A 72,089-nucleotide genomic window follows, 5' to 3' on the forward strand; every position below is an offset into this window, starting at 1 on the left:
AGGACAGTGATCCCTTTGTCCTCTGTATGATGGGGTTAGGACAATTCTGAGAGAAAGAATACCATGGGAACAGGTATTGCTTTACAGAGGGAAATAACCTCATTTATTTTTTAACTACTTGGGTGGAGTTGATCACATAGTGTAATCTGAAACAAATGCCAAAACATCATTAAGACTTTTCAGATACTCAAGGTGTCTACTATGTTTAAGTTTTTTAAATTAATTTTTTAAATATATTTTATTGATTATGCCGTTACAGTTGTCATATTCCCCCCTTCATTCCCCTCCACCCGGTACACCCCCCGTACCATTCCCCCCTTTAGTTTATGTCCATGTGTCACGAGTTCTTTAGATTCTGTTTCCCATACTATTCTCCCCTTCCCTCCTGTTTATTTTCTACCTACTGTCTATGCTACTTATTCTCTGTACCTTCTCACCCCTTCTCCTCCTCCTGCTCCCCTGTTGCTAACCCTCCATGTGATCTTCATCTCTATGGTTCCACTCCTGATCTAGCTGTCCTCTAGGTTTGCTTTTATTTTAGGTGTGGTTGTTAATAACTGTGAGTTTGCTGTCTTTTCACGGTTCGTATTTTTTATCTTCTTTTTCTTAGGTAAGTCCCTTTAACATTTCATATAATAAGGGCTTGGTGATGATGAACTCCTTGAATTTGACCTTATCTGAGAAGCACTTTATCTGCCCTTCCATTCTAAATGAAAGCTTTGCTGGATAAAGCAATCTTGGCTGTAGGTCTTTGAATTTCATGACTTGGAATATTTCTTTCCAGCCCCTTCTTGCCTGTAAGGTCTCTTGAGAAATCAGCTGACAGTCTGATCGGAACTCCTTTGTAGATGACTGTCCCCTTATCTCTTGCTGCTTCTAGAGATAGAAGGTAAAGATAAAGACAAGATAAAATGTCCCCTTCATTTTAATCTTGGGTTGTGTAATTATGATATGCCTTGGTGTGTTCCTTCTTGGGTCCAACTTCTTTGGGACTCTCTGAGCTTCCTGGATTTTCTGGAAGTCTATTTCCTTTGCCAGACTGAGGAAGTTCTCCTTTATTATTTGTTCAGATAAGTTTTCCACTCGTGGCTGTTTCTTTTCCCCTTCTGGTACCCCTATAATTTGGATGTTAGAATGTTTAAAAATGTCCTGGAGGTTCCTAAGCCTCTCCTCATTTTTTTGAATTCTTGTTTCTTCCTTCTTTTCTGTTTGGTCATTTTTATCTTTCTTTTGGTCCACTCCATTGATTTGAGTCCCAGTTTCCTTTCATCACTATTGGTTTCCTATGCATTTCCCTTCATTTCAATTAGTTTAGCCTTCATTTGTTCCTCTAATTTGTGACTAAAATCAACCAGTTCTGTGAGCATCCTGATCACCAGTATTTTGAACTGTTCTTCTGATAGGCTGGCTATCTCTCAGTCGCTTAAAAGTATTGGCTCTGGGGCTTTGAGTTGTTCTTCTGTTTGAGGCATAATATTTTGGTCTGTTTGCACCAGTTCTGCGTGAGGGGTGGAGCCTTAGGTGTTCACCAGGGCGGGGCAACCCAGTTGCTGGGTTGTGATGCTGTGTGTGGGGGCGGGGTCAGAGTGGGGCAATGTTGTTTGTTCCACTCTCTCTCAGATTTCTATCCCCTCTGCCACTTCCCACAAGCAAATTGGGCCCTCTGGTGCTGGTTCCCAGGTGTGTGGGCTTTTGCACCCTCCAGGAGCCTGTGGGTCTCTCCAACGAACTCTGTGTGAGCCTGGGAGCTTCTCTCCGCACCTCAACCCCAAGAGTTTTTCCAATTGGTGCTTTTAGACTTTAATTCCTATCACTGGGGCCATAGTCTGCGTGGTCTGTCTTACTGCTTGTTCCTTCACCTGGTTCATCTGCTCACGCCTGTGTGACTGCGGTCAGCCAGCCGCCCTTCACCCTCATTGGGTCCGCCCGTTGACACCCCACACCTGGGATCTACTAATGGTTGCCTGAGCACCTGGGTTGGTCTGGTCCTGCGCTTTTTCCTTCATGACCTCGCTCCACCAGCCTCTGACTCCACCCCTCTTACTGGTCTGGTTGAATGGTTTGTTGTCGTTGGACTTTGCTACATTTCAATTTTCCATGTTTTGGTTGCGTTTTTGTTACTAAAACTTTGTTGTCTTTAAACTTGGTTGTGTTTTGAGGAGACACAGTGTTTCCACCTATGCCTCCATCTTGGCCGTAAGTCTCTACGTTTAAGTTTTAGTAGCAGTCCTGAGAAGGCAGAGAGAACTAGCTAGCTTCTTCCATTCAGAGTTTCTTCTCCCCCAGATGAAAAATGCAAACCCTTCATCGAACCAACAGATGATTACAATATAGGTTTACAGATGCACAGACACAATTTAAGCTATTCAGCCACTTTTATAGTCATAATCTCAAAGAATATCAAATTATTTTATGTTATAAATGTGAAATTTTTACACTTAGTAGTCTTTACATTGTTTTCTTCCCTCCATGTGATGTGGAAGTGTAACACTTCTAGCTCAGAACATCGTAAACACCTAATGTAACAGAGAATGACACAGGACATCTCTCTTTCCTATGATACTTCATGTGGATGCTCAAAGTTAAGTCTGAATCTATCTTCTATCACTCTCCCCAAATGCCAAAAACAGTCAATATTGTTTTTAAAAGAGTGTATTCAGTTGCGACTTAGATCAACGTATCATTTTGTACGTGATTATTTAAATATACTGCTGACTTGATGTTTTTTTCCATATGCTAGAGTCCCTTAAAAAATAATTTGTTTTACTAAATTTCCTCCCATGCTTAACTTCTCATATTCAATCTAGGACTTCCTGTTTGTTTTCAGTATTTTTAAAAGGGAAAGGAAAAATGTCCTGGCAGATATTTTTTTTTCTTGGAGTAGTTTGGTTGAAGCTGTTATGTGAAAGGAATGCTAGATTAATGATAACTGAAGCAAATAGCATTCTTTCTTGTCTCTGAACAGCAAAATGACATATGATATTGTGTGGTGTTATGCATACTCATCAAATCCCAGTAGAACTTCAAAGACTTGAAATCAGAATGTATTGCTTTTTTGACTGCATGGATGTCATTTTAAGTATTCAAACTTGATAATCTACCAAGAAACACCATTTTAAAGCTTTCTTTCATCCTCATGGGTAAAAAATCTAAAATACAGCAAATAAAAAAAAGCCTTTTGGAGGCTTGAATAACTCAAATTGTACTGTAATTTTATATATTACTTGTATATTATATTGTGATATAAATTATATACATATATAATTTTGCATATTCAGCCCCAGTCCCAAATATCAAGGCCATTGATTATCTAATGTTTAAATATTATATAGCCATTTAGAATAAGTCAAGTTAGTTTTCCTCTTGTTCAATGAATGTGTCCACTTGGTGGTAGCTACTGGAGCACTGAGTCTAGAAATGTTAGGGCATGTCTGAGCTCCAAAGGAAATGGTTTCAAACACCAGCTAACTTTGACACTCTGTCTGTTAAAATTAGGTTCTGATTTTGTTTGTTTTGTTTGCATCCAGCCTTAGCCCTTGGGGTGGTGAATTTATGAGTAAAATTGGTTAACTATCGTGCCTAGTCGATTGATCAGATGTTGCTCTAAAAGATTCTTTGTAACTGTGATTAACTTTTACACTCAGTAGACTTTGCATGTTCTCCACAATGTGGCCCTCAGCTGAGGGCCTTGAGAGAAAAGACTGAAATTTCTGAAAAATGAAGTAATTCTGCCTCAACATTGAAACATAAAACCCTGCTTGTTTCCGACATGCTGGCCTTCTGTGTACATAGATTTTACACCAAAGATTACAAAATCAACTCATATATGAATTTCTAGTCTGTCAGACCACCCTACAAATTTAAAAGCTGTCGACACCCACAGTCACCTGAGCCAGTTCCTTAAAAATCTCTCTTTCTCTCTATCTATCACCTATCATCTAAGTATCTAGTACTTAATGTAATTTATACATTTAAATATATACTTATTTTTCTTTTAATACATAACATAACACTAGTAAATATGTAATATGTAACATACATTATATATATAACATACATTATATATATTAAGATCTCCCATGGTTATGGTTGTGTTTCTCTGGAGACTCTGAATAGAATGATACTCTCCCGTGAGATACCGTAATATCTGCTGATCCTCAACCCTTCAGTGATGTTTTTACTGAATTAAAATCTCTTTTCTTAAAACTACATTAGACTTATTTTCATCTGTTTGCCACCTACTTCTTGATGTTTAGCTTCTCATGATCCAGTCTTCATCTTCTTCTCTGGCATTGCTAACTCACACATTGTTCTCTAAATAAATCAGGTAATTTTATTCATTCTGTCAATCAGGAATTGATTGCTATTTATGGGATACTATTTACTCGGCAGTTTGCCCCCAGGGTTGTAAGGCAAATCAAAAACAATCTGATTCCTAAAGAGCTTTAAGACTATTAAGAATATTTTATTTCTGAAAGTGTTATACTAGATAGCCAGAAAACCCATTACAGAATAACTAAAATGGAAAATGGTATATAATACACAATTTTTTAAAACATAGTTGAGCTAAGAATATAGTCAGGAAAATCTCCAAGGCCTTAAAGAGTGAGAAAAACTAAAAATTACCCTTAGTACATGCTAAGGTTTTGCCTGCCCTGGGGACTCTTGCCAATCACTGTAACTAAGGGACTTGGGAATCAGGGTTCCACGTGGTGGAGAAAAGCCTGAGGCAGTTTGAAGGAAGTAGTTGTAATTGAGACCTTCACAGGAATCCAGGATATGTGAGCAGTGACATGTGCAGTGAAGAACTGATCTTAAAAAAAATCTCATTAGGGCTGGGAGGTGAAAGGGGGCCTTTCTTTCTTGGCTTTCTGGGTGCTAAGGAAAAAAAAGTATTTGCTAGTCACTGGTAAACATTTTTATTATGGTTTTGGTTCTCAGTGGTACTGGAATCCATGAAACAAGATAATAACTTAACACAGTTGTTTCTTTTGCAAATGTTCCAGGACACCTAATGGAAACAAATGAAAAACCTCGCTGGAGGAATGGAAACTAGAGCTCACTGTGTCTGCAAGATAAAAGCCTGAAGAACATACAGTCTCAGCATGTACACGACACTAACCAGAGTAAGCAAGAGCTTGAAGCAGAGTGTTTCATGCCAAGACTATGTGAAAACATGTGTCCTGCATTAAAACTAAATATAAAATGGAAATTAGGTTTTTGAATAAAAATATCAAGTAGCCAGATGTAAAAACAACTTTAAAATTTTTTAAATGACAGAAAAAGAGCATTTATTAAATTCAAATTGTAATGAACACTTTAAACAGAAAAATAGACATAGTAAAAGATAGAATGAGTGAATGTGAATTTAGACATGAAAATTACTTAAATGAAAACACTGAAAAAAAGGTAAAAAGAAAGGGTTAAGAAATATTTGGAAAACAATAAAACGATGCCCTATGTGCAGTGGGAGGTGCATACTGAGGGAATGTAAATACATAAGAGAGAAGCAGTCTTAATAAATAATAGCTCAAATTTTTATATATACCCTCAGATTTAAAATCTTACAAAATTACCAGGCATGTTGTAGGATAACAACAAAAGAAATACAGAACTTATAAAATAGAAAAAAATATTGCCCTGGCTGGTGTAGTTCAGTGGATTGAGTGCCAGCCTGTGAACCAAAGGATCGTGGTCCGACATGGCTCAATTCCCCGTCAGGGCACATGCCTGGGTTGCAGGCCAGTTCCCAGCAGGGGATGCATGAGAGGCAACCATACATTGATATTTTTCTCCCTCTCTCCTTCCCTTCCCCTCTAAAATAAATAAATAAGATATTTTTTAAAAAAGAAAAAATATTGCCTACAAAGAAACAATTGACATTTTCATAATACCAACAAAAGGAGGCATAGAAATAATACATTCAAAGAGTTTAAAACTAAATTCCATTTGCAGTCAAGGCAAAATAATTATACCTATAGGCAAGTACAAATTTATAAAATCAATTTGGAAAGTTATTTGGTAATAGCCAATAAAGCCACACAAAGCAAATTCTATGACACAGCAATTCTACTCCTGAATATATATATTCAAAAGAAAATGTTTGTGTATGTAGTCCCAAAATTATATGTTAAATAATGTTCACAGCAGCTTTGGATTATTGCCAGCATTTAATTGTAAACTGTCTCAAAATTGACAAATTATTGAATGATAGTGTGTTCTATCATTTTGTAAAGGGAAATAACTTTTTCTATAATCCACACCAAGAATTCATCCCAACTAGATTAACATTTTGAAGAAGTCAGACACACAGTACAGAGTATGTGGATTTGAAAGCATGCAATATTACTATTTCAGGGGAAGGGAAGTTGTTACTCAAAGTGGAGAGGACACAAAACTCTGAGGGGGTGGCAGTATTCAATTTATTGACCTGGTGGTGATTATATAATGCATAGTGTGAGAAGAATCATTGATTTTTCTCATGTAGGGTCTGTGCACATTTCTATAAAACATAATTAACATAAAATGTTTTCCTATAAAAATGGAGACAAGATATAAAAAAGCATTTCAACAACAAAAACATTGACAAGATGCTCAGCCTCTCTAGAAAGAAGACAAATGTTTTATTCAAGGCCAAATGTTATATTTCATTGAAGATTAATGGAAGACAAAAAAGGGGCTGGGGAGAAAAATATTTTGTTTGGAGAAGCAGGAGGCAGAGAGTGCTGAAAATTTATTATTTCAACAAATGGTTACTAAGCACTGAGGCAACATATCCTCCTCCATGAGCAGATGAGGCAACTGTAGCTGCTCTAAGACCAGTCAGTCAGTCCAAGCTCTTTGTACCCATCAGTCACTTGAGATGATCTGATGAGACCATATGCTGTCTACATACTTCATGTTAGATATGCATGTTAGCTCACTCTCCACACAGAACTCTATGTAGGCAAATACTACAATTATTTCATAGATGGGGATGCTGAAAGTTAAAAGGTTACAGCTGTTTCCCAAATAAATAACTAGTTATGAAGTAGCAAAGACTGAGTTTGAAACTAAATCATAGTGATTGATTTATTCGCCTTGCACATTATAAATTATTGAATGTTTCTCCTGTGTCCCCTACACATTAAATGTTCTTCATACCAATATATTTTATTTTTCTATTCACACTTTCTTCTATAAATCTATATGAAATAAAGCTATATATATATATATATATATATATATATATATATGTATAAAAATGAACAAGAGGGTGATAAATAGATTATTTTGAAAAATTATTTCCCTTAGCTACAGGGGGCTATGATTAGGGATGAACGTATAAAATGTTTCAATGATCCTTTATACTGTGCTGTTTCTTAAGGTGCATAACAAAAAACCATCATGCATCTTTGTTAAATGTGCATATATAAAATAATAAATAATCCATATAAAATAAAATTAATTCAACTGATATGTAAAATGCAGACTTGGCTTCAGTGACATAGACGTGGAGTATGAAGAAAATGTGATATGTAGCATTACCTAGCAATATGCGTGTTTGAGAAAAGGGCAGATGCTATGCTTTATATTAGAACAGTGGTCCTTAAACATCAGTGGGCATCAGAGTAACCTGAAGGGCATCAGAATAACCTGAAGGGCTTGCTAATCTACAGCATGGGGGGCCCCATCCTGTACTCTTGGACTCATTTATTCTAGAATAGGGCATAAAATTTTATATGTCTAACAAGTTTACAGATACTGCTGATGCTCCTGGCCCAGAGGTCACAAGGCCATATCTTTGTAGAGTAATGAAAAGATTTAAAGATTCTTTTTACATAATGCACAGCCTTTCTCTTTATCTAGAAAAGCCATATATTTCTTTCCATTATCCACCCACCAAGTAATGTCTATGCAGATCAAAAGAACCTTCTGGAGAATCTGGTCAAGAAGAACCTTCCGATCTTATTTATGTGCCTTCTATCCTCCCCTTAAACACTTCCTGTCCTGTTGAAAAACCTGTCTTCCCTTTTCTTTGATAATATAATGCTGTCTTAATTTATTTTTTGTCAGATCCTTTAAATTTCTTTTGGCACTGCAGTCCCATGAATCCTTGCTTCTTTCTTAGAATCTCTGTTTTTAGAGCACAAAAGCTTTTAGGGCCTCTCATCCATTCCCATGAAGGCATTTAATTTTATATACAAATGAATTAAAAAACTGAATCGCTGTCCCTACCTTCTCACCTGAGCTTTAGACTAGTGAATGGACTGCTTTCCAAGGATCAGTGTTTATATAGTCACAAGTTCTTTAACTTCATCATGTTCCAAATGGATTTCCCATCTCCAGCTACACTCCCGCCTGCCCCTACATACCCTGCCACATAAGGCACTAGCCATCAGTTCATGCTCTCAGGCCTAACATGTCCCCTCTTTGTAAATGTCATCACGAATATTCATGCCTGGAACCTGAGAATCATCTATGAATTTTACTTTTCCTCACTTTATGGCCGATGTAGTTCATTTTGATTAATTTACTATTTAAAGAGAACTTAATTCCCACCTTTTTCTTCATTCTCACTGGCAGTTACCTAGTCTCTACTCCATCATCTCTTGCAGAGAAACTCCTAAATGTCCTCCTGTCTGGTTTTCCTTTAATCCATTCTTAATAATGCAGGTAGCCAGACATTTATTAAACCTGGTCATAGCTATTGTGTATCACCTGCTAAAATCCTGCTTTACAAGTGATGGAAAAGTACTTGATCTAGATTTGAAAAGATATTCTATTTTTCCAAGGTTATCAGACAAAGTCCCTCTGGAGGACCAGGCGTTTCAGAGCAACCTGGTATCCAGAGATCACACCTAATTTAGACTCACTCACTGCCTATTACTCCTTTGCTTCCCGATATTTCATTCCTGTAGGAAATGCCAGACGGAATATGCTTACTCCCAGGTCCTGGGGTTTTAATCTTGTCAATTGTACTGAGGCATCTCATGTTCACTTCCCAATTACCGAAGGAGGGATACCAGAAACCTTTCCTAATGCAGCCATCTTAATATGGTTCCTTCTATCACTCTGTCCTGCAGGATCTAGTTATTTATCTTTATTGAATTCATCATGCTATTTAAGTTTTATTCTCAAATTTAAACAAAAGGTCAAATAATATAAACTGTTTATGTATAGAAATGGAAATATTTAATTAATATCTGCCTTCACTTTTAGATTGTAAATTTCTAGAAACAATGAATTTTCTTTTTATTTCTTTTCTTTTTTCTTTTTTTTTTCAGTTATCAAAATCACAGAAATGGTGAACAAGAAATGCACATCAAAGTGTAAAACTAAAGATACAACAAGATTTTAAAATAAAACAGAGAGAAAGAAAGAAATGTTTCCTACAAAAGAATAACAAACTGAGGCCTGAGGTATCAATGACAAGTATAGAAGATGATGAAACAAGATATACAAAATCCTAAAGTAAAGGACTCTCATTCAATTTAATATATTGAATAGTATATATATATATATATTTATATATATATATAGTATATATATAGTATATATAGTATACTATATATACTATATATATATATATAGTATAGTATATATATATATATATATTCTTAGCTAAAATACCACTCACCAAAGAGAGTATAATATGGACATTTTTTAGTCAAACAAAAAAATTACTCCCCTTAAAGACAGCTCTAAAAGTGTATTCAGGGAGAAGGAAAAAATCACAGTAACAGGGTTAAGGACACCTGACAGAACTCTAATTGTTTTAAATGGTAACTTTGTAGTAATAATAAACAAGACCAATGGTGTAATAGTACAGGAATGATTTTTAAATTGTGGAATTGTTATTTTACTGAATAATACACAGAATTTGGCATCCAAAAGTTCTGATGCATTTGGTTGTGGAGGAAGGAAATCAAGCTACGGTATCACTCTAGACATTTTTATCTTTAATATGAATAAGATAAGCATGATGTTAATAGAAATCAATCTTATAACAAGTACAGGGATGACAATGTGATAAGGAATTCCTAAAGGTAAAAAATACAACAAAAAAAATCTAATGGTAAGCAAGGAGCATGGGGCATGGGAGGGCACGTAGGAGAAATACCAGAGATTAAAACCTAAAGTGAGGATGAAATAAATCCAGCTATGTTCACCAGCATGCCCCTAATCAAATGTCTTCAACAGAGACAAAAGCAGAAGGGTAAGTTGAGAAATGTACATAATGGGGTTTTATATCATTTATTTTAGTTAAATATCTCGCAGGCCAAATATCAGCATATATATTTGGAAGTGTATCATACCTCTCTCTTTTCCTCTCAAGCGCGCGCGCGCGCGTGCACACACACACACACACACACACACACACACACAGGACAATATATCTTCTTTTTGGTACCATAGCACATTCGAGGAAATCGATTACATCCTAAGCCAAAAAAGCAACTTACATCACATTTTAAAGAGCTGGTAGCATACACACCATATTTAATGAGCATAATTCTGGTAAATAAAATAAGTAGGAAGCAAATAAAAGAAGCCTATATGTTTTAAATTAAAATAAAATAAATAAAAATAAAAATAAATAAAAAATAAATTAATTAAAATGCACATCTAAAAATTTATGGCTAAAGTCAAAACTGAAATAAAACTATACTTTAAATTGAAAGATAAAAATACTGCCCACAAAAATATATGTTATGCAGATTTAGAATATTTACATGTCCTTATATACCCTTCATTAAAAAGGAAGAATGGTTAAAAATTAATAAACTAGTATCCAGCTTAAAATGTTCTCAGAATTACATAAGAAGAGATAACACATATAATACAGAAGGAAGGAAATAGGAGAAGCAGATATTATTTAAAATGGTTTATTAAAGAAAATCAACAACACTAAAATTTGTTTTCAAAAGAAAAATACTTTGAGAAACTTTTCATGGAAGTGATTAACTTAAAAATGTAACAGGCTAGATGATAAATCTTAGAAAAAATTTTTAATCTTAAAAATATATCTTAAAAATAAACTGTAATTAAATATGCAATTAAAAATGTCTACCTCTTTTAAAAAAACAAAGATAAAATGCTAATACTGTGAATAGTTTTGTATCCATACATTATTACAATAGGTGAAATGTAACAGCTTTCGGGAAATGTAAATCATCAAAATGTACTCAGGAAAAGTATAATGTTTGTACTGTCCTGTTACTCTGTAGGACATTAAAACTAGTTAAAATCTCAGCATAAGAGAAAAAAAACCCTAGATCCTCTTAAATGCAAAATCTATTGAATTTTCAGAAAGCAAGTAGTTTTAGCCTTACATAAAATTAAGTAAATACTCAAGTATGTTCTGCCTTGCCACCTAAATCAGACTAGGATGTCCATAAATGTAGCTGAAATCACTTAACTGAATATTATCAAACTGAATGATATAGCCATACATATATAATAACACAGTGCATCATGTTCAGTTGGTTTATTTCACATAAGCAAGGTATGTTTAACATTAGAGAATTTGCTCATGAAATGATAGTGGAAGAAAAAAATAAACATTTGAAAAGAGAGCTAAAAGATAAATGTTAAGCCAGGAGCTGTATTTTAAAAATTTACTTTTTAGGATTTACATTCTTTATATAAATTCATAAGTAATCAAAGAGAATAGACAAGTCTCAAGATGCATATAAAGAACTTTTACAAAAAAAAGAAACAGAAATGATCCACAAATACATATAAAGATATCTAAACATTGTACTATTTTGGGAATTTCAAAATAAACTGAATTACCTACACACCACACTGGCGAATAATAAATGTGTGTCTTGAAGGAGAACATCGGTAAGAGAAATACAGAATTCTGTGTATTATCTTGGAAACTTTTCTATAAATCTAAAATTATTACATAATTAAAAATTCCCTTAAAATTAGAATCCAAAAAATGCCTGAGATACAGAGGCATTTAATAAAAGAGAATCTCAGGCACATTAAATTTTCCAAGGGTTTGTTTGAACACACATAGACTCTTAAGAGAGCATCGCCAAACTGAAGATGGTTCGGAGCACTCACCCACAGAGGCAGATTTTTATAGAGACAGAAGCAAAGCAAGGAAATTACTGGATAGGTTAGAAATGACATATTGGCTTCATTCAGAAAAGTCTATTTTGCTGTTTGTGATCAGTTGTTCTTAAGTTTCATTTTCTCAGACTTTAGTGTATTAACTCTTGCCTAGGTGTTGGTTTGCTTATCTAGGCCATTGAAGCATTAGGGCCACCTTGAACTAAGGCCCTCCTTAGATAATCACTTGAATACATGCAATAAACCTTGTTGCATGAAGGAACATGCTAGTGATCACGTGGCAAAACATTCACTAGGACAAGTTCACTTATAGTGTAAATTGCTGAAGTTTATTTATTAAGAAAATCATTTTCATTATCCAATCAAGTTAAACATGTACCTATCTTAATGAGATTCCAATTTCAACATGTGTATATTTTGAAATTGTCAGTATACACACCTATGTGTGTATAGGTATACCTTGAATTTTGTATTTATGCATATATTTGGCTATATAATATGCATGGTATATTATATCTTAAATATGTAAAATATTACAATGTGTTTTCCTTTATTTGACAGTGATGCATTTGACAAGAGTTTAATCTCCAAAACATATGAAGAACGTATATGACTCAACATAAACAGGAAAAACAATTCAATTTAAAAAATGGCCAAGGACCTGAATAGACACTTCTCCAGGGAGGAGATATAGATGGCTCATAGATATATTAAAAAAATGCTCTATATCACTAGCCATAGCATAGATGCAAATTAAAATTACATTGAGATATCAACTCACAGCTTCCAAAATGTCTATCTTTAATTCAGCAACAGATGAAAAGTGCTGGTGAGGACGGTGAGAGAAGATAACCCTAGTGCATTGCTGGTGGGAATGCAGACTGGTGCAGCCACTGTGAAAAACAGTATGGAGTTTCCGTAAAAAATTAAAAATAGAACTGCCTTTTAACCCAGCAATTCTACTTCTGGGTATCTATACTAAGAATCCTGAAACACCAATTAAAAAGAATATATGCACCCCTATGTTCATACAAGCATTATCTACAATAGCCAAGACATGGGAACAGCCTAAGTGCCCATCAGTAGATGATTGGGTATAAAAACTGTGCTACATTTACACAATGGAATACTAGAAGCAGTAGAAAAGAAGGAGTTCTTACCTTCTGTGACAGCATGGGTGGAATTGGAGACTCTTATACTAAGTGAAATAAACCAATCAGTAAAAGGCAAATACAGTATGATCTTACTTGTAAATGAAATCTAGTGAACAAAATAAACTAAAGAATAAAATAGAACCAGAAGCACAGAATCATGGAACAGACTGACAGCTGTAAGAGAGGAGAGTGGGAAGGTGGAGACTAGTTGAGAGAAGGTGCAGGGATTAGTCATAGAACACATAGGCATGACCTACATACATGGACAATGGTGCGGGGATTGGCTGTGGAAGTGGGGCAGGCTGGGTGTGGGGACAAAGGGGAAAACATTGGGGTAACTGTAATGGCATAAATAATAAAAATTTGTTGAATTGATTACAATACATTATAAATATATTTTAAATCTTGTGTTGTTTTTATAAACAGTAGAATCTATTAATACTTTTTGATAGTTACCCTGGCTGGGTTGCTCAGTTAGTTAGAAAGACGTTCTAGTACACCAAGGTTTTAGGTTCAATCCCTGGTCAGTGCACATACAAGAATTAACCAATGAATACATAAATATGTGGAACAACAACACATTGATCTCTCTCTCTGTCTCTCTAAAATTAACCAATACCATTTTTTAAAATAAATGTTTTCAATATATTTCAATGTAATTCAATTACCTGTTGGATTGGCCAAAAAAGTTTGATTTTATCTGTAAAATGGCTCTAGTAGGGCTTAGTTGTCTTTAATCTTCATTTAAAACAATTTTGTTAGATTGTATCGTGATAGTTGTCATAACAATGTGCATTGTTAAAAACATTAAAATAAGTGTAGCCGTTTTAATATTGAAAATGGAAGAAAATACATATTTTTGGCATACTGTGCTTTATTATGTCAAGAAAGGGCAAAATGCAACTGAAATGCAAATAAAAAAGATTTGTGCAATGTATGGAGAAAGTGCTATGACTGACCAAACATGTCAAAAGAGGTTTCATAGTTTTGTGGTAGAGATTTCTCACTGGACAGTGGGCCATAGTCGGGCAGACCAGTGGAGCTGATAGGGATCAACTTGAGACATTAAATGAGAACAATTACCATTCTATCACCCAGGAAATAGATGACAATAGTTAAAATATCCTAATCAATAAAGTTATGGTGAAAATAAAAAATGTGTCTTTTATTCAAACGGACTTTTTGGCCATCCCAATATTACATTGCATTGAAAAATGAACTTGAGGTTCATGTTTCTGTAAGCATAAATACAGGGGTATTTTTTGCTCATGCAAAAAATAAATCAAAGATATAGCCAGTATGAAATGATTATAAAAATATTTTTAAAGACAAAGTTAACAATGCACTATATAAAGCACATCACAAGTTGGTGAGCTTACATTAAAAAATAGAAATAATTATTTCAGAATATTGGTCATCTAGACATAGATGGTTGAGGTATGCTATCTAGAGAGTCACAGAGTTAGGGTTAAAACATTTATCCATTTCCTGAGTGTAAAGCTGTGTGGTGGACATAGAACACCAGTATTTATTCTGATATATATGTCAGAAAATATATGTATGTATTTATAATTGTGTATGATTTTTCCCAATTAAGATGGTCAGATTTAGCAACCATGAGTAACCATTTTAGCACAATATGTCTCACGCAATATATGGGACATGCTTAACTAAAAAGTTTAATTCTTGGTTATCTGAAATTTAAGTTGAAATAAACCTGTATTCACAATAACTATTACGGAAAAATCCACTAACTGCAGTATTCTGATCTTGTATCTGGCAACCTGATAAAGTCTTGCATTGTTTCTGTTCGTTCCTATGTTGACTTGCTTTTTCTCTCATTTGATTTTCTTTTGTTTTCCATGTAGATTTATATCATGAATAATCATTTGTTCTTTTCCAACATTTATGCTTCTTATTTTATTTTTAATGAATTGATTATTTCAACAATTGCAAAATTAATAGTAGTTCTCATTGGGTCATATTGTCTTGTTCTTCACTTGAACAGAATTAGTTAATTAATAGTTCACCAATAGGGTAATGTTTGCTTAATGCATGGTGATTAAACTAATGGAAGCCAGAATTAAATGGTCTGGGTCAAAAGTACAGGGCTCGGATGATTCTGTATTAGAATGATGTGGGTGCTGAAATGGGTAGAGATCCACACAATTCCAACATCCACGGATGATTGAAGCTCTCTCCCTGTCACTTTTGGTCGCTAAGGTCATGGATAGGACTACCCTGTCTTTGTGTGTAATGCATTGTCTTCTTAATATGCAGCTGGCTTTAATTTTCTTTTTTTAGAATTGTATTTGCATTGAAGCTTATAAATGAGATCTATTCAGAGATTCCTTTTCCTTTTCCATTCTTACTTGATTTAGTGTCAGAGTTTGGGGAAAATGTTTTAAAAATTATTTTTATAATTTTCCCAGAAGATACTATATACTCTGCAGTAGTACAAAGTTGGACATTTTCTTTTTTTTAAGTGATGGATGGATGGATGGAAGTTCATGTTAGTGTGTTCACACAGTATTACAGAGCTCTAACCTATGTAATACATTGCTTATTCCTGATTTGAGTTATTTAAAATTGAATAACTTCATGTAAAATAAACATTAACATGTCATACTTCTTTTCTAATTCTGAAGCTCCATGAAAACAAATTTGCAACTACCTGACAGCAAACATATTTGAAGTTAGCTATTACTTCTTAAGTGTTATCCTTTCTCTGTTATGCAAAACCTCAGTGGACCACTAAGCATTTGAGGAGTAAGTTTTTCTGATTATTCTCTCTTACTGAAGTTGAAAGAAAAAGAGGTAGCTTTATGGACTATATTGGGAAGTGAATTTTTAGAAAACAAATCTTTAAAAGATTTTGTTTAAACTGAATGGATTTTTCTTTCTCTTTTCCTTATCTTTTTTTCCCCAAACCCATTCCCCCAAATTCTAAAGACTTCATTTAGAAAGTTGAAATAGAATATCCCTGGGGGAGTAAAAGCCTTTGAAAGCTTCTAAATAAAGAAACAAACCTTTTGGACTGAAAACAAGAGAATGTTTAAATTCTTTCTCTCAGGTACATGACCCCCTGAAAGGTTCACTTTGAAAGAAAAGCAGGATTTGCAAGCTGCAAAAAACAACATTGTGCCCCAAGGGTCAGTAACTTTACTCCATGGATAGAATGTTTCCATTTAATGGGGGCTCATTGGCTAAGAACCTTGTCAACTGATAGTCAGCAGGACAGCTTGGTGTTCAGCTGCAGCTTCTAGGAGGAAAAAAATGCATATGGGATCATGAAATCAGGGTTCACTTAAATGTATTTATTTTTCAATTTGACAAAGAGTCTTCAATTACCACTGTTACAAATATCAAAATAACATTCTCTTGTTTAATTTTAGTTTTTATTAGTAGGTATTTCTTATTTGTATACTTACATTTGACTTTTATTCCCACCTGCATTATGAATTGTTTCCACTATTTAAGCCAGAGTTTTTACTTTGTTTCTTTATTTTGGCTAAAATATTATTTCTTTAAGGATTGCTATAATGTCCCTCATTCCTCTTCTTATGTGTTGCATAAATTTTACATGCTCATTTTTATTACTACTTAGGTACATGTTTGGAAGACTTTGATTGAATAATTAAAATTTCATGCCAAAACTACATATTCTAAACTGTCAATTTTTACTTTCTAGTTTGAATTATGTAAGACAATGACATAGGGCATACTTTTAGCAAGGATCAGTCTGTTTATGATTGGTCTAAAATCATACTTGTTTTAATTAAAACATTTCAGAAGCTGTTAGAGAGTGTTTAAAAAATGTTTCTGAAAGTATATATTATTTCATAGCACTAACATTTATGTTATTTCAGTTTCTGTATCATTCAGGACTCCAGTTACAAAAATAATAAAATAATTTATTGGTCTATTTTATCTCTGAATTCATGGGGAAGAAAACTCACATTCCCCTTGATATTTCTTTTTTTAACTTATTTTTTAATTTAATTCTTATTCAAGTACAGTTTTCTGTTTTATATTCCCAGCCCTGCCCACCCCCCAGTGCTTTCCACCTCCCTCCCATTTTTGCCCCCCACCTTAATTATTGTCCATGTGTCCTTTATACTTGTTCATGTGAGTCCATCCCCTTTTCCCCTATGATTCTCTCCCCTCTCCCCTCTGGACCCTGTCAGCCTGTTCCATATTTGAGTGTCATTGGTCATATTTTGCTTGCTTGTTTGTTTTGTTGTTTAGATTCCTGTTAAAGGTGAGATCATATGGTATTTGTCTTTAACCACCTGGCTTATTTCGCTCAGCATATGCTCTCCAGTTCCATCCACGATGTTGCAAAAAATAGGAGCTCCTCCTTCCTTTCTGCAGCATAGAATTCCATTGTGTAAACGTACCATAGCTTTTTGATCCATTCATTTACTGATGGGCATCTAGGTTGCTTCCAACTCTTGGCTATCGTAAATTGTGCTGCTATGAACATCGGGGTGCATAGGTTCTTTTGGATTGGTGTTTCAGGGTTCTTAGGATATACTCCTAATTGCTGGGTCAAAAGGCAGGTCCAGTTTTAGTTTTCTTAGAAAATTCCATACTGTTTTCCATAGTGGTTATGCCAGTCTGCAATCCCACCAACAGTGAACTAGGGTCACCTTTTCCCCACAGCCTCTCCAGCACTTGTTTGTTTCTTTGTTTATGATGGCCATTCTGACTGGTGTAAAGTGGTATCTCATTGTGGTTTTAATTTGCACCTCTCTGATAGCTAGCGATATCGAGCATCTTTTCATGTGTCTCTGGATCCTTGGAGAAATGTCTGTCCAAGTCCTTTGCCCATTTTTTAATTGGGTTGCTCATCTTCTTTGAGTGGAGTTGAGTGAGTTCTTTGTATATTTTGGAGATTAAACCTTTGTCTGAGGTATCATTGGCAAATATGTTTTCCAAAGCTGTTGCGTGTCTTTTTATCTTGATACTGTTTCCCTTAGCCAAGCAGAAGCTTTTAATTTGATGTTTCTTTTTATACAGATTACCAATAAAATATTCATAAAGATATGTATAAAGAATTATCAAGTCATATAATCAGCATGGATAACCCAGCAATTTTAGCATTTTTAAACCTTAAAAGATTGATACAGCTGGGTGTTTTAGAATGCATTTTCCATTATTTGAATTTTCAGCTTAAGATAATGCCATAACAGTAAGACAGAGTGCTGATTTTCCATCATGATTTATTTCTAAAAATTATATAATTTGATTTAATAGTGTTTGGAATGATTTTTTAAAATGTCAGCTTAAAAAAACTGACAGTTTTGTACAAAAGTGCTCATTTAAAATTAACCTATGGGAATGCAAACTGTACCACCATTGTGGAAAACAGTATGGAATTTCCTCAAAAAACTAAAAATGGAATTTCCTTCTGACCCAGCAATTCCATTGCTGGGATTATACCCTAGGAATCCTGAAACATCAATCCAAAAGAACATACACACCCCAACGTTTATAGCCGCGCTATTTACAATATCTAGCTGCTGAAAACAGTCTAAGTGCACATCAATAAATGAGTGGATTAAAAATATATAGTACGTTTACACAACAGAGTACTACTCAGCAGAAAGGAAGAAGGAGCTTCTACCCTTCACAACAGCGTGGATAAGTACTGGAGAGCATTACGCTAAGTGAAATAAGCCAGTTGGTGAAAGAGAAACACTATATGATTTTACCTGTAAGTGGAACCTAATCAACAAAACAAGCAAGTAAACTATAACCAGACCCATAGAAATAAAGAACAAACTAACAGTGACCAGACAGAATTGGAGAGGGGGATAATGGGGGAAAGAAGGCGAAGGGGCAAGTCAAGGAACAGGTATAAAGGACTCAAAGACAAAGACAACAGGGGGTGGCGGGGAGGTGGAGGACTGAACATGGAAGGTGGGGGTGGGTGGGGCAGGGGAGAGCAATGGGAGAAATGAGGACAACTGTAATTGAACAACAATAAAATAAAATAAATAAAAATCAGTAAAGCTTAATCTAGAAGATGGCAACATTGGAAGAAACAGACCCTTTTTTCTCTGATGGAAACACCAACTTGAAGACAATACATGGACCAATTTCCTCTGTGAGAAATTCAGAAACCAATTAAGAGGCTCTTGCATCCCAGACAAACGTGAAAGAGCAACATCAATTCAGCAGGAAAATTTGTGGCGCTCACTTGCCACAGCCCTTCTACCCAGCACAATGTGGCACAATTAAAAGGAAACTCCCAGGTCCTGGATACTCCCTGAGGAGGGAAATACAGGACAGAAATATATGTCTAATGTTCAGACTTTCAGGAGGATGCCTGGGAAACTGGTTTATCTCTGGCCTGAATCTAAGCACTTTTAGGGAAGAGTGCAAGGTTGGAGTGACTGCAAACAAAGGCAATGCTTAAGGCTAACACGTAGTCACTCACCATAGTCCTGCCCCTCTGCTCAGCATGGAACTGGTGGCAGAGTCTCCAACTTCCAGGTGATCCTTAGGGAGGAAAAGTTGGAGCATATGTCCAAAGTTATAGGTTTTCTAGAGGCTGCACAAGAGGCTGGTTTCTCAGTGTCATAAAACAACGGAGTGACTCAGCACACAAAAAAGCCGGTAGGCCACCAAAACAGAATAAAATTAGGCACCTCATGGTGGCTCTAGAGAGCCTGCAGTACCAACACCACCAATGGAAACAACTGATTATGACCTCCTGGAAAAAATGAACCAAAGAAAAGTTTTAAGAGCTCCCAACTCTGGTCCAGTATCTCTAACTATACAGATTGATGAAGGACTTTCTGTGCCTGAAGGCAGTTTAAAAAGACAAAAGGTGGTACCTATTTTTCCTATGCACACTTACAAACTTACAAACTTACAAAGCACAGGGTCCAATCAAAGAAACAAACTAAATCTTCAAAAACCTACCCCAAAACTTAACCTAAAGGTATATGAATTATCTGACCAAGAGTTCAAAATAGCTATGATAAATATGCTCAGTGAGCAATGGAAAACTATAACTACCAAGATACCAAAATATGAAAAGAACAAAAAAGAAATTTTGTAGCTGAAGAACACAATAACTAAATTTAAAAATTCACTAGAGGGTTTCAAGAGCTGATAGAATCATCAAGTGAAAGAATTAGTAAAATCAAAGACAGATCATTTGAAATTATACAGTCAGAGGAGGAAAAAGAATAAAGAATGCAAGGGAGAGAGAGAAAGAAAAAGAACTGAAAGCTTACTTAAAGAAATAAATGCATGGAAAAGAAAAAAGAAAAAAATATATATATATATAATGGCTGAAATTTTACCAAATCGGGGAAGAAGATGGACATCTAAATTTAAGAAGCAAAACAAGACAACCAAGAGAAACCCAAAGAAATCTATACTGTGACATAATATAATCAAACTGTCCAAAATCAAAGACAAAAAATTTTTGAAGTTTAGCAAGAGAAAAATGACTCGTGGCATAAAGGGAACTTCCAATAGACTATATGGATTTTGCAACAGAAAATGTACAGGCCAGAAATAAGTGAAATGATATATACAATGTGCTGGAAGATAAAACCTGCCAAATAAGATATTATATCCAGAAAAACTGTTCTCTAAAAATGATGAAGAAATGAAGACCTTACCATAAAAACAAAAGCTGAGGTAATCCATCACCAGTAGACCAGCCTTACAAGCAATGTTAAGGCAATTCCCTTAAGGTGAAGCAAAATGATACTAGACAACAATGTGAAAGAACATGAAAGTATAAAATTTGCTGGTAATGGAAATATATGGATAAATACAGAATGCTATAATACTGTAAGTGCAGTGTACTGGTCACTTTTAATTCTGGTAGAGAAGCTAAAAGTCAAAAGTATACAAAATTATAGCTATAAAATGTTAATGGATACAAAATATAAAAAGATATAATATGTGATATTAATAGTATAAAACTGTATGTGTCGGGAAAAGAAGTAAAATAGTACACTGTTGTATTTATTGAAGTTAAATTATTATTAGCTTAACATAGATTGTTTTAATAGAGAGATATTTTATTTAAGCCACATGGTAAACCCCACAGAGAATACCTACAGAAGATACCCACTCCCACAAAAAAAGAGTTTGTATATATATATATATATATATATATATATATATATATGAATGAAAGTAATCAAAGCACATAAATACAAAAATCCAACAAAACACAAAGAATGACAGCAAAAGAAGAAAAGAGATAAATGGGCTAAAAAACAGATACAAAACANACATAGATTAATAGAGAGATATTTTATTTAAGCCACATGGTAAACCCCACAGAGAATACCTACAGAAGATACCCACTCCCACAAAAAAAGAGTTTGTGTATATATATATATACATATATATATATATATATGTATATATATATATGAATGAAAGTAATCAAAGCACATAAATACAAAAATCCAACAAAACACAAAGAATGACAGCAAAAGAAGAAAAGAGATAAATGGGCTAAAAAACAGATACAAAACATTTTTAAATGGTGATAAAAAAGCTCTGTCCTATCAGTAATTGCTTTAGATGCAAATGGATTGAACTTCCTACTCATAAAACATTGATTTACTGTTTGTTTGAGTAAAAAGTAAAAAAGATCCAACTATATATTGTCTACAAAATACTCACTTTAGATTTGAAGACACACATAGGCTGAAAATGAATGGATAGAAAAATATATTTCATACTAATAGTAATGAAAAGAGAGCAGGGACAGCCATACTTAGCTCAGACAAAATAGAGTTTAAGTTAAAAAATGTCAAAAGAAATTGGGAAGAATATATATATATAATATCCTTCCCAATTTCTTTAATATATATATATGGGTCAATATATATATATAATATAATATATATTTCTTTAATATATATATGGGTTAATTATTCAGGAATATATAATTATTCTACATTATATACCAACCTATCAGCAGAGAACCCAAATATATGAACCAAACATTGATAATATTAAAGGGAAAATGTACAATAAATAAATAAACAATAATAGTAGGAGATTTCAACACCTCACTTAAATAATAAATAGAACATTCATGTGGAAGATCACTAAGGAAATAGAGAACTTCTACAACACTATAGAACAGATGTAGAACTATTAGATATAAACAGAAAGTTCCACTTGAAAGCAGCGTAATTCACATTCTTCTCTAGTGCCCCAGGAACACTCTTCAGTATGGATCTCACACGTTACATCACAAAGCACAACTTAACAAATTAAAGAAGATTGAAGTCATACCAAGTCTTTACTACTTGCAGAGGAAACCTGAAAGTTAACCAATATATAGAATGTAAACAACATACTAAAAAAAATCAATGGGTTAAAAAATAAGGCCAAAAAAATTGAAAAGTATCTTGATATATATGAAAACAAAACAGAATGTATCAAACCTTATGGGATACAGAAAAAGCCATTCTAAGGGCAAAGTTCACAGTTACAAATGCCTGCATTAATGAAGGAGAACCTTCACAATCACGATGTAACAAACTAATATTACATCTCAAGCAATTAGAATAATAGCAAACTAAGTCTAAGTGAGCATAAAGAAGTAAATAATGAAGCTTAGGGCAGAAATAAACAAAATAGAGAAGAAAGTAATAGAAAAAACTCAACAAAACTAAGAGATGGGTTTTTGAAAAGATCAATAAAATTGGCATATTTTTAGATAAATTATCAAGGAAAAAGAAGAGAGGCAAATAAACAAAATCAGAAGTGAATGAGTGTACATTACAACTGATGCCACATTAATAAGGTGGATCATAATAGACTGCTATGAACAATTACATGCCAACAAAGTAGATAACCTAGAAAATGGGTAAATCCCTTGAAACATACAATCTAGCAAGACTGAATTAAAAAAGAAAAGAAACCTGAACACATCTAAAATTAGCAAAGAGAATGAATGAATCAGTATTAAAAATCTCCTAACAACAATATCAACGAAAAGACGAGGACCAGGTGGCTTTGCTGGTGAATTTTACCTAATATTTAAAGAAGAATTAAAGCTAATTCTTCTGAAACCTTTCTGGAATTAATAAAGGAATACCAGCATTACTATGATAGTTAATCCAGATAAAGATGCTATAAGAAAAGACAACTTTAAGAAAATATTCTTTGTGAATATAGATTCTGAATATGAATATAGATTCTTTATTAATATAAATATGAATATAGAAATAGCAAGAAAATTTAACAATACATTAAAAGGCTCATACACCACAAACAAATAAGTGAAATTTATCCCTGGAATGCAATAATAGTTCAAAATAGTAAAATTAAGTATGTTAAATACCACATTAATAGAACGAAGGGTAAAAATTCACTTGATCATCTCCATAGATACAGAAAAAGCATTTGGCAAAAATTAACATCATTTTATGATAAAAATGATCAATAAACTAGGAATAGAAGAAGATCACTTCAACATAATAAAGGTCATATATGAAACCCCATGGATAACATCATAATGGTAAGAAGCCACAAGCTTTTTCTTTGAAATTAAAGACAAGACAACAGTGCCTACTGTCACCAACATAGCACTGAAAGTATAAGCTAGAACAATTAGATGAAAGAGAGAGAGAGGAAGGAAGGAAGGAAGGAAGGAAGAAAGGAAAGAAGGAAGGAAGGAAGATAAAAGGCATCCAAATCATAAGGAATAAGTAAAATGATCTCTGTACATAAATCTTACATGGGAAAACCACAAACATACAAAAATCTGTCATAAATAATAGATCAGTTCAGCAAAGTTGGAGGATTCAAGTAGAACATATAAATATCAGTTGTGTTTTTATACACTGAGAATAAACAATACAAAAAGAAAACTATACAAATAATTTTTAAGAATAATAAAAAGTATAAAGTACTTGATAATAAACATAATTAAGGAAGTGAGACTGATACACTGACAAACCACAAAATATTGACGCTTAAATAAATGAACGAAAACACAAATAAGTGGAAAAATATTCAATGTTCACATATTGAAAGATTTAATAGTTATAAAGTCCATACTACCTAACATGATCTACAGATGAAATTGTAATTCCTATGAAAATCCCAATGTCATATTTTTGCAGAAATATATAAAAACAACCTTGAAAGACATATAGAATGGCAAAGGACTCCAAGCAGCCAAAACAACTGTGAGAATGAAAAAACAAATCCGAGGCATACTGTTCTTGACCTCAGAATATACCTCAAAGCTACAGTAACTAAAACAGTATAGAGTGGTCCCAACAACAGACACATAGTCCAATGGAACAGAATAGAGTCCAGAAATAAATTAACATACAATGTCAAATATTTTGGATAAGGATGGCAAGACTATACAATGGGTGAAAGGTAGGTTTTTAAATAAATAATGTTGGGAAGCCTGTCTTTCTCCATAGAATAAAATTGAAAACCGGACCTTTATCTTACAACATACAAAAAAAGCAACTCAAAATGGATTAAACACTTAAATGTAAGTCCTCAAAATAAAACTCCTACAAGAGAATTTAGAGGATAAGCTTTATCACATTAGTCTTGGCAATGATTTCTTGGTTATGACACCCAAACACAGGTGACTAAAAGCAAAAGCAGTACATCAATCTAAAAAGTATCTGTGTCTTAAACAGGCAAAAATAAATCAAAGAGCAACTGTGTTGCAAAGGAAGCCTCAACAGAGAGAAAAGACAGCCTATGGAATAGCAGATGCATATATATAAAAATATATGCAAATGATTTATCTAGTAAGGGATTAATGTATAAGAAACTCCTAAAACTCAATAGAAAATCCAAATAATCTAATTTGAAAATGGGCAAAGGACAGGAATAGACATTTCCTAAAAGAAAGGGAATTTATTGCCTCACAGTTATGGAGCATGAGAGCCCAACATTAAGGTGTTGACAAGGCTTGTGCTTCATCTGATATTCCTGGACAAGGAACCCTTTCTAGCCTCTTCCTACCTTCTGGGTATTTGTCAACAATTTTTGCTATTCTCCACTGGCAATGCAGCCTTCCAGTCACGTGGCCATTTTTTCCCTGGGTGTATTCACATCATCTTCTCTCTGCCTGTCTATCTCTGTGCCCAGAATTCTCCTTCTACAGGACACCAGTCATATGGATTTGAGTCCATACTGGTGACCTTATTTTTCTTTGGGGGGCAATGTTTTGATGTAAATAATGTCCCCATTCTTTATTAACTCGATGATGTTGATAAAGAAGTATCTGGTTCCCTTACCCATCTTTCAGAGACCAAACAATCATTCATCTCTCAATTTCTCACAAGGATCTACATTTTTATCTTTGAATCTATCTTTCTTAAATTATTTATTTATTTATTTTTAGAGAGAGGGGTTGGGAAAGAGAAAGCATGGGAGAGAAACATCAATGTGTGGTTGCCTTTCATGTGTCCCTTACTGGGGAACTGGCCTGCAACCCAGGTATGTGGCCTGACTGGGAATCAAACTGGTGACCCTTTGCTTCACAGGCCCATGCTCAATCCACTGAACTACACAAGCCAGGGCTGAATATAGCTTTGAGAAAGTTATCCCCTAACAGTATTGCTTATGAGCTTAATACATTCAAATCATATTTTAATAATTGTGTTTTTCTTAACACTACCTGCTTCAATGATTATGCCCTAGAGTTATGATTCTGAATTCATTAAACATCCACGTTCAATTATCCATAACATTCTGGTATGCAAATGTCATATCTTCCTCAGCCATCCTCAACATTGAGGTATAGCATATCTTGCACTTTTTCAATGATAATTTTTAAGAAGTTTTTTAGATTTAAAATATGAAGTCGGAGGATAACCTCCACACTGAAAACAATGATGAGAGACTTGTATTGTTTTGCACTTTCATCATAAAGATGGCATTGCCTTTCAGAGTCTTCACTAAAGACTAGATTTTCCTTTAAGAATATCATTTCACAGAATGTTAAACATATAACATAGGCACTTGTTATTTTCAGACATTAACTTTCTCCTATTTATTTGATAGACTCCCTTGTCCACTCTATGATTATAAAGTATAACATACTTTATCAATTTCCTCTTAAGTATTTTAATAACTTTAATAACTACTGAATCCTAAAAACATATATTTTGAAATAATTTCATCCCGGTTGTATGTTTAGCTTTGTTTCAGGTCCCAGCATCTATGGTTTAGAGGCAGAAAGTTTATTAATTAATCTTCCATCTGTTGGGGGATGGGCCACCATTTGGGGACGGGCCACTATGTGTAAAGTAAACAGATCACTTCAAACAGAGGGGACACTCAAAGCAATGTGGTGTGCTTCTTCAGTTAATACCCCATGACCTTTCCGGATGAAAGGGTAATAGTCATCCACCCAGAGAAGAGAGAGAAAAAGTTCTATGTGCTATTTACAGGGTTTAGAGGTCACTTGCTTGGTTCTGCAGAAAACAAAATACAATGGAAACTGCAGAAAACACTAGAGACAGGAATCATGGCGATGTATTTTTCTAAGCTTCTTATTTAGCCCCAGTCTTCATCTTTTAATAAGCCCCTGTGTTTCCCCAAACTAAGGCCACGCTCTGTTTATTGTGTGGCTGGGGCCCCCCTTATAGTCCGCGTCTATCTGTGCCCTCTTTAGAGTGCAAGTAATTGGCCTAAATCAAGAGCCAAATGGCATGTCTAACTCATTCAGCGCTCTGGTGATCATATGACGGAGCTGAGAGAATTTGAGGGAGGTCTCAAAACAACAAAGCAGGATATTATTTTCAGCGAAGTCTTGTGGCTGTGCGTACCTCTGTTGGGAGGACAATTAGAATCTTTGTTTCTCCTATGACCCTAGGAGTCAGTTTGACTGTCTCATTGAAAACTCTCAAAGGGTTTCTCAGAGCCTCTTCCGAGGCATCATAGGCCGTATAGAGACCACTCTGTGTTCAACCCTCCAAAACATACGGTTAGGAAAAATGAGATTTTCTCCGCTACAGTCGTCAAAATTTACTCTCTCTCTCAATGAAGTGTAGCTATGATGGCAAAATCCTGATTTAAAATGCACAAAATAACTAAAATTTAATAGTATATAAATTTTGTTTTAAACATATTCAAAATGAAAAATTTGGAATTGTAAGTTCAAATTCTATGCTCAGGATTATTTCATTCTTTAATACATCATTATACATTTTCTATACTAGTTTACCAGCCCATATTTTGAAAACAAATCAGATTTGTATTTAAGATTTTTAAAGTTATTCAAAACATACTGTTTTTTTCCCACAACTGGTGGAACCTTATTATAAGATATAATAGTAAAATTTTAATGCTACAGTGAGTTATAGAATATAAAAAGGTTGGTTTTAAAAAATAAAATATGTCTAATTTAGGCTATATCTGGTTTAGAGAGAACCTGTGATTATCACCAATACTACAAACTTATAGGTGAATTTTGATAACTTCTTCCAAGGCAGAATTAAGAAGTTTAGAGTCCAATATCTGTGATTCTTAGCTCAGTATTCTTCCCACACTATGTTTGTTTTGGGCTACACAGCATATGGTGCTTTCTCAGTGTAGAAATTCCCATGTTTTCAAAAACTATATGAAGTGGTTATACATTTCTTCCTCCAAGTTAGGCAGTCTATCGCCATATCCTAAAACTATGGAGAAAAACCTACTTTAATTTCCCCCAAACCACGAAGCAGCACAGACAGCAAAAGTGAATGTTTCCTCAGAGCCCTTAGGACATGGCTTACAGAAATAAATGCAAACACTGGAACCTATAGAATAACCTTCTCAGATTCCTTGAATGGTGCTCACAACACCCTGCTCAGGCCCAGTTCACTTTTTATTTGTAAAATGAAGGACAAGACTAAATCTCTCTATACATTTAATGTAGCCACCTGATTAAACACTATGACTTTATTAACATTTTAAAAAATTACCCTTATTTGTGAAAAGTGTGTTGGCGTGTTCCCCAGATAGGTGTGTTGGAGTGTTTCTGGTCTTTCAGCAGCCTGATGGCGCAGTTCTGAACTCTCTGGGCCCCAGGCTCAGACTTTCAACTGGACTGCGTTTTGTGCAACATGCATTCTAAAATTAAAGACAGCATTTCAGAATGGTGCCCTGAGGGTCCATAGACTTGTCAGTGTGAGATTTTAAAGAGATAAAATTTTTTAAAGAGAACTAAAAAAGTCTAATCTCTCAGCTGAGAGATACCAACATCTATCTATTCCACATACCAAGAGTCAGCGAATTGTGGTCTCCAGGACAAGTCTGGTCTGCCCTGTGTTTTTGAAAATAAAACTTTATTGGAACATGATAACACTCAGCTGTTCAACTGCTGCCTATAATTGTTTTTAAGTTACAGAACTCGAATGAAGTGTTTGCAGGGGACGCTGTGCAGCCTGCACAGCTTGATCTGTTTACTATCTGGCCTAGAGAGACTTTACCTAGAGAGACTGCCAGCCCTTACAGTATGCTATAAACATAGGGAAAGAGACCATGCAATTCAGGTTAATACTGGAAAACAATGTGAAAAATTATCTGAGTTAAACATCTGTTGGAAGACCAGAACTCGTATACAAAGGAATTAATAAGAGTAACTTAATTGGAAATGAGTTATAAGGGAATTGTTTTAAAGTTGCACTTACATAGCATGAATATCCCCTTGGAATTAATGCTTTTTAAGATTATTACAATGCATAAAATGTTTTTGTTAAACATATTAGACACTCATATTGTCTATGATTGATAATTTTTAATATGTGTACATAATAATTTTAGGTTTGCAGAATTATGAGGATGACAGTGGAGAGAGTTCCTGCATACCTTCTACCCAGTATCCTCTGTTATTACTATTTTACATTACATGGCATACGTGTCACTTAATAAAACACATTCATAAACCAGTGTTGATATGTAAGTATCATCTAAAGTCCACTTCCAATGTAGTTTTTATTTATTGTCCCTTTTCTGTTGCAGTATCCCACTCAAGCTCATACATTGCATTTAAGAGTCAGACCCCACCTTGTTTGGGGTGGTTCCTTCCTTTAGGTGCAGGCTCCTTTGCCTGTGACTGTCCCACAGGGCTTCTCTGTCTTGATGTCTTTGACAGGTTTGAGGACTACCATCAGCTATGTTGTAGACTGTATCTGTATTGGGAGTTACCTGATGTTGCTCTTATGATTAAACTGGAAATTTTGTTTTGAGAAGGCAGCCCACAGAGGTAAACGTGTCATTCTCATCACATCGTATCAAGGATTTTTACTATCAACGCGACACTGCTATTGGTGTTAATTAACGTCAATCCTCTGCTTAAAATAGTGTTGTCAGAGTCAGGTTTTTCTACTATCAAGTTACTCTTTCCCCTCTTTTCTTACTGAATTCAGTGGTATTCCTCTCCATGGGATATTGGGCTATTCTCTTTCAGTTGTTTATTTATTCAATGAGTATAGACTCATGCACCTTTATTTATAGTTTGGTTTATAATGTGATTCTTTTCATTCACATACTTTCATAGACTTTGTCACACTCTCACCATTTATGCATGTGTTTGTGCATGGGGGGTATTGCGCCCTTTCTAACTTGCTGATATTATAAATGCTGCTGCAGATTCATCTTGCATCTTTCTTTCCTCAGTCTTAGAATTGGGCATTTATCCAATAGAATAATATTAGAAACCATATTTTAAATGTTAAGTGTCCTGCTTACAACTTCGGGGCCTTGCAGCTGACAGAGCATGTTGGTATGTATATACTAATTTGTGTAGACATGTATAGGTTTCTAAGAATTTACATATGTGGTCATCTGTATATTTAGAAAGCTAGACAGGTTTTCATACTTAGGTCTCTAATTCTAATGATCATTTTTGTGTAACCTTTACTTCTTTGTAAATCCCTTGTCCAAAAGTGAGAAAACGGGCCCTATCTGTTTATTTATTTGTTTAGTTCCAATACATGGAAATGTAGCCTTCACGGCCCTGGGAAGCAGCTCTCCCTACTGCAGGGAAAGCCCGTGGCCCTTGGGCTGCATGTGGCCCAAGGTGGCTATGAATGTGACCCAACACAAAATAGTAAATTTACTTAAAGTCTTTTTTGCTCAACGTTTTTCATTAGTGTTTGCTTGTTTCATGTGTGTCCCAAGGCAAGTCTTCTTCTTCCAATGTGGCCCAGAGATGCCGAAATGTTGGACACCCATTGCTAGGGCATAGGGCTTAAGAACCTTTACATTTTTCTCTTGTCTGACAGATTTTAGTGATACCCATGGTTACTTAGAATGATGCCTTATTCCCAAACCTTATCTGGCGAAGCTCTTTTATACCTTTGTGATAGATGTAGATTCTTTTGCCACATTCTGTTCTCTATCCTGGGATTCCCTAACTTCTTAAATAATTTTAATATTATATTGTGTGGGCCAAAATTTTGTTTGTTGTTTTCTGTAAGATGGCTTAAATAGTGCTTAGTTGTCTGTAACATCATTCAAAATAATGTGGTTAGTTTGTAGTATGACAGCTTTCATATCAGTGAGCATTTAAAAAAAACTTATCAAAATTGTTAAATTTTTGTGTAGCCATTTAAATGTTGAAGATAGAAGAAAATATGCAACATTTTTGGCATCTTACGCTTTATTATTCCAAGAAGGTAAAGCACAACTGAAATGCAAAAATGATTTGTGCAGTGTATGGAGAAGGTGCTGTGACTGATTGAATGTGTCAAAGGAAGTTTGCAGGGCTTCACCCTGGAGAATTCTCACTGGATGATGTTCCACGGTCGGATAGACCAGTTCAAGTTGATAGCAATCAAATCAGGACATTAATTGAGAACAATCAGTGTTCTACCACTTGGGAGATAGCTGACATAGTCAAATATCCCAATCAATAAAGTTACTAGTGAACATGAAAAATGTGTCTTTTAATTTACAGAAAAAGCTAAATGGACATTTTGGGCAACCCAATAGATATTAAGGTTAATTCTATGTGCTATAAAGTCCTATGATTTTTAAAAATGCTTATTACTTGTATTCATTACCATGTTTTAATAGAAAATGATTTCACCTTCTGAAAAATTTCCCCTGAGCTTGACCTATTGAAACCTCCCCTTTAACCCCATTAATATATTTTAAAGAATAATGAAATATGATCAAGTAGGTTAATTTTTTTTGTTCCATTTCAAATGTAAGGTATTTCATTAGGAAGCAAAGCTACCATTGTGATAAAATTTCATGCAGAAATGAAGACGAGAAAAGCATGGTCATATTATAATTTGTGCCTTAAAAGCACTTGACAAAGTGTGCAAGCCATTGGTATTGTAGCATTAAGATAGACATACAGGGAAAACTCCCATATATCATGGAGTTTAATCATTAGTTACTTATGTGTGTGTAAGTATATATATATATATATATATATATATCCAGAATATGTCTGGCCATGTGATGTGAAAATTAGAGACATTTATTGAGGAAGATATGAGAAACATTGTACATAAGACAATGACACCTCAGTCTCCAAAGTAGGCACCTTGGGACCTCACACAGTTCTCCCAATCACCATCAGCTGCCCCATCATATTTTCCTGAATCTCATCGATGGTCTGAAATCTCTTCCCTTTCAGAAGTGATTTTAGCTTTGGAAAAAGCCAGAAGTTGCAAGGTGCAAAATCTGGGATCTAAGGCCAAGTCACCTGGTGATTTGAAATTTTGGTGTGTGGTTCTTTTTTGTTTGTTTGTTTTGTTTTTGCCAAAAACCTCTGCATGGGACTTGATGCATGAGCTTGCACAAAGTTGTGATGAAGCTGCGAACCACCAGTTGCATAGTTATGGCCCCTTGAATCATCCAAATAGTTTCCATGGAGGAATGTTCCAGCCTAACACAAAGTTTGAGGCAGATCTATTGCTTTGCTGGGTCAGTCATTTTGAGCGAGCAGACACACACTATGGCATCTGCTACCCCTGCTATCTACTACAACGAAGTCATCATTGTTCACTCATGTACATTCCAGTCAAGTCTCCTTGGCTGCCAGGTTACACTGATGTTGTGCAAAGAGTTTATATTAACTATGGCTGGACTTTTCTTGACAAACCTTGTATATATAAAAAATTATGAGAATGCAACCCTGGCTGGTGTAGCTCACTGGATTGAGTGCGGGCCTGAGAACCAGATGATCGTGGTTTGATTCCCAGTCAGGGCACATGCTTGGGTTGCAGGCCAGTTTCTGGCAGGGGCCAGTTCCCTGCAGGGTATGCATGAGAAGCAACCATGCATTGATGTTTCCTTCCTCTCTCCTTCCCTTCCCCTCTAAAGATAAANGATGATCGTGGTTTGATTCCCAGTCAGGGCACATGCTTGGGTTGCAGGCCAGTTTCCGGCAGGGGCCAGTTCCCTGCAGGGGATGCACGAGAAGCAACCATACATTAATGTTTCCTTCCTCTCACCTTCCCTTCTCCTCTAAAGATAAATAAATAAAATATTTTTAAAAAAATTATGAGAATGCAAATAAGCAAAAGTCAATCTTTTAGTGCAGTGTTAGAATGATATGCTTGTTTTCTTGGTTATTTCCCTAATATATAAATATCTTTGGAAGATATTTCATTCTATAACAGGAACAGGGTTTATGACAGATTTATACCAGCTTTCTCTATGGTAATATTTCTTTTCTCAATATTATCATAAAAATGACTTTCATAATTTGATCAGAAAAAGTACTGCTGGCAACATATTAATAAAGTGTTAAAGTTATCCCTTTTGCAACATCAATCTTGATGTGATGTATGCTAACTTATCATGGAGAACCATGCAATTTATCCCTATTATTTTAAATTATGTATGAAATCTTTATTAGACAGAAATCTTTTTAAAGTCCTTGTCAGTTTTATGCCTTTATACTTCATGTTGTGGGTTCTTTTGTGGCTTCTCATCTTTAAAAAAAGTAAAGCAGAACTTTACACATAAACTATAATAGAATAAAAACTACTGCTGGTCAACAAAGAGCTGTGTAAATAAAGTTCAAAGACATTACAACTGATGGAAGATAACAAGACTATCAAATTATTATTATGAAATATTTGTAAAGAATTTCTAAAAATCTGTAAGAGAAAGAGCTGCTCCAACTCAATAATACTTCAAACCAAATCAAAAGGAAAAAAATCCAAATGAAGAATGGTGAAAATGTATAAAAGTTAGTTTTTATAAAAATGGAAAGTCAGAAATTATACAATGTTTAATATCACTAATACTCAAGATGATGCAAATTAGATAATTGAGTTTCCATTTAACATACATGCTAAAATTTTAAATCTTGACAACATCAAGTGTTGACATAGATTGACAGTAATAGAACTATTATGTCAGTAATAGAACAATAGAACTATTGACAGTTATAGAATTATATAAGGATATAAATGGATGACACATATTTTGGACAAATACATTTCAATTAAAATTAAAGTTGACACAATCTTGTTAACTAAATATGCTTAAACAAACCTTAAAACTCACATTCTCATCAACAGAAAATGAACAATTATGATATTTTGGTATTGAAAATACCATGCAAGAATTACAAAATCTAGAGCTAAGCATATAAAAATAGATCCAGTTAAACTATTTAAAAAAGCCATGTAGCCAATTATATGTTCACACTTTTTTAAAGTTTAAAATGATGCAAAATTACTACATTTTTTGCGAAACCATATGTTTATATTAGCCTGTGTAACTACATGAATGTGCATCTAAATGCTGCAAGTCATATTCAGAGCAGTGGTGCTTAGTGGAAACAATGTAAAAAATAATTTAACCTGAGACATGTGTTTTTAATTTTGAATAAAGCTCTAAAGAAAATATAGAGAGACACTACTATATTTGTACAGATAAAGGAGTATGTATTTACTTTAATAACTTTCTGATTATTTGAATTATTGTATATTAAAATTAATTCCATGGAAGTACAACCTTATTTATTTTTAAATTTATGGTCAATAATAAACACAGAAGCAAATGAATAATTTGACAATACTTGGAAGATATCAATGTTTCAGATAAGCTTAGTGTAACGTAAATGGCACGAATGATCTTGACCATGTAGCATTCACATAAATTAAAGGGAAAAAGAAAGATTAGAAATAAAATAGTATTTTAAATATATTAATTATGTAAACATTTTCTTGTATTTTGGCAAGAACAGTTTTTTAAAAATCCTTAGATCACAATTTTAACTGATTATATGGTTACATTAAATTTATTTTCAAAACACTTAAAATGTTATGAGGATTATCCTGATGCAGGTTTTAGAAATGCAGACTGTATCAGGGGCTGTGTTTGAGAGCTGTGCACAGTAAGCACCACATTCTGTGTTTTAACTAGAAAAAATGTTTCCTCAAGTAGAAGGTGGCAATCAGATGGAGAAACCAAGGAGGTGGTTGAAGTTTGAATACAGCTTGTTGAAATGAAATAAAGGAGAATGCATGCATAATTTGGTGATGTGTTTCATCATTCTAAGTATAAGAGAACACTAGAATCCATAGACAAAATATCAAATTATTTATGCAAATAATTAAAATTTATCTAGGACAAATACATAATATCAAAGGACACAATAAAATATAGGAAATACATTAAATATAATTCCACTAAAATTTAGAGATTATTTCCATAGTAAGAAGTATAAATAGTCAATGCACATATCAGAAGGTCTCAAATTTAAAGGACTGAATTTCTCAGTTGAATTGCTCACACATGACATTGCCATCAGAGAAAAATGTACATACATCCAATGTTGAAAACTGTTTTCACAAACTGGCCATCTCATAAAATGTTTATTAATTTTTTAGTTAAGAAGGATTCTTTGAAGCACCAGACAGTGTCAATAAATACTTTTAATGGTCTTTGACCTTGAAATATCAGTACTAGGAATTTATCATATAGAAATACACATATTTATCATGAACATATTCAACATACCCTGTCTCTGATATCATATATTGGGAACTGTCTGAATATTTATCATATAAGCTGCAAGAACATATAAAATAGAATATTTTTAAATTTAGGTAAGACTGTAATGTCTAGTCATGGATTGAAGTTCACATGTTACACCTTGCCATCACACACATCAATGCAAAAAATGCACACTAATGCGACAAACATTGCTTAGAGTAAACATCAGAATCAGTGAGCAAGAGACAGAAAACATTACTTTAGACGGGCTTAGATCTCAAACAGGCATTTCAAAGTATTCTTCTGGTGCCTTAAAATGGGAAAAGAGTTATAAATTCAAGTCTTACCAAAGGCAAAGACTCTTGGTAACAATCACTATAAGGCCACTATAATGTTATTTTTATCTGGCTTTCCTTCTCTGCGAGTGTTGGTGTCGTCGTTGCAAAGGCTTCCACACCCAACAAGACCTCCAGGGGTTGCACGCTTTACATTTGGAATTTAAACAGGATAATATCATTCTTCTACCAAATCCAGTTTATCCATTTTTGACAAGAAACTCCCTTTGGCCAAGTTGTGTCTAATCAATGTAAGCAGATAATTAGAGTGCAATGATTGATCCCTCTTGATTTAACTAATTCAGTGGCCAAAGTGACAGAAAAAAATGTAGGGGATTCTCCCCTGTGGCTGAAGTGCAGAATTTTCGGTTTCAGTGATACGGAGTCCTGCACTAAAAGCTCACCCCAAATTACTCAGTGTTTACTTAGAGGACTTTATTGGTCGAACTACAGAGAAGTCTACATTGACGATGGAATTCATAGTTCATTTAACTCAGTACCTCAACAATGTTATTAAGGACCCATCTCAAACCATTTATCATTTTTTTTGTCTGTTAGCTTTGCCTAAAGCTTGTTCATCAGGGTGACCATCAAATTTTTTTACCTACATGTATTCTCATCCTCTTCTAGAGAGAGAAGCTCTCTCCAGAGAGTGAGAAAACTTCTTTCCCAGGTAGATAGCTTCTTTCCCAGATACCCATTTTATTTTCTTTGCATTTTGTGGGTAAACTTGATCACATGTGTTGGCTAAACCAGTAACTGTGACAGAATTACGGGTCTGTGACCATTCTCTATTCTATGGCCAGAGACATCAGGATCAAGGGAACTAGGTACAACATGAGTGGGGGAGAGACCGGGTTGGTAGAAACATGCCCAACAATACATCATGTGATTCCCGAGGATACACAGGGTGTTTTTTTTTAAGAGGTTAAATTCAGTTAGGACTATAATAAGGATATTTGATCTTTCTCTTGTGCCCTCAGACACATTCTGTTGCCTAGCCTTTCCCCAAGTGTAGAAGATGTGTAAGACAGTTTCTGAAAGTTTTCCAGTCATTTTAACTTAGGAATAACATTCAGGAACTTGGAAGCCAAATACAAACAAACCAAAATTTTAGTCTCTCACTAAACAGGAAGTTGTTCTCTTTCTCTTCCCTAATTTCCCATGCTGAGCCCCTCAAGCTCCTATTCCCAGTTCTCTCTCACCACAATTATTCCTTATGCAGTGTGAGTTTCATACTCTCCTTGCTATACCTTTTCACCTTTTGCCTTTGGACTTTTCATCTTAAGACAAGAAGGGGTAATTAAAAAGCAAAGAGACTAATCTTTTTATTTGCCAGATTTTGTTCTTTCTTATCTCCCAAATTCATTATTGTGACTATAACTCAGATTTTTGGCTCTTATATTCTGAGGCATGTTATTGATTAAAAAAAAAATTAAGCCCCCCAACATAAACAAGGTCCATGTACCCTTCTCCCAAAAACACTCATAATGATATGCTCTGGTCCAAAGAGGACACTAAAGTTTATATATACATATAAAAATTATATTTATAAATTATAAATTATAAATTTATAATTATAAAATAAAAACATATACAATATTTTAACATATAAATATTATATATTAAAATATATATTATATATTATATATTATATAATATATTTAATGTTATATTAAATATATCATATCATATATATAAATATATTATATATTATATATAATTACATAAATATCATATATTTATATATATATATGATATTCATATCATATGAATATATCATTATCATATATATTATATATCATATATTATATATGATATATAATATATTTAATATATAATATACTTAATATAGAATACATTTAATATTATATTAAATATATCATGTCATATTATATATTAATATATATTTTAATATTTTATATATTTTTAAAATATAAAATATATACTATTATATATATTATATACACAATAAAATAAAATATATTTTATTATATGTTTTAATATATAAAATGTATTTTATATATTTTTAATATATTTTATATTTAATATTATATATTAAATATATAATGGTTAAATATTATATATTAAAATAGAAAGTATTTTAATATATAAATTATTATTTTAATAATTAAAATATATACTTATTTTTAATTAAAATAATTAAATATGCTTATTTTATAATTATAAATTATACATAAATTTTATATTTATATAAAACATATATATATTATATATAAATTAATATCCATCCATAATGAGATGCTCACTATCAGTTATGTGTCTCAATACTTTGTACTATATTTTTGTTTTTGTTTTAAACTTCTTTCTCTTGGATTTTTGGAAGAGAAACAACATAATTCTTACCCCTGTAGCACTTTTTCCCCCTACAATTGTTTTGAATTGTGCTAGAGTCAGCATAATTTTATTTTTGCCTCTGTAGCATAAAAAGTTAGGGTAGTGCCCTGGCTGGTGTAGCTCAGTGGATTGAGTGCGGGCCTGAGAACTAAGGGGTTTTGGTTTGATTCCCAGTCAGGGCACATGCCTGGGTTGCAGGCCAGTTCCCAATGGCGGGACACACAAGAGGCAACCATACATTGATATTTATCTCCCTCTCTCCTTCCCTTCCCTTCTAAAGATAAATGAATAAAATATTTTTAAAAAGAAAAAAGTTAGGGTTGTGATTGGCTAAAATTTGCTGATATAGTTTTATAGTCAATACCTAAGTTAGACCCTCATACACTTTTCTGGAATTTCTCTTTAGAATATTTAAACACTTAGTCTTCCCAAACTTGGAGTCCTATCTCCAACCGCAATGCAAAATCAAGATTCTCTTTATTGTTTAAAAATATCTACACAGCAGCTTGGATTAGAAGACTGGAAGAAAGAGATTCCAAGGTTTTAATAAAAATTTTAAAAGACATAAAAACTGTTGACAAATATATTTTTAAAAAACCTTTATAATTTTTCCATCATGAAAATGTGTAATTCAGAAGAAGTATAGGATGTGTGTTTTGAAAGTAGTGTGTCTTTCATAACTACATATCCTCTGGAGTTCCACAGGACAATTTACAAAAATAACGTTTAGAAGGTAGCTTCACGCTCTGAATGATACCTGTAGACTATCAGGGATGCTTTTGTGTGCTGTGTATGTAGATAAGGAACTGACAACACATTTCAACAAGCTTAATTTTGCACTAGGAGTTCTAGAGAAGTACACATTTAGGTCCCTTAATTCTATCTATTTCTGAGAAAACTCAAATTACATTCTCTTGTGAAAAGCAATTACTTTGAAAATAGAAAGTTAAAAATGTAATTAAAGTTCAAATAAATCTTTACTCCAAACAGGGTTTCCAAACATAGCTTTTGTTTAAGGAAACATAGGTATTATAATCGCTAATTTATTTCTGGATCAAAATTATAATTATATTTGATACTCATATTAAAAGAATTGAGCAATAATAAACTGTGCTTATTAACTAATAGAATTTTTACAGCTCAGCAGGCTCTGTTTCTGAATATAGCCATGAATCCATCCATTTGTCAGATATTATAAAAATCATTTTCTCTTACATGTGTGAATACATAGATATTCATATAAAAAGCATTCCTCGTGCAAATTATATAACTAAAATAACAAGGAAAGAGACAAAACTACATGCTTGCCCTTAAGTAACCGCCAGTTGGAGATTATTTTAGTTGCTGTTGACAGGTGCAGTCTCAGGAGCTCAGGCAGACTGTCCTAATGCTTGTTTTTTCCTTTTTTTCCTTTATGCCACTAAAAAACTAGGGGTAGAAGATGTGCGTGAAACAGCTTCCTTTACTGTTAAGCTTCATTGTATTTTCATAAAATATTAAGTTCACTGATAAGCTCAAACTTAATTTTGATTTTTCAGAAGTCAAAACATATATACATCAGTATATAGGAATTTATCTATACACATAGACACATGCATTTGTAGAGAAGATTCTTCCTTTTGGTGTTTTAAAGGGTGTTCTAATAATAAAGGAATCTATAACTATAAATCATTATATTCTTCCTATTGTCTTAAGTCCCGTAGCACATAGGTAAGAGTTTCTAAGTGCTAATTTAATGTCTGGGGACAATGAATATGATTTCAGCAGTTCATATAAATTAGAGGAACTAACATTTAATTTCTACATGTCTGGGATGAATGTCAGAGATGCATGTGAAATTTTGCAAATTCTATTGATATATTGGATGCAAATACATATAGATATTTATATATAGTTAATTGATATATATTAAAATGCAGTACCTTAAAGAAAAGTATAAATAAAGAGAGAGAGACAGAGAGAGATGAAGAGAAAGAAAGAAAAGAAAGCTTCAGGTACTTTAAAGCTACAAAATTATGTGTTGATGGATCAGTCTATTTACTAAATTATGTAACCATTCCTTAGAAGCAATACAATTTTCCAAAATAATTAATAAAGAAAATTTTATATAAACCTCTTCTCATGTGTCAGTCACAGAAAAATAAATGAGAATATGTGTTTTATATGTAAACACATATATTTATCCACACAGCCATCAGGCAATACAGAAATTATTGTGAAAAGTCATATTTACAACTAAGAATCACGAGAACAGCATTGATTAAGGACACATGAAGGGTTGTTCCGGTCGTCAGGACTTCTTTGCTTTGCTGCTGGTAATCAGATAAGTGCTGTCACATGGCAAGAAACATTAAACAAAGGTCTAGGGTAAGGTTACATACATTTGCACAGTAACCTCCTGTCTAAGTGAATAGTTAATTGGACACCTATGTGAAGCCCTATTGAAAAGTGGCAGTTCCATTAAGGCCTAAGTCAATAAAAACAACATGAGCCTAATTTGTTTTTATTACTACACAAAAGAAAATTATAGAAACATTTAGAGTCTACAGGAATTCGTTGTAGGATATAAACATTACTTGTCTCTCCTTTTTGTTCCTCGACCTACAGTCTATGATATTCACAGGGGTTTGTTAATGTTAAAACTGATATTTTTGCAAGGTGAGAGTTAAAGTAAAATATTTGGAAAGCTGAATTCCTAACACAGTGTCTGCGGGGACCAAAGAGACTGTTCTTTTCAGTTGTAGATCTTTCACTCATTGCGTGTCACTGAGGGCGCAGAACACAATAGAACACACACTGGCAGGGTGAGTTCAAAAGCTTTGGGTTCTCAAGGTCCTTTTCCTCCTACACCCTGCCTGTTCCTTTTCCATATGTGATTATTGTTAAGAAAAGGCATTTCATACAGTGGTTAAGGACAAAGACTCTTTTTGCCTATTTCTTTAAAATTTTATTGTATTTTTTCCATTACCATTTATCCCCCTTAAACATTCTTTCACCTCTCCATACCTCTTCCAGCCCCAGCAATCACCGCATTGTTGTCCTTGTCCAGAGTTCTTTTCTTTTTTTGCTCCATCCTGCCACCCCTCAACCCCACCTCCAGAGCTGACAGCCTGTTCTCTATCCATGAGTCTGTCTCTGTTTTGCTTGTTAGTTCAGTTTGTTCATTAACCGAACTTCTTAATGCAAATTTGCCACTGTAGAACCAGTAATTGTATATAAACATGGGGATAATAATATCTATCTCTCAAGGTTATCCTGAGAACTAAATGAATTTACTTATATAAATTGCCTAAAATAGTGCCTGGTCGTGATAAACACTATTTAATAGTGTGCTATTTATTATTATCTGAATTGGTTAAATAAACTGATCGATACAGGGAATTCACTGGGCTACAGGAGGGGTTGGATGTGGTACCGGAGAGTTTGCTTCTGTGGAGGGAAGGAGGGGTACCAGGAGATGCTGGAGCTGTGAACTCCAGGGAAGGACCCTCGCCTGAAGCCAGAAAGCAGTTCACTTCGTAGCCACCATTCTCCAGAAGGACAGGCAAAGACGGAGTGGGGTTTCTGGACACTGTTTCTGGTTCTGGGGGAGCTGGTTTCTGTCTGTGTGAGATTGGTGTGGAGCCAGGGAGTCTTCTGCTTCCAAATTGTGCAACATTTTAATAAAGATCTCTATCCTTCAGCACCAACTTTCCTCTTATACCTGTGCTTGGGGCCAACAGCTGAATCCCATTTTGTTTGGTAATGTGATTGCAAGTTCAATAGTTTGTTGGTGTATACAAATGATTTTCTGAATATGAACCTCTTAGATAAGTCAATATATAGAATGGGAAAATTAAACATTTAGATCAATAGTGTTCCTTTCAATAGAAGGGATTTTTAATTATTTAAACATCAATCTATGCTAAATAAGCAAGTAATTTTGTGGTTATGGATACTGCCTAATACATAGCACGCTACAATTTGTGTATAAGAACAGAAAAATATCCAGCAATCTTAAATAGTTTTATAATGTCTTGTCCTCTTGCAACTAAAACCGACAAATACAAAGTATGTGTATGTAAATTGATTAGAAATTGTGAGAGATTAAACATATGAGACATGGTTCTTGTTGGAGGGAAAGAATGGTAAACAAAAGACTGCAAATCAAGTTCAGAAAAGTACAAAGTGGTTCACTAGTGGCTAATAGTATCACGAGTTAAAATAGACAAGGGAAATGAATTCCGACTTAGTATCTACACCAGGCATCTCACGGTCATTAAGTATTTAGCCCTCTGCCTATTTTGCCCATGATCTATGATCGATGGCTGGTATGTGCCATGCTGTTTTAAAACATCAGGAACACCTCGACACTGTATATATTTGCTATTCAATGAGTAAATGGCTCTGCTGCGCACTTGTAGGTGAATACAGAAGCCCATGCACATAGCACAGAGAAAACTGCAAGTGAATACAGAACAAATATGACAGTTTAGATGTCTAACGTAGATTTTCAATGCAGTTCATAAAATATCACACAGAAACACATGCACACTAATAAATCACCCTCCATCAAAAAAAAAATTTGCCTTAGCTGGTGCAGCTTAATGGGTTGAGTGTCAGCCTGCGAACAAAAAGTTTACTGATTAGATACTGGTCAGGTCACGTGACTGTATTGCAGGCCAGGTTCCCAGTTGGAGTGTGCAAGAAAAATACTAAAGCAATTGCAAATAAACCAACACAAAATATACATAAATTAAAATGTTTATTGCTGTGGTTTTAGGGTTAATTCAATCATCAGTGGCTCCTACATTCAATGTCTGAGAGAGGCATATGGCTTCCTCTTCATGAAAAAAGGAAAAACCTTATCTTTGACTAGGGAAAATTATCAGTTGCTTTATGTACATTAGCAGCATTATGCTGATTTAAATGTCTTTGTATTTCTGCTTTTCCGCAAGATAAGAAATATGTTAGCAATTGTGTCAATGGGAAAGAAATCCTCATTCAAAAATACTTACCTGAAAGGGCTAAGATAGCAATTAGATTAAACACCTGCCTAAACTGAATGGGAAGCAAATGGTTCTTTCTCATTAGGGTTTCAGAGGAGGGAGTAGATGCAAGTGAAACCCAGCATAAAGTGGTTGTACAGAAGACTGAAAGACACAAACAGGGACGTTCTGAAGGCCCAAGGGAGTGGCATGGAAGGAAAGAATCCTCTACATGCCGTAAGAGTAGGAAGACTGTATTCAAACACAGGGAAACCAGCTGAACAGGTATGACAAGGGGTAAGCAGGTAAATCCAGTATTTTGAAGGCCAGAGTTAGTATGTGTGACTCTAATGAAGAAAAGACACCAATCTCAGTTTTTCTCTCAGGGAAGTCTATTTTTTTCCCTTGACAGTATGCTTTATAATATCTGTGAATGGGTAAAAATATTGAAAGTGTGAGTGTGTCTGCCAGAGGGAAAAAGAATACCCAGAAAACACAGCATAAGCTTCCAAATGAAATGGCTCAGAGTCATATTTTTTCATCTGTTTTAAGTTAGAAAGAAGATAAACAAATAAACAACCTCGTAAATGTTATTTAAAAAGTCAAGTACAATTTAATGAGAAGCTTTAGAGTAGATTAATGGAAATCCTGAAATAACAAGGGTGACTTAGATCTAGTTTACCGTAGCCAGAGCAGAAAAATACTATGTGCTTTTTTTTTTTTTACTTTAAACAGGGAATAATAACAGTAATAAGTCAAAAAATTGAATAAAGTTATCAAGCCATTTTCTCTCAGCTCAAAACTATCCTCTGGGCTCTTACTTTGTAATTTTGGGGCTTGGACTTTGCCAGCAAGATTTCTCCCTGCCCTCCTGTCTGCCTGCCAACAAGCAGTCAGAAAGCAAGATGAGACAAGAGGCCTGACTCATTCCTGCTTGCCTTCAGCTCCTGCCGGCGTGGCCCTAACAGGGGCACTTCCTCTCAGCACCAGCAGTGAGCTCCAGCACTCAGTGCTAAAACCTGGCAGAATCTTTCTCATCATGCACCCTCTGAAGTGCCAACTCCCCAGTGGCAGTCCTCTCTTCCCAGAGACCTGGACCTCAGTTGTGCAGGAAGTCGTGTCCACGTTCTAGGCTCCTGGAGAAGCCACACCACCTTGTGTTTGTCCAGCCGTGGAGGTTCAAGGGCCACTCCTAGCTCTTATCTGTGTCATCACAGGGCTCTCAATATTTTGGTCTTCTCGCTCTTGTTTAACCATTTCTTTATATTTAATTCCTTCTGTTAGAGTAACTAATGCAGGTATTTTTGCTTAGATGTGGGGAAAAGGAGTAAATAAATAACATTTTCAACAATTTATAAAACCCTCAGGGTCAAGGATTCAGCATAACAAAATGTAGTAACGAAAAGGCAAGGTCAGCAGTGTGCCATATTTTTAAACCATGAAGATTTTAGGTTTAGAGTATTAGGGAAAACTATATATTTTTTCATATTCTCTATTTGTGCTTAATCAGTGGAATGGCATTTCTATACTGAGGAAAACCAAATTTCCCAAAGCCTGTTAAAGGCTTGCAAGATTCATTTATTTTAGTTATTACACTTTCAAACTGCAAGCTCATTTCTCAAATAAGAAGACTCAATAGATGTCAGTGTTGAAGGGATTTAAAATTCATCCCTAAATTTATGACTCTTCCTTCAAGGATGAAAGATGGTTTCTGATGCCAAAATGGCAGAAAAAATGTTTGTTTAGAAAAGACATAAATCTGAGAAGAAAGCTTACATTCTTTATAATACTTACCCCCACAGAATAAGTAGTATTTATATATCACTAGGATTTTTCCAATTTTTGTTAGTTGCTCAGTCTGAACATTATGTGTAATTTTTCAAGTTATTCATGTACTTGGGTTCTCAGGTTATCCTTCTTTAAGTCTAATAAATATTGTTATTTGCTTTTTAAAGTAAATTTTTGCTATAACTAAAATATTCAACTGTGTGTCAATTTATCTAAAGAGTAGAAACTTGTTACTACACATTCATATATTTTGTTTTTTAATACTCTTTCTTTGAGTTATTTAGAGAGTACAATGATTAGAGAATGTAATAAACTAATTTATTCTTAGGACAATCATGATATTGAAGTTAGAATACATATTTTTATTTGAGAAATTCAATATCAACATTATTTATAAGATAATTAATAATCAGATACTTACTTTAAATGAATCTAGATACCTAAATATATAATTCCTATGCATAACTTTTATGAACTTTGCTTTTTCATTTTTGGCGGTTCAACATTTTGGAAGAGAAATCATTGTTTTACCAACAGAGCATCTGGCATTTCTATGATACGTCTCTGTACAAACTAGTACCCACTCTTCTTGGAAGCCCAGAGTGGAAATAATTATGATATACATCACAAAGTTATTACTCAGAACTTATGAGACATAAAGAACATATTTTTCCACCAATTCTTTCTCAATCTGTTTTTTACATTGTTACTCTGATTATAATTATCAAATCTTTTATACAAACACAAATTATTATTAAACTTTCCAAATTAACTATATAAAATCTTTTACTTCTTGTACATTGTTTTTCTCAAATCTTCACTGAAGCCAACTCCTAAACCATATTTTCAATAAAGTGTTTTGTCTACAATAACTAAAACTTTTTTAATATTTATACATTAAAAAAGACTAATTAAATGCACTAAAATGTTACAGCTTTTCTTTCATGATATTTTTGGCCTTTTCTCTTTCCTCTGTTTTCAAGTTCCTGTAATAAATATGCATTACTGCTATTATCATGAAAATGATTCTATCTCATCACTATAATACTCATCTTGAATAATTTAATAAACTTGAATAATTTCTGTTCCCTAATATTTTAAACATGTGTCTGTTTTATTTTGTATTCTCTGAGATACAGACACAAGAGTAGATTAAACAGGTAAGGATTTTATTAGTGAGATGCCTGTGCAAAAGGAAATAGAGCCAGTGGAGCCTGGGAGAGCTCTGAGAACTCTGAACAAGTCTCAACCCAAGTGAAGAAGAGGAGAGAGATGGTTAGGTGCAAGCAGCCTAGACCACTAAGCACTCTAAAGAAGGTTCAGGAAAGCCATTAGGGAAGACAAGGCAGACAAAAGCTTCTTGCGTTTTCCAGGTACTGTCTTGTTTTAGTGTCGCTTCCATTCCGCCATTAATGGAGATGGCCTATGGGAGGTTTGTTTTCTCCAAAAACGCAGGGATGGATGCAAAGGTACAAGAGACTGGTTAATTTTAGCATTCTGTGGCAAGAAGTCTGTAATTAGCATTATCATGTTCATTAAATAGAAAATATAGTTTCTTTCCCTAAATCTTAGTCATTTTTAAAAGATTTTATCTTTGGGGGTGGGAGACAGGGAGAAAGAGAGGGAGAGAAACATCGATGTGTGGTTGCCTCTGGCACGCCCCCTACAGGGAGCCTGGCCCTACAGCTTAGGCATGTGCCTTGGTTGGAACTGAACTGACAACCCAATCTGCTGAACCACACCAGTCATTTTCACTAACTCAAATTTGGTGGGTCTTTTTTTTTAAAGATTTTATTTATTTATCTTTAGAGGGGAAGGGAAGGAGAGAAGGAGAGAAGGATCAATGTATGGTTGCCTCCCGTGAGTCCCCTGCTGGGAACTGGCCTGCAACCCAGGCATGTGCCCTGACTGGGAATCGAACCGTGATCGTACGGTTCGCAGGCCCGTGCTCAATCCACTGAGCTATGCCAGCCAGGGCTGGTGGCTCTTTTTTAAGGGTCCTTATTTTAACTTTGTTTCTGCTGTAGTAAGTGGCTTACATTTATCTTACTCGTATTTGACTTGTAGATCAGATACAAGTTCCTTGAAGACTTCCATTCATGTCTGACATAGTTTACATTGTATGCATGGTAGATAATGTGACACAATATTAAGTGTTTGGCAATAGCATTGGTTTATGCTATTACTAAAATTACATTGTTAACAAAACACTATTTTTACACTCAATATTCATAACTATTTCACTTATGCTATTTCAATGATTCCACTTGAAAACCCATAAAACACATAAACAAAAAAGGAAACCAACTTTGAAATGACCCTATTTATTCCTATGGAGAGTTTAAGTGAGTTTAGNGACATGCAATCTGCTGAACCACACCAGTCATTTTCACTAACTCAAATTTGGTGGGTCTTTTTTTTTAAAGATTTTATTTATTTATCTTTAGAGGGGAAGGGAAGGAGAGAAGGAGAGAAGGATCAATGTATGGTTGCCTCTCGTGAGTCCCCTGCTGGGAACTGGCCTGCAACCCAGGCATGTGCCCTGACTGGGAATCGAACCGTGATCGTGTGGTTCGCAGGCCCGTGCTCAATCCACTGAGCTATGCCAGCCAGGGCTGGTGGCTCTTTTTTAAGGGTCCTTATTTTAACATTGTTTCTGCTGTAGTAAGTGGCTTACATTTATCTTACTCGTATTTGACTTGTAGATCAGATACAAGTTCCTTGAAGACTTCCATTCATGTCTGACATAGTTTACATTGTATGCATGGTAGATAATGTGACACAATATTAAGTGTTTGGCAATAGCATTGGTTTATGCTATTACTAAAATTACATTGTTAACAAAACACTATTTTTACACTCAATATTCATAACTATTTCACTTATGCTATTTCAATGATTCCACTTGAAAACCCATAAAACACAAAAACAAAAAAGGAAACCAACTTTGAAATGACCCTATTTACTCCTATGGAGAGTTTAAGTGAGTTTAGATAGGCTAAGTGATTTGTATATTGTCAACCAGTTACATAATAATATAATTATGTGTGCCTTATTACTGTGGCTCTAGATAGAATGCAATTATATCGGCCCTTCCTGAATGAAGGAAGGTTTGCCTTCCTTATGAAATGAAAGTCACCGAGTATCTATAATACTGTGATGGCGTCTGAAAATCTTTCCCATCATCACCATCACTTTGTGATGGGAAAAGAAAAAAGCAGCATCAACAAAACTCTGTTGCTGTTGATACTGACTTTTCACCACATCCATATTTATTTTCTGAGTTCCCAAACTTGAAAGTGGGTCAAGAATTATAATTTCTATTTTATGTGTCTCCACGGTATCAAGTAAGATAGAATTACTCTGTTCAATAGCACTTTACAGAAAAACCTATAATAATATTTAGGGTAGGCAAAAGTGTTTGTAAACCAGTAAACATACAGAATGAAATGTAGACTTAGGTATGTTTTTTGCAATTATCCATTATGTTTGATATGCTGCTTTATAGATAGCCCATTATTGTAATTGAATTTCTCTTCATTGAATAGATTTAGCAAACTACCTTAAATATAAAAAGATTCAGGGGGATTCGGTTTAATACTCTATTTTAAAATCCTACTTGCAATTTATTTGTGTTCTGAAACTGTAGCCTACACACAGGGTATTCCTTTATGCAAACTACATCTTTTCTGACATTTAATTTTTTTCTTTAGTTTATGCACATAAGTGTACATTTAACAAGGATTATTATTGTTTTAATGTTTTATGATCTGTACAATTTTCATTTTAAGAGTTATTTTGTATATTTATTCAGTTTTGTTGACATTGTTTCACATTTAATTTAATCCTGAAAATAAATAGCATCTGTATTAACCACAAGCCACTTTATATTATTCTGAAATATAGTGTTTCAGTGTGCTGAAGTACATATCTTCATACGTAATTTAGTTTTTGTTGTTATTGTTTTCCAAAATAGGCAAGTCTAAGCCTTTACATGTTGTTGTAATAGAGGACTGAAAACTTAATGAAATATTCAATTCTAGAATCACAATTTCCCTATTAACATTGTTAAAATAAGTCCTCATTTTCAGCTTCTAGGTAATAAGTTCAAGGCCAGTCTGGTTTTCATTCTCTTCTGGTGACTTTCTTCCCATTTCCTGTAATTGTAATTTCTTTCTAATATTAAAGCACAGAATTTTGCTTTGGTGAATAAAATTGATATCTTTCACTAGTTTTGCTTAGAATGTGATTCTTCAAAAAATATTGATCCTTCCTAACTGAAAGAAGGCTTCCCTTCCTTATGGAATGAAAAGGCAACAAATATGTATTATGTTGTGACAGTATCAAAACACCTGGAATAAAATTAGGGATATCTCTTCTTAAGCCTAGAATATTTTGTTTCATGTTTGTTTGTTCCCTTTTCTAGTCGATACAGTTTTATGTTCCTTCTCCCTAATAAAAAAAAATGCTTTCTTAAGTATCAATTCCCCCTCTTGATATGTTTCTTTTAGCTTTCATTGTTTTCACCCATCCTTTTCTGCTGCATTTTGAGTGCATTAAGTTTCATTTTACAATAACTCACCACATCATTATGTCACTTTTGACTTTATCCTCTATGAGTCTGATTTTAATTGTCTTACGTTGCAGTGTGTTGCATGCTTAATTTCTCACCTATTTCACTTTTCATGGTAAACAGTCTTTTCTGTTCCAGTTTATTTTTTATTTCATGGTAGAACATTATTAATTCCAAGATAATTAATTTTTTGTTTGCTTTCCCCCTATTTACTCATTCTTGAAAAAGGAAGAATTTTCCCTGAACTGCAAATTTTTCAAGCAAATATTGACCTACATTGATTCTGCTTGTTGTCCTTATTGTTGCTGACATATCGCCTTCCTTTACCAACAAACCCCAGGATATTAATTCCAGTAGAGCATAGCCCATTTTAGTTCTAATAACAACATTGAATCAGTCTATCTGTATTGTTCTCTGTTGGGATTTTTCTTCATTTCTCATTACTGAATCACTCTAAATTAAGAGTATCTAGAAACCTGAATCACTATCAGTCATTCCAGCATTCACCCGTCTGTTTCTTTGTACCCCATTCTTTCTGATAGTTTTCTTTTTTTTTTTAATGGAACGAGAAGGAGTGAATAAAAACTTACCTTTCACCACATTTGTATGTAGGTAAAAAACAAGCATGAATGCCTGGTGTCTGATTGTTAAAGACTGAGAGTCTTTGAGCCAAAGGAAAACACAAGGTAGCGTGGACTGAATGCTTTTTGTCTTCTTTCTGGATCACAGGTCTACTTTGTTTCACATGAAAATCCACTAGTAAATCACGCTTTGTATCACAGAGTTCAACCTCCTGGAATTTAAACCTCCCAGTACAATCTGACCCTATCCTAGTGATGGGCTCTGGCAGTCTTTGTCTGGGGTAGACATGTGGGGACCCCACATCTCCTTTTGTTTTCTTAGGCATTTTTGGTTAAAATTTAGAAATTCCATCAGGCTGGCTGCCAGATATCCATTTAAGCTGAGCTCTCAATATTGCTCTTCATATTAGATACTAAGCATAAAGATTTTAGATGTAAATACAAAAACATTTAGTGGAATTTTTCTCAGAAATCACAGTAGTGTAATATAGTGAAGCCATTGTATTATTTGATCTTGATATCAGTTTTACTCAGATCAGCTTTTCAGAGATAATGAATAAGCTTATCATTGTTGTCTCATCTTCCCTATAATATTTTACGGGACTGGGTAAGAGGCTTGACAGAAATATGCTACGGTTGAAGGAGTAAATTAGCTTTTTGTTACAACAGTGTTATTAATTAATTCTACATGAAATCCTCTCAGCTTTGCTTTTTAGAATATTTAAATAATGGTACATAGCACATTCTATTATCTCTTCCTTTTGTCCAACAAAATTTATAAATATTACAATCTATTTGATTAAGAGTCATTTTTAAATGTTGTTATACTGAGAACTACCAAGAACAGATGAAACTGACTTCATGGCTATCAGAAGTCCCTTCCCCCTTTTTCTAGAACCTTGCAAATACAGTCTTTTAAAACTCCTTTAAGGTATAGAAATGATTAAATGATTAAGCAACAATATTTCAGGCTTTTGAAATATAAAAATGAAAATGAAACAGAGAAATGCAAAACAAAACAAAAATGCAGTGATTAGGAAATGAAGAACCACAGTGATAACTGATTTACAGCTAATGTTTATCACATTTCTATTTTACAAATGATTAGGATTTTAAATGCAGCAAAGTAATACTTGACCACATAAAAATCAGATAAATGCATTAAAGGACACNGTCCCTTCCCCCTTTTTCTAGAACCTTGGCAAATACAGTCTTTTAAAACTCCTTTAAGGTATAGAAATGATTAAATGATTAAACAACAAAATTTCAGGCTTTTGAAATATAAAAATGAAAATGAAACAGAGAAACGCAAAACAAAACAAAAATGCAGTGATTAGGAAATGAAGAACCACAGTGATAACTGATTTACAGCTAATGTTTATCACATTTCTATTTTACAAATGATTAGGATTTTAAATGCAGCAAAGTAATACTTGACCACATAAAAATCAGATAAATGCATTAAAGGACACCTGGCTTAATTATTAATAGAATGTTTAATAAAGTTTTGAATCTAGAGAACATCACATTTTTAAATATTAAATCTAACTCTTTAGATGAAATGATAATGACAGAACATTACACAGGCACCAAATGCAAAATAGTTGCCTTCATTCAAATGTTAATACTTTCATTAACAGAAATGGCAGTTTTACAAAATGAATAAGACTTAAAGAGGGATAGTTTTTGTTACCATCCTGTTGCTCTTTCAAAGCTGTTGGTGACCAAGCTGGGGAGAGGATGCCTCTCAAAGAAATAAGTGAAGACTGAGAGATGGCATGTGCCATGTGTTGTTATTTCACTTGCCTTTCCAACTAACCCTTCCCCACTCAGATTTTGTCACCAGGTTGACCATGTCTCTGTCATTGTCATTGTCAACTAACGATGACCACTTAGCCATTATTCTCATCTGTGAAGTCTTAAACTTCTTTTTTAATTCAAAATTTATTTTTATAAAAAAATCATGTGTGCTTTTGTGCATTTTGTAAAATAATCTTATTATATAATGCATTTAATTGAATTGTTTAAGTCCATGCAATTAAAATTTAATATTTTATATAGTTATGGGATATAAGATGTAGCAAATAAGTTTATGTCCATAATTGCTAGTGTTCTTACTATATACTTTAGAATTATATCTGTCATAGCTTCATTTTTCTGAATATCTTAAAAAGCAAATAAAATAGTTAAAATGATTATGAGACTTGCCTGCATATTAGTAGGCCTAAAAGACTGAAGACCAGAGATTAGTAGGTATTCTGTTATGGTTTACGTATCTCTTATGCAGAACTAATATGACAATTTTCATTCTCCACGTAAGTTTGACACAGATATTTTTCATGTTTTTTAAAGAGTGAAACATTTCAAATCTACCTGTAGTATGCTGAACAATGGGTCCCCAAAAGATATCCAAGACTGATCCTTGTATAACCTGTAAATGATACCTCATACAACAGGAAAAGGGTTTTGTGGTTACAGTCACGTGCCACATAGGTTAAAATTTAGTCAGTGATGGACTGTATATATGAATGTAGTCCCAGATTATTATAATGCAGCTGAAAATTGTTATGGTCTACTGATGTCATAGCCATCCTAACACAATAATGGGAAGCATGACTCATGTATTGTGGCACTGCTGATATAAACAAACCTACTTCTCTGTCAGTCATTATTAAAGTATAGCAATACACTTATGTACAGTACATAATACTTATAATAATAATGATCAATTATGTTACTCATTTATGTATTTACTATGCTATACTTTTTATTTTAGAGTGTACTCTTTGTATATATTTTTTAAATGTTTGCTGGAAAACAGTATGCCATCTTAAACTGGCAGTGGTCTCCTACATCTTGTGTTTACAGCCTCTCTTGATTGCATCATTTTATCTTATGCTAAATCTCTTGTTTTCTGCAGTACCATGCTGTAATCTTTGTAGCCTGGGAACAATAGGCTATAGCACATAGCCTAGGACTGTAGTAAGCTATACCACTCAGGTTTGTATATGCACACACTATGATGTGCACGCAACAATGAAATCTCTCCTAAACATGAATTTCTCAAAATGTATCTCCATAGTTATGAGGCACATTACTATAATTAAGTTAAGTATCTTGCCCTGGGACATCCTGCCTGTCCTAATACACCTTATTGTCTATCTCTCTCCCTCTGATTCTCTAAGGATGCATGTGAGTGCATTCAGGACCCAGCTAGATATGCAGGGTAATCCAGGATATCAAGGATTTTATGCAAACATAGGTTCACCAAATTTTGCAAAGTAGACTGGCAGTCTGGAAATACAGGGAAATGCTGATGTTGTAGCTAGAGTTGGAAGGCAGTCTTCTGACAGAGTTCTCTATTTCTTGGGGGAAGTCAATCTTTTTTCTGAAAGCATTCAACTGATTGACTAGTTGAGTAAGTTCTACATACATGATGGTAGGCCATCTGCGTTCCTCACTTACTGATTTAAATGTTAAAATTAATTTCAAAGAACCTTAAATTGACTTTAATAATATGTTTGGTGTAACTTCCAGATGTGTTTAACCAAATAACCAAATGGTCCAGCCAAGTTGTAACATAAAATTAAGCATCACAGAATGCAACTTAACTAACAAGGGAGAGATGAAAAGGCCACAAACAGAGGAATGATGGTAGCCATCAGGAGCTGTGAGAGGAAAGGAAGTGATTCCTTCTGAGAGCCGCTGAGTGAAGAGCATCTTTGCCATCATTCCCTTGATTTCAGCCCAGTGATACTGATTTGCACTCAAGGTAAGTCATGTCTCTGAAAGTAATGATTTCCAGATGGTTGAAAGGAGGACTCGGTGCAGAAGAGACAGATGTGTGACCAATGAATGATCTAGATGTCATGCACACAACATGAAGACATTATTAAAACAAACATTTACCTTAAAGAAAATTATTGATATTAGCTGAAAGAGCAGTATTTTCTGAAATTTGATTTTTTTTTCTGTTTGGTTTACTAATGTGTCTCTACCAATATCCAACAAAGCTTGTCATAAAACAGAAAATTTGTGAATACTTGTTATATAAATAAATTAATCATACTCACATTTTAATTTTCACATATTTATGGCATTTTAATATACTTTGAAAATAAAATGTTCTCCAAATGTTCTACCTGAGAAAAATACCTCTTAGTTTTTCTTTTAGATTTTATAAGAAAGGTATATATTTGAATTTTATGTTTATAACTTATGAAATATAAATGTGCATCATATAATTATCAAATACATTTTAGTCTAGAAATACTGATGGAAATTGTTTTTAAAAACAAATTATGCTATTTAACTTTGAACAATATCAATGATATTTAAAATATTTTTATATTTGTTAACTCATCAGTTTTAAAATATGTACACTTCATAGCTAAGTGTAAATGAAAAGAGTTGTTATTTTTACTGCTTAATCTTAACATTTATTAATACAAAATTAATTAAATTGTACCAACTAAAGTATTTCATTATTAGATTCCAAATTAAAACTTTTCACTTGAAATTAGAATTGCATGAATGAAAATAAAAGTATTGATGCCTTTAAATGTTTTTTAAACTGTTACATGGAAAATCAATGGAAACCACTTTAATTTAAAATATATTTTTATTTGATAAATTTGTTTCTCTCTCACTAATATGCTCTTCAGTCATGTGGATTTTAATTTGCATGCTTTATCACACTTTAACATTTATTTGCATGATTAATGAATGTTCTGCAGTGGTACTCATTCTGATTTATGAAAAATGTGCTGAATTTTTTATGTTATGTGGGTATAAAAAGGATGATAAGGGCAGTATATTAGTTTCCTGTGGCTGCTGCAGCAAATTTTGGTAGATTAAATAAAATAATTTAGTAATTTATAATTCTATAGAAATGAAATTATTATTTTAGAGTAACAGGACATCTGAATTCTATGTTTTGAAGAATACATCATTAATTAAGAATGTAATTGTATTTATTCATAATAACAAAGAGTCATTTAAAATTGAAATAGGAAAAGAACTATTCACAATATCATTAAACATAGAGAACATAGGGATAAACCTAACAAAGTATGCCCAAATTCTGCACAACGAAGCTACAAAATATTCCTAAGAGAAAATAAAGATGACCCACGTAATGAAGAAATATACTGTTTACATGGGTTAGAATATTTAATATTGTAAAGATGTTTATTTTCCACAAGTTTATTTATAAATTCAATCAAAATTCCAGTAGGCTCTATTGCAATGGTGCCCAACCTTTTTGGCACCGGAGACCGGTTCCCTGGAAGACAGGTTTTCCAAGAACCAGGCTGCCGGGGGGCGGTTGAGGGATGATTCAAGCACTTTACATTCAAGCTCACCTCTGCTCTGCAGCAAGAATCACTCAGGAATCACTCAGGAGGTGGGGGACCCTATTTTATTGTATACTCTGTCAAACAGCTCATGAATTTATATGTAAATTTAATGGACTTACGATAGACACAACTTTTAAAATTAACAATAAAGTTGGAGAACTTAGACTATTTGATTTGAAGGTTTACTAGAGAGCTCCATTAATCAAGACGGCATGGTATTGGCATAGGAATAGAAACATGGATCAATTGAAGAGAACTGAGAGTCTAGAAATAGGCCTTAATAGATGTGGTCAATTGATTTTCAGCAAGCATGCCACATTAGTTCAACAGGGAAAAATAGTCTTTTCAAAAAACGGTGCTGGAGCGATGAGCTTATCCTATGCGATGATAGAAATGATATCTGACCTCATGCTGTACTCAAAAAATATATCATTGACCTAAACGTAACACGGGTGTGCAAATGAAATGTATATTCACTTATGTTTAAATACTTAGATTTTAAAACTCCTAGAATTTTATTTAAAATGATAAAAAACTAGAAATAACCCAAATGTTTGTTAGTAGATGACTAGCTAAAAAACCTTTGGCATATACATAGAATTTAATACTATCCAACAATAAAAAACTATCCATACACACAACAGCATGGGTGAATCTCACAGCATTAGGTTAAGTGAATGATTTCATACCTAAAAAATATTTAACATTTATGATTATGTTTACGTCAAATTCTAGACACAGCAAACTTATGCCAATGACAAGTGGAGCACCAGTCCAGAGTGCAGGTGGAGGGAGAGAGAGAACTGACTGCAAAAAAGAACAAGATAATTTAAAAAGTGAGGACACTTTTCTATAACATAATTATGGTGATGGCTATACTACTGCATATGTTTATGAAAATTTTACAGGTAACATTGGGGAATGGTGTATGTGTAAATTAAAACTGTTTAAAGATAAAATAAAACCATCTTAAAGGAAAATTACCGTAATGACTCAAATGCTTTAAAATAATTTCTACCATAATTAACAGATAATTCTCACCTAAGAACAGCACAAAAGGTGGAAAAATAGAAAAAGTGGAAATACCCCTCAAATAATTTTAGTAATTATTTGAGTAAATTTGATTTACTAATCATATTTAGAAATATTCTGACAACATCCAGCTGAGGATAGTATGAGAATATAAGCATAAAAGTCAGAATCTTACATTACTCATAAACACACTTATAAAAATTCAAAATAAATGAAGCCCATTGATATAAAAATGTATTCATAGAAAGGAGTTGGCTCTTTCAAAATTTTTCTTATGAAGTTAAAAATATAGAAAATTTTTATATTATCAAATGAATGAGGAAAAACAAAATCATTTCAGTATTTAAAAACTACTTGGTCTATTTCAATATTCTATCAAGGTAAAACTCATTGGAATTTATTAATAGACCAGAACTTTCTTAACCTGCTATTTGGTGTCAATGAAATTCTAGATATAACATAATATTAAAGGATGAAATGTTAGGAGATATTCTTTTAGGTTAGGAATGAAAAACTTGCATTCTACCAGCCTCCACCCATGGCAACTATTTCTGTTCAACATTGTAACAAAAATTATAAGGAGAAAAAAGTGCATCAAGTAAATCTTTTAAAAATTGAAAGGACAGCAACATGGCGGTCTTCAAAATTTGTTACCAATGTAGCCCTGACGCAATCTCTAGAGACCATATTCCAAAGGGTAAAATAGACAGAAGAAGACCAAAAGTGTAAGCCTGTCTGCCTAAGAATACTCAAAGCAATTAATACACTAACTGAAGATTCAGGAACTGATGTTTGTCTAAAGAAAGATAAAGAAAATGATTAAGCGGTATCTAGTACACAGCAGAACTACATCTTCAAATTGTTGAAATGAGACAACTCTCAATCCAGAACTGTATAACCAGTGAAAATACCCTGCAAAAATGAGATGAAATAAATACATTGCAATTGAGAAAATGTATTAACAGCATATATAAGCTGAAGCCAGTATAAAAGGATATTCTTCAGGCAAAATGAAAATGGTAACAGATGAAAGCATAGATATGTACAAAGAGATAAAATGGAATACAGAAAATATGATAATAAACCTAAATGAATATTAATGTAAAACAAAAATAATAATATCCTAAGTGGCTTAAAATACATCTGTTTAAAATTTCAACAAAAAATACAAAAGGAAAGCAGAATAAAGTTAAAGTATTTGAAGTATTTATATCAGGCTTTAATAAGTCAAAGATGTATCTAAAATAGTGCCGCTAAATCAATGCATAAGTCACAGCTCATGTAAGGAAAAACAGAGTATGCTACAGTAATACCAACTGATAGGATATATGGGTGGAGGCAATAAGGAGCAGCCCTCTTCACTATCACTACCAAAGCACCTTAGAGATATCCTGATTTAAAATAAGGAGAGGGGGGCAAAACTTTGCCCCTACATTGACTAGTTTTTAGATGTTGGCTGCCCCTAGGAGAAGACAGATCCTTGGGCAAGGAAGCTCCTCCACGCTAAGGAGAGGTCCTGGTGAGTGACTCTAATGTGAGCCTGTCATAGAGTATTGATTTAAAAAAAGGAATGAGTACTTTGACCCAGTAGGTGATTTGGGCAGTGCTCCACAGTGCCCACTACAATGATTTAGAACAGAAGACTGAAAGTAAGTTAATTGTTTTAAAAAGGTCACAAAGGGTGGAGCAGGAAAAATTGAAGAGTGTACCAGGGGTGTCCATCCTGCAGCCCATGGGCTGCATGAGACTCAGGATGGCTATGAATGCAACCCAACACAAAATCGTAAATTTGCTTAAAATGTATTTTTTTATTTTTTTGCTCAACAGTTTTTGTTAGTGTTTGTGTATTTAATGTGTGGCCCAAGACAACTCTTCTTCCAGTGTGGCCCAGAGACACCAGAAATTTGGACACCCTGGTAGACAATAGGGACAAATAGCCCGGGCTCAATCTTTAAGTGTACCAATTATGTTAAATTGATATGCTTGCAAAGTTCATTGCCTGGTAGCACCTCCATAAACTTAGCCAGACCCACATTTATGCTCCTTGAGAACAGTGTCCCTTCCTAGTTTGTGTACCAGCGGAATGCCATGTATGAAAGACTGGCTGACATTTTTTAGTGCTCACTATTTGTGGAATAAATGAGTTGTAATTATAGTTCCTATCAAGATAAAAAATGCTGCTGCGTCTTTTGACAGAAATTACAGACTTCTTGAATACTGGGAGGAAGAAGGCCTACGTCTTCATTACAGATGCTATGAGTACTCTTGGTACCCTGCAAAGGAGCAGCCTCTTTTGGAAGGTTTCCTTCATGTGGGTGGATGGGCCATTGTTTCTTGGTAATTTTTCCCCATGGTCCTCATCTTTCTGCTGTTGCTCAGGCTTTTTCTTCCTCTTAAGGTTGTTTATTGAGTTATAATTTCAATACAACAAATTTAATTCTTTTTAGCTATACATTTCTATGTAATTCAAAAAATGTGTAAGGCCTTATAGCCATTGCCAAAAACAAGATATCGGATATTTTCATCACCATATGAAGCTTCCTCCTATTTCTTCCTCCTATTTCAGTCTGCTTCCCTCATTCTCAGTTCTGGCAACCACTAATTGATTTCCACCTTAGAGACTTGCTTTTTCCAGAATGTTACATGAATGCAACAATACAGTTTTAATATTATTCATATTTGGCTTTTTTTATTTAATGTAACACTTCTGAGATTCATCCCTGTTGTGCATTTTGTGCACTTTGGTAGTTAACTCTTCTCATTTCTTTTTTTAAGATTTTATTTATTTATCTTTAGAGGGGAAGGGAAGGAGAGAGGGAGAGAAGTATCAATGTATGGTTGCCTTTCGTGGGTCCCCTGCTGGGAACTGGCCTGCAACCCAGGCATGTGCCCTGGCTGGGAATCGAACCGCTATCGTGTGGTTCGCAGGCTCGCACTCAGTCCACTGAGCTACACCAGCCAGGGCAACTCTTCTCATTTTTGAGTGGTGTTCTATCATAGGAATATATTGCACTTTGTTTATCCACTCACCTTCGATGGCCATACACGGTGTATTTGTCTCACTCTTAGAAAAATACATGGGGGTGAAATTGCTTTCTTAAATGTTATTCATGTGTTTAACTTTACACAAACGCCTATTTGCTTTCTAAAATCAGGATGGTATTCATGTATCTCTGAGGAACGCTGAGGTTGTGATCTCCAAGGCACACACAGGGAACCGAGCTGAGTGTAATAGTATTCAATTTATTGACCAAAGGAAAACACTTGGGTATGTTATTTATGTTTTATTAAATAGTAAATTTGTATTTTCTTTACCTGTTTTCACATGTTACAGTCCTTAATTCAAAAAGATTTTCTAAAAAATGAGGAGAGAACCTAAATCAAGAATGTATGTTTTCAATGAAGTTATACACTTAAAAATTAAAGAAAAATGTTGAGTATATCACTGTTTCCTATATCTAAGGATTGGCATTTTATAGCTAAGGTTTAGTGAATTAGTTAGAACTGATATTCTATTTATATGGCAAACAAAATTTATTGAATGCTCACAACTATCCCACTCAGCTTTGTATTATAAAATGATGAAGATGGCATATGAAATACAGTTGCTTGTTTTGTTGTCTATTTCAAGTGATTACAAAATGAACCAAAACCCACTAAATGCTATCTTGTGATAATTTTTTATGCTGCAAAAGACTGGAATGGCTGCTAACTAGTTAGTTATACTTTTTTCCCTTTGGGTCATTAATTTGTCCCCTATGTGACCTTTGCATCTTTTCACAATAAACCATAAGTTTATATTACTCAACACATGTTTGGACATTTTAAAAAGTCCCAAGGTTGCAGTATTTTTTGGTTAGAAATCCTCAAAATCTATGCTGAGGATTTTTAACCCTTCCCACTACTTTATCAAGTGATGAGAAAGAAGAAACATTGATGGAAAACATAATAAAGTACAGTAGCATAAAATTCTAATGCCATCGGATGAAATTCTGACTTCATGATAGGAGTAATGTAACACCTAGAAGGAAATGTTATTCTGATTTTCAAAATATGAGTGTTTCACTTAAGGAACTCCCTCTTCTTACTCTATTTTAAAGCAATAATGTCTTTAGTTGGTTTGTCCCTTTTTGGCTGATTGCTCAGTATCTTTCAGGAAAAGAATTAAACAGGAAGCTAATTTCCAATATTGAAAGGAGATGAAATCTGTTCTCTTTGATTGGCTTGTGGTATTTAAGACACAGCTTTCCACACATTACAATTATGTAATGTTAGACCCTTCTTTCAGGCCCTCATTATTCTGTAAAAAAAAAAAAAAAAAAAAGAATATCCTGGTTAAACGGAACACATTGATCTGATAGAAAACAAAAAGGATAAAGTCAGTGATATGTAGACTACAGAAAAGGAACTTTTATTTTAAATTTGGAATGTTGTATATTACCTAGCTACACATATTTTGAGACTATACTGCTACCCCAAAATGTAAGGCAGAATAGGAATATATTCACAGAAAATAATTTTAGAATAAACCCCATACCGACACAATGTGAAAAGTAGCGTCCTTAGAGAAATAAATACGCTCCTGGAGCTTGAGTTGCACATGCATTATTCTGTAGTTGTAAAAGAGAAGTGAAAAACAACTACCCAGGAATGGCCAGGCTCCTGGTGTGTAATCCATATTGTACAGTATACACATCGTGGATATTTTCAACCATTCTATTAACAGATCCAACACATGGTTTTATCACAAGGCTTCAGTAACTGTATTTAGCACCCTGTGTTTTACACTTCAGTTACAGTATGCAAAACTTTATTCATATTAACAAAAACAATTAGACCATTTCTCCCTGAGATGTAAAACCCGTATAGATGAGGTGTCTGGAGTTAACACAGGATACAAGCGTTATAAATGTCTGTCAGTTTGAGGTACTAAGTTGAAAATCCCCTATTGTCTTTGGAAACCTGTTTGAATTTCGATATGAAATAAAACCATGTGTCTATATAGAATGTCAGAAAAAGGGCTGGGAGCAGCACCTCGTCAAAGAGGTTGGATCTGGCAGGGCTTTACACTGCTTCTCCAGTCCAGGTCCTTCCTGGCTCTCTCAGCAGCTGTCAACAGTCTAGGTCAAGGTAGTTGGCAGGCTAGAAGATTCTAGTTTGTTTCCATTTTCCTAGACTTCATGACTCTGTTGAGTATCAGTTAATACTGTGAAATAAAGAAACAGGTTCAAAATCTGAAAGTTTCTTTACAATGTAAAAAAAAAACATCTTATATTCTCCTTAATTTATAGACAAAAATAAATAAATCCTTTCCCTAGCTTTCCCTAGTTATGAGAATCTTTTTCTTTTCACTTGAAAGAGAGAAACCTTACTGCTCTAGGAAAGGAAGAATTTATTTATAACATTGGTTGAAGATTCCTCTCTGGGCACATACCTTGCAAATACTAATCAAAATTCTTGTACGATATCTGGATTCAAGAAAGGTGTAGAGGCTGAAATAAGGAGAGCATAGAGGAAATAATAAGTTGTTTGTCCTGTTTTCCCACCATATTACCATTTCTTCTCAGGTTAATGCCTATTTTTGTTGAATCCTCACATGAGGACATGTTTCCATTGATTTTTGAGAGAGAGAGCGAGACAAAGGGGAGGAGGAGAGAGAGACCTAGAAACATCTATGTGAGAGAGAAACATCGGCTGGTTGGCTCTCACCCATGCCCCAACTGAGGATCCAACCTGTGACCCAGGCATCTGGCCTGGAATGAAACTGGTAACCTTTTGGAACATGTTACAATCTTCCAACCAACAGACCTACATGGTCAGGGATGATGTCTATTTTTCAATAACAGCTTTAAGGACATAATTCCTAAAGTACAAAACTCATCTGAAGTGTACAGTTTGGTTTTTTTTAGATATTCATAGATATATGCAACCATCACCACAGTCAATTTTAGAACATGTCAGCATCTCACAAAAAAACTTATGCCCGTTACCATCTCTTTTATCCCTTATTCCCCAACCCTAAGTGTTTTTTGTCTCCAAAAGTTTTATGGACACTTCTTATAAATGGAAACATATAATATATCATTTTTATTGGCAAAAGAAGTGTTTTTAAGGTCTATTTATGTTACAGCAGATATCATTCCTTCATTCCAATTCCTTCTTATGGCCAAATCGTGTTGCATTGTATGGAAATGGCACCTTTGTTTATCTATTCATGAACTGATGAACATTGGTGTTAGGTTAACCTTGTGCCTGTTATAAACTTTGCTGCTATAAATATTCATGTACAGTTTTTTGTGTAGGCATACATTTTTATTTCCCGGGTATATGTATAAGAGTGGCATTGATATGTCATGCATTAACTCAATGTTTATTTGAAAAAATACAAGACTATTTTCCATAGTGATTGCTTCATTTTCCACTCACTCCAGCAGTGTATGAGGGTTCTGATTCCTCCACATCCTTGCTAACATCTCTTACTATCAAACTTTTTGTTATAACCATGTGGTGGGCATACACAGGTATCCCACTGTGGTGTTGATTTTAGAGACCCACTGCGGTGTCTAACGATGCTGAGCATCTTTTCATGAGCCTATTGACGATTTGTGTATCTTCTTTAGAAGAAATGTTTAATCTTTGTATTTTTATTGTTGATTTGGGAATTCTCTTTATATATGTTAGATACTAATTCTTTATAAAATATATAATTTGAAAATATTTTGCCCATTTATGGATCTTTTCACTTTCTTGGTGGTGTACTTTAAAGTATAGATTTTTTATTTTGCTATAATTTGATGTATGTATTATTTATTTTGTTGCTCATGTTTTCGGTGCCATGTTTAAGAATCTACTGCCAAATCCCAAGTCATGAAGTTTAACTCCATAGTTCTCCTTAGAAAGTTTTATGGTTTTAATTCTTAGGTTTAGTTCTTTGGCTCAGTACATGTTAATTTTTTATATGGTGGGAAATAAGGGCCTGATTTTATTGTTTTTCATGTGGAATCCAATTGTCTTATCTTCATTTGTTAAAAATATTGTTCTTCCCCATTTTATGGTCTTAGAATCCTTGTCAAAAGTTGGTTGACAATAGACACAGGGTTTCATTTCTGGACTCTCAATTGTATTTTGCTGATGTATATGTTTATACTTAAACCAGCACTGTGCTGTCTTAATTATTGTTTCACAATTGTAGATTTTGAAATGGGAACTAAGATTTCTTCTCATTTTTTTTAGATTGTTTGCCTATTATGAGTCACTTGTGATTCTCTGTGAATTTTAGGATCACCTGTCAATTTCTAAAAAGAAAAAAAGATGGGATTTTGATAGTGATTACTTTTAAAATTGTTTTCAATTGTTGTTCAATTACAGTTGTCCTCATTTTTCCCCATTGCTTATACCCCACCTTCCATATTCAATCCTCCCTCATAGTTGTTTTTGCCTTTGAGTCATTTATAAATGTTCATTGACTTGACCCTTCCCTTTCTTTTCCTCCATTACCCTCCTCCTCCCTCCCCTCTGCTCACTGCCAGTTTGTTCTTTATTTTAATGTCTCTAGCTATATTTTGCATGCTTTTTTTGTTCATTAGGTTCTACTTATAGGTGAGATTATATGATATTTGTCTTTCACCACGTGGCTTATTTCACTCAGTGTAATGCTCTTAGTTTCATCCATGCTGTCATGAAGGGTAGGAGCTCCTTATTTCTTTCTGCTGTGTAGTATTGCATTGTGCAGATGTACCACAGTTTTGTGATCCACTTATTTACTGATGGGCACTTAGGCTGTTTTCAGAACTTGGCTATTGTAAATTATGCTTCTATGAACATTGGGGTGCATAGGTTCTTTTGAATTGGTGTTTCAGGATCCTTAAGGTATAATCCTAGCAGTGATATTGCCAGGTCAAAAGGCAGTTTCATTTTTAGTTATTTGAGGAAATTCCATACTGTTTTCCACAATGGCTATACCAGTTTGCATTCCTACCAACTGTGTACTAGGGTTCCCTTTTCTCCACAATCTCACCAGCACTTGTTGTTTGTCGATTTGTTTATCATGGCCATTCTGACTGACGTGAAGTGTTATCTCATTGTGAATGCTTTAAATATGTCAATTGCTTTGAGGAGTATTACCTTCTTAACAATATTAACTTTTATAATTGATGAGCATATAAGTGGAATTATTTTCTTAATTTCATTTTTGGATTGTTCATTTTAAGTGTATATAAATTCAGTTGATTATTGTGTTTTATCTAGTATCTTTACAACTTTGCTAAACTCATTTACTAGTTATTAGTTCAAATAATTTTCTTTTTGATGGTTATTTAGAATTATACACACACACACACACACCCCTATGTATATATGATTATGTTATCTGCTAATATAAATAGCTTTACATCTTGCAGTCTACTTGAGGTACCTTATTTCTTCTTCCTAATTGTATGGCTGCATCCTCTAATACAATGCTCAGTACCATTGACAGTAATAACATTTTTGTCTCATTCCTAGCTTTGGGGGGGAAAATAACCTTCATGAGGACATAAGATATTAGCTCTAGGTTTTCATAGATGTACTTTATCAGGATAAAGGAAGTTCCCTTTTTCCTTCAGTTGAGTGTTTGTACTGCAAAATGGTTTGGGAGTCTTTCAAATGTGATTTCTTTACTCCTTGAGATGATCTTGTGGTTATTATTCACTTAGGAATAGTTCATTCTTCTTTTTTCTAGATATTGAACTGAGATCTTTTATTCTTTGTGTGTATATGTACATATATATATATATATATATATATGTGTGTGTGTGTGTGTGTATAAATTAATTATATATATATATATTAATTTCCCTGTAAGCACTGCTTTAGCTACACCCCAAAAGTTGCAATTTCTAATTTTCCTTTTAATTGATTTGGACCCACTGGTTATTTGGAGTGCATTGTTTAATTTTCATATATCCTTGAGTTCCTCACATTTTTTTCTTATTGATATCTAATTTTATTTCATAGTGGGCTAAGAAAACACTTTGCATTATTTGTAATTTTTAAAATGTAGTGAGGTATTTGACCTAGCATATGGTTTATTCTGAAGTGTTCCATTTGCACTTAAGAATTTTTTTCTGTTGCTCTTAGGTGAAATGTTCTACTGATGCCTATTAGGTCCAATCAAGTTATAATGTTGTTCAGGTTTTCTATTTTCCTCTTGGTCTTGCTTACATGTTCCCTCTTTCAATGAGACCGAAGTAGTGAGCTCTCCAACTATTATTGTTGAATTGTCCCTTTATGCTTTATCGTGTCAGTCTTTTCTTAGTGTATTTTGTTGTTCTGTTGCTAATTGTTTCTATGCTTATGCCCACAAGCCCAGTGACTGAAAGTAACCACACAGGCTGGTCTCATTGTTAACTCCTAACTGGTAGGTCACGGTGGTTGATCACATCCCAGGCCTAGAGCTCCCTTAGTAAAAACTTAGCCTGCACCTTAAAAGAGACCTGTCTGTTATCCTTGTGCATCTTGGAAAACCAGCTGTTGAAATGTCACAGTAGTTTTCTCATCCAGATCCTTTGAAAACAGACCCATTGGCTGTTTTCACACAGAAACTTCATGTTGTCATTTTCTTGCCCACACTCCATCTCTACTCTCTGTAATTGATAAATGTTAACTATCCTGTGCCCACCAGTGTGAAAGCATTGTGTGTCTCTCCATTTTTCCTTTTAATCAAATCCTAGAAATTCCCTTCCTTTGCTTTGTCGAAGCTCCTAATCTACCATAAAAAGCAATCTTCCCCCAGTTCCTCCATTGATTTTAAAAGTGTAACATAAACTGCAAAACCACCATCCTCTACTGAGGCTTTGGTTCTGGGCATGTTCTCAAAATTTGGGGTCAAATAAATTATCATTAAGGCTTCTTATAATTTTAGATGTTTCTTTTGTCTATAGAGTTTTGGTCTCTGTCTAAAAGTCCTTCAGATTTTCTTGCTCAATATTATGTATTAAATGATGCTGTATTCATAGCATGATATATAATTAAACTAAAGGATGCAGTTTTCTTCTTCAAAGGTTTTATAATTTAATAATGGGCATGAAAAAAGAAGTATTTTTAATATGAAATAAAGTACAAGAAATATTAGTGTAATATAAATGCATCTACTTTAACAACAATGAAAAAGATTGTTCAGTGATTCAGTTCTGGTAAAAAAAAAAATTCTATTAGCTCCAAGGCCTGCCTTTTGCCCTCTATTTCTATTAAGATGCCCTTTTCCATCACTCTTAATCTTTCTATATTCTTTCTTCTTTTCCCTCAAGATTTGACTATGCAAGTTTTTATGCTCACACAGTTTTAACTGCATTCTCGAGGCTAATTATTCCCCAAAGAACATCTCTAATCTTGTCCTTTCTATCTCCCTTCATTCCACCAATCTAATTACATAGAGTGTTGTGTTCCAGGAAAATACTGACAGATCATTTTCCCAGTCGAGTTCCCCAACTATTAAAATGAATTTCCTCAAACTATTCATTTCCTCAAACTTTCATTTCCTCAAACTATTGACTCCAGTGCTGAATTTAGCACAGCCTCTAAAATGAAAGTGTGCTAATGATTCCAGGGATCTATAAAACATGAAAATTACAAATATTTCAATACACTGCCAAGAGAACATAATACAGTACTCACTGTATTGCCACTTGACAAATAGTTTCAGACTTTTAGGGTTTCTTATGAAGCTAAGATTAGTAGTTTGAAGTGCTGTAATAGAAAAACATGTATCTTTCTAATTTATTTTCAAGATACACAAATCATCAAGGAGAAATCTGTTTCTAAGATGCTGATTCTGAAATATGTTCCTAGGGTGTTTTGGGAGCGTAGAATGTTTTCCTTCCTGCTAGTTACCATATTTGTAATCTTATCTTTAGCATTGTAGCTTTCTTTACATAAAATATATTTATCAACCTTAGTATTGACTGCCTCATTAACTCTTATTACAAATAGGCAATGGATGGATTCCAATAGTTGCTTTAAGCTATTTTTTCTTTAACTGGTGTTTTGGTAGAATTCATTTCATTCTGAAGTGATGCATCCTTTTTCAAGGATTCCAGTTTGTGAATGAAACCCTACCACACCCTTATTTCCATAAATCCCAAATCAAAGCATTTACAAACTATGCATTAAGATTCTTGAAAATAATTTCAAATTAGAAAATTCCACAGCAGTAAGATTACCCATATTATCTAGCAAAGAGATCCGTAATACAAAAATTAAATATTTTATAACTTCATTTTACCTGCATGATTTAAAATGGACATATTAAAAGCATAACATTCATAAAGTTATATTAAAGAATAAATGTGATAATGCTTATAAAATGATCATCTAGCCTGTATTGAGTTCTAGCTATTAATAATGAAAACTTGAATTACATTTACCATGTGATGGATATTGTTTTTAGAAGTGTAATTTATTTCATGTTACTTTCACAGTAGAAAAAAGAATCAGTGAAGCTGACAGACAGTATTGTTACAGTGATTCAGCCAGTAATATGTGAGCTGGGATAGGAATAGACTGATTCCATAAAATTCAACCATTATAATTCACTAAATATAAACAAGAACACATAATATTTAAAATTATTATGTGTTGAGTGTTTTAAAGTGCTGGGGAGGGGTATATCACAAGCACTTGCATTTTAAGAACTTGTGGGCACATGCTAGCTGCTCTTCCACTTTTCTAGAAAACAAACATTCTGCCCTGGCTGGTGTAGCTCAGTGGATTGAGGACAAGCCTGTGAAGCAAAGGGTCACTGGTTCGATTCCCAGTCAGGGCATATACCTGGGTTGCCGGCCAGGTCCCCAGTAGGGGACACATGAAAGGCAACCACACATCGATGTTTCTCTCCCACTCTTTCTCCTTCCCTCCCCCTCTCTCGAAAAATAAATAAATAAAATATTTTTTAAAAAAGGAACAAACATTCTTTCCTTACTTCTCTGTAATGGGTTGTTTCTTACTGAGCCTGTCTCTTTTTTCAGGAGGCTGTAGAGGTATTTTGCCCTACAGACTTTTTAAGGCATTAGAATTTTAAGTTCTGTGATGAAAAATGCTTTATTGACCTTAAAATATTAGAAAAAATCTATCAAGCCAATATTAATAAATTCTGAATATCCACAGATTAAAAAAAGTTTTCTCTCTCCCATGTAATGCAAGGATGCGGGTACATTCAGCGTAAGTTACTGGTAGACTGAGATAGAATTGTGGGCCCTCCTAATGAGAGATTTCCTGGAGTCTAAAGTTGTTACCGTCTACTCCACCATCAAGGATTGATTAAAGAACTACCATGTTAATAATCCTTAAATACAGCCAACATATATATGTGTGTATAGATACATATACATTTATCTATCTATCTATCTACCTATCTATCTATATGAAGTTCTTTGTCTTCCAAGGATCTCTAAATATTAGCATGTTGCTCTTTCCTCAGCACTCTCTTCTGATTTTTTAAATGCTTAAATAACTATATTTAAGTATAACTGACAAATATTACATTGCATATATTTATTTATTAAATATATTTTATTGATTATGCCATTACAGTTGTCCTATTCCCCGCTTCATTCCCCTACACCCTGCACACCCCTCCCCCACCACTCCCCCCCACCTTTACTTTATGTCCATGTGTCACAAGTTCTTTAGATTCTGTATTTCCCGTAGTATTCTTGCCCTCTCTCCTGTCTATTTTCTACCCACCACCTATGCTACTTATTCTCCATACCATCTCCCCCCTTCTCCTCCTCCCACTCCCCTGTTGCTAACCCTCCATGTGATCTTCATTTCTATGGTTCCACTCCTGATCTAGCTGTCCTCTTGGTTTGCTTTTGTTTTTGGTGTGGTTGTTAATAACTGTGAGTTTGCTGTCCTTTCACTGTTCGTATTTTGATCTTCTTTTTCTTAGACAAGTCCCTTTAACATTTCATATAATAAGTGCTTGGTGATTATGAACTCCTTGAATTTGACTTTATCTGAGAAGCACTTTATCTGCCCTTCCATTCTAAATGAAAGCTTTATATTTAAAATGTAAAGTTTGATGAATTTTGAAATATTAGTACACCTGTGATTCTATCGAAGCCACAACATGAATATGCATTACTTCTCCCAAATTTTCTTGCATTCCTCTCTAATCGCTTTCTCTTACCCATCTTCATACCACTTACCCATGATGAGGCAACTGCTGATATTTTTTGTCATTATAGGTAAGTGTAAATTTTGTAGAATATTATGTAAATAGAATCATCTAATATATCTCCTTTTTTCTGGCTTCACTCAGTCAGCATATTAATTTTGAAATTTGCTCATGTTGTTAAGGAAAGCAATAATTTATTCCTTTAACTGATATATAATATTCCATTATATGGCTGTACTACAATTTTATTTCTCACCTGCTTTTTGAATTTAGGTTGTTTCCAGTTTGGAGCTTTTATAAGTAAAGCTGCTGTGAACATCCATGTAAACTTTTTATGTGAGAATATGCTTGTATTTCTATTGGATTATTACCAAGGAGTGGAATAATTGGATTATGTGTTGGTAATATGGTTAACTTTCAAGAAACTGATACATTGTTTTATGAGGAGTGTATCATTTCATATTCCCACCATCAGAGGATGAGAGTTTCAAGTGCTCTACTGATCTTGTCAAACTTGGTGCAATTGTTTCTTTGTCTTTTGTTCTGGTTTTAGTGATAGTAATAGGTTTTAAATTATATTTAAGTATAATTTTGATTTGTATTTTCCTAACATAGAATAATGCTGGGTATCTTTTCATGGGCTTATTTGCCGTCTTTTCTTGTGTGTATATTAAATGTTCAAGAACTTTGTCCAGTTCTTTTTCTTATTTTAGTTATCTTTTTGGTTATCAGTATGGTTGACATGCAATATATGTTAGTTTTATGTGTACAGCATAGTGATTAGACATTTGTACACCTTATGAAGTGATCGCCCCAATAAGTATCTGGCACCACACATTGTTACTACAATATTATTGACTGTATTTCCTATGCTGCACTTTATATCCTGGTGGATATTTTGTGAAATGGAATAAGGAGCACAAATTGCCCACTTTTTAATTAAGTTGATTCTTTTCTAACTGTTGAGTTTTGGTAGACATTATACATTCTGGATAAAATGTATTAGTCTGATAGGAAATTTGCAATTATTTCTTCCCTGTATGTGGTTTGCCTTACACTGTTTTAACAGTATCTTTCCAAGAGCAGTTCTTATTTTACATGACATTGAAGTGAGAGAGAGAAACACCAGTTGGTTGCTTCCCATACACACCTGAACCGAGGACTGAACCTGGCTGCAACACAGGCTTGTGCCCTGCAGGAATCCAAGCTCCAGCCCTCTGGTAACGGGAGGATGCTCCAAACAATTGAGCTGTGTCAGACAGGGCTCTCCTTCATTTTTGAAGGATAATCATAGGGCAAATAATTTTATGTTGATGTTTGTTTTCTTCTCAACCCTTTAACTATTTCATTCCTTCTCTTCTTGTTTGCTTGTTTCTTGAAGAGAAATTGGATGTACTTCTCATCTTTGTTCTTCTATGGGCAAGGTGACTTTCCTCTGGCTTCTTTCAGGATTTTTTCAATATCTTTGATTTTTTTCATGTAGTTTTTTTGGCATTTAGTATGTTGGTGTTTTCTGAGCTTCCTGGGTTAGTGGTTTTGGCATTTGACATTAATTTGAGTAAACTCTAAGTCATGAGTATTTCAAATATTTTTCTGTTCCTTTCTCTCTTTCTTTGCCTTGTACTACTTCCATTACATATATGTTACAACTTTGCAGTTATTTCACAATCCTTGAATATTCTGTACTTTCATTTTGTTCTCTTTGCTGTTAGGTTTTTGAGGATTCTACTGACATACCTTTTGGTTCAGAGAGTCTTTCCCTCAGGTCTGTTCACTCTGTGAGTAAACTCATCAAGGCAGACCTCGCATCTATTACAGTGGTGGGTTTTTTGGTTGTTATCTCTGGATCTCTAGGTTTTTCTGGTTTTGCTTCTTTCTTAGGGTTCCCATCTCTCTGCTTTCATTATCCCTGTAATTTTGCATGTTGTCTTTTTTTCTCTTGCAGAGTCCTTAGCATCTTAATCGTAGTTGTTTTTAATTCCCAGTCTAGTAATCCCAACAACCTTGCCATGTCTGGATCTGAGGCTTGCTCTTCAGATTGTGTTTTTGATTTTTGGTATGACTTGTACTTTTTTTTTCCTGGTAGCCAGAGATGTTTTACAGGGTAAGGGCAATGGAGATAAGCAGACTTGGTGCTGTGATGATGAGGTCTGTGGTGGGGCAAGTCTCCGCTCCTGCGATTACATTTCAGTCCTTTGGATAGCCTGCTTCTATACTGTGAACTTCACCAATGTTTCTCAGCTTTCCTTCCCCCTTGTGTGTGAGAGGAGAGCTGGAGCCAGTTGGGGCTGGATACTTCCCTTCCCTCAGGTCAGTTAGTCTCTGATAACATCCCAGCAGATTTGGTTCTGCTTAACAAGTTTCTGTTGAGGGCAAGGTTTGTTTGAGGACATACAGAGAGCTCAGAGACATATGAAAGGACACTCAGCATCACTAGCCATCAGAGAGACACCAATTAAAACCACAGTGGAATACCACTTGTCACCACTCAGAAGGGTCATCATAAAAAAATCAACAAACAACAAGTGCTGATGAGGTTGTGGAGAAAAGGAAACTCTAGGGCACTGTTGGTGGGACTGCAGACTGGTGCAGCCACCATGGAAAACAGTATGGAATTTCTTCCAAAAATTAAAAATGGAACTGTCCTTTGACCATGCAATGGTATTACTGTCAAAGGTATTACTGTCCCAGCAATACCACTGCTGGGATTATATCTTAAGAATCCTGAAATCCCAATTCAGAAGAACAAATGCACCCCAATGTTAATAGAAGCACAATTTATAATAGTCAAG

The sequence above is a fragment of the Sturnira hondurensis genome, unplaced genomic scaffold (assembly GCF_014824575.4).
Source record: "Sturnira hondurensis isolate 20B ecotype Veracruz unplaced genomic scaffold, ASM1482457v3 Scaffold0022201, whole genome shotgun sequence".
In the NCBI taxonomy this organism is placed as follows: domain Eukaryota; kingdom Metazoa; phylum Chordata; class Mammalia; order Chiroptera; family Phyllostomidae; genus Sturnira; species Sturnira hondurensis.